At 36.1% G+C, this 72,089-nt stretch overlaps 6 protein-coding genes and 3 long non-coding RNA genes across 11 annotated transcripts; 6 read left to right on the top strand and 3 right to left on the bottom strand.

The window, feature by feature from the left end:
* Positions 1-6,789: 6,789 nt before the first annotated feature.
* LOC130988893 (uncharacterized) lies at positions 6,790-10,780 on the top strand. The gene is made up of 4 exons (XR_009090233.1): positions 6,790-8,604; positions 8,962-10,279; positions 10,365-10,643; positions 10,676-10,780. It is a non-coding gene; the product is annotated as an uncharacterized LOC130988893 (long non-coding RNA).
* A 2,823-nt stretch (positions 10,781-13,603) lies between these two features.
* LOC130988890 (uncharacterized) lies at positions 13,604-14,297 on the bottom strand. Its single transcript, XR_009090232.1, has 2 exons — positions 13,912-14,297; positions 13,604-13,834 (listed from the first exon to the last, which is right to left on the bottom strand). It is a non-coding gene; the product is annotated as an uncharacterized LOC130988890 (long non-coding RNA).
* Positions 14,298-18,850: 4,553 nt separating this feature from the next.
* LOC130988862 (phospholipase D alpha 1-like) lies at positions 18,851-23,130 on the top strand. Its single transcript, XM_057912825.1, has 3 exons — positions 18,851-19,144; positions 20,548-22,441; positions 22,511-23,130. The coding sequence occupies exons 1-3, from the start codon at positions 19,049-19,051 to the stop codon at positions 22,942-22,944; spliced, it is 2,424 nt and encodes an 807-aa protein (XP_057768808.1). The 5' UTR covers positions 18,851-19,048; the 3' UTR covers positions 22,945-23,130.
* A 1,892-nt stretch (positions 23,131-25,022) lies between these two features.
* Positions 25,023-28,288, top strand: LOC130988882 (uncharacterized). Its single transcript, XR_009090231.1, has 2 exons — positions 25,023-25,188; positions 27,709-28,288. It is a non-coding gene; the product is annotated as an uncharacterized LOC130988882 (long non-coding RNA).
* A 128-nt stretch (positions 28,289-28,416) lies between these two features.
* On the top strand, positions 28,417-33,535 carry LOC130988868 (uncharacterized). 2 transcript variants are annotated; one of them, XM_057912837.1, is made up of 10 exons: positions 28,417-28,578; positions 28,960-29,046; positions 29,326-29,431; positions 29,539-29,575; positions 29,706-29,775; positions 31,233-31,337; positions 32,118-32,268; positions 32,371-32,453; positions 33,042-33,135; positions 33,209-33,535. In XM_057912837.1, exons 2-10 carry the CDS (start codon positions 29,013-29,015, stop codon positions 33,288-33,290), a joined length of 762 nt encoding a protein of 253 aa, XP_057768820.1. In that variant the 5' UTR covers positions 28,417-28,578; positions 28,960-29,012; the 3' UTR covers positions 33,291-33,535. The 2 variants fall into 2 exon arrangements, with proteins under 2 accessions (XP_057768820.1, XP_057768828.1); XM_057912845.1 differs by having other exon boundaries at positions 28,562-28,700.
* A 1,610-nt stretch (positions 33,536-35,145) lies between these two features.
* LOC130988853 (probable receptor-like protein kinase At5g20050) lies at positions 35,146-37,493 on the top strand. Its single transcript, XM_057912812.1, has one exon. It carries the CDS (start codon positions 35,415-35,417, stop codon positions 36,768-36,770), a length of 1,356 nt encoding a protein of 451 aa, XP_057768795.1. The 5' UTR covers positions 35,146-35,414; the 3' UTR covers positions 36,771-37,493.
* LOC130988839 (dnaJ homolog subfamily C GRV2) lies at positions 37,006-56,644 on the bottom strand. Of its 2 annotated transcripts, XM_057912793.1 has the most exons (22): positions 55,677-56,637; positions 53,323-53,556; positions 53,076-53,163; positions 52,770-52,978; positions 51,749-51,850; positions 51,581-51,643; positions 48,795-50,996; positions 47,420-47,782; positions 46,648-46,788; positions 45,283-45,675; positions 44,638-45,126; positions 42,820-43,043; positions 42,373-42,717; positions 41,619-41,913; positions 40,734-41,147; positions 40,320-40,665; positions 39,904-40,247; positions 39,388-39,825; positions 39,169-39,293; positions 38,739-38,862; positions 38,520-38,588; positions 37,006-37,493 (listed from the first exon to the last, which is right to left on the bottom strand). In XM_057912793.1, exons 1-22 carry the CDS (start codon positions 56,130-56,132, stop codon positions 37,305-37,307), a joined length of 7,653 nt encoding a protein of 2,550 aa, XP_057768776.1. In that variant the 5' UTR covers positions 56,133-56,637; the 3' UTR covers positions 37,006-37,304. The 2 variants fall into 2 exon arrangements, with proteins under 2 accessions (XP_057768776.1, XP_057768784.1); XM_057912801.1 differs by lacking the exons at positions 37,006-37,493; positions 38,520-38,588; positions 38,739-38,862; positions 39,169-39,293; positions 39,388-39,825 and having other exon boundaries at positions 40,004-40,260; positions 55,677-56,644.
* Positions 56,645-59,307: 2,663 nt separating this feature from the next.
* LOC131009217 (uncharacterized) lies at positions 59,308-59,628 on the top strand. The gene has a single exon (XM_057936477.1). The coding sequence runs from the start codon at positions 59,308-59,310 to the stop codon at positions 59,626-59,628; it is 321 nt and encodes a 106-aa protein (XP_057792460.1).
* Positions 59,629-67,202: 7,574 nt separating this feature from the next.
* LOC131009207 (transcription factor TCP2-like) lies at positions 67,203-67,943 on the bottom strand. The gene is given in 6 exon segments (XM_057936464.1): positions 67,203-67,261; positions 67,264-67,384; positions 67,386-67,568; positions 67,570-67,611; positions 67,613-67,817; positions 67,909-67,943. Coding segments are annotated over 6 exon segments (645 nt in total).
* Between the last annotated feature and the right edge of the window lie 4,146 nt (positions 67,944-72,089).

The following is a 72,089-nucleotide window of genomic DNA, read 5'->3' as shown; positions in this document are numbered from 1 at the left end:
TAATAATAATAATAATAATAACAACATTTTCATAGATAATATAGTTCAAAACATTTACTAAAAAAAATTTTGGGGGCATTCAATACATTTAGACATTTTTTACTAAAAAACAAATATAATAATAATAATAATAATAATAATAATAATAATAATAATAATAATAATAATAATAATAATAATAATAATAATAATAATAATAATAATAATAATAATAATAATAACAACAACATTTTCATAGATAATATAGTTCAACATTTACTAAATTTTTTTTTGAGGGCATTCAATACATTTAGACATTTTTTACTAAAATACAAATATAATAATAATAATAATGACAACATTTTCATAGATAATATAGTTCAAAACATTTACTAAAAAAATTTGTTGGGGCATTCAATACATTTTAGACATTTTTTACTAAAATACAAATATAATAATAATAATAATAATAATAATAATAATAATAATAATAACAACAACATTTTCATAGATAATATAGTTCAAAACATTTACTAAAAAAAATTTTGGGGGCATTCAATACATTTAGACATTTTTTACTAAAAAACAAATATAATAATAATAATAATAATAATAATAATAATAATAATAATAATAATAATAATAATAATAATAATAATAATAATAATAATAATAATAATAATAATAATAATAATAATAATAATAATAACAACAACATTTTCATAGATAATATAGTTCAACATTTACTAAATTTTTTTTTGAGGGCATTCAATACATTTAGACATTTTTTACTAAAATACAAATATAATAATAATAATAATGACAACATTTTCATAGATAATATAGTTCAAAACATTTACTAAAAAAATTTTTGGGGGCATTCAATATATTTAGACATTTTTTACTAAAATACAAATATAATAATAATAATAATAATAATAACAACATTTTCATAGATAATATAGTTCAAAACATTAGCTAAATTTTTTTTGGGGGGCATTCAATACATTTAGACAGTTTTTACTAAAATACAAATATAATAATAATAATAACAACATTTTCATAGATAATATAGTTCAACATTTGATACGAAGAGGCTATATTGATTGTTGAAGAGCGATTGTTTTGGCAGAGAGGAGCATGAGCAGAGAGGAAATATCAGCTCGCATGAACAGGGGCCAGCAGTGACTCTCGTATGAACAGGGGCCAGCAGAGAGGCTCTCGCATCTCGCTCGCCGCCGCCCAGCAGGCGTCTCCGTCCGTCCGGCCTCCGCCCAGCAGGCGTCTCCGTCCGCCCAGCAGGCATCTCGCTCGCCGCCGCCCAGCACGCGTTCTGCAGATCCGACTTAGGCGGAGAGGATCTGCACGCAGACGATCTGCAGATCCTCCTTCCAGGCGTCTTCCGACTTCCTCCTTCCAGGCGATCTGCACGCGATCTGTACGCAGGCGATCTGGTCAAGGTGAGGACCAAAATTCCTCCTTCCAGCCGATCTGCACGCGATCTGCACGCGATCTTCACGCTGCTTGGTGGGGAGCAGGCGATCTGCACAGATCTCGGAGCTCGCTGCGCGATTTCCGTCATCTCACGGTCACCGCACCCAGCAACGGCGCCTCCCCAGATCTCGAAGCTCGCTGCGAGACTTCCGTCTCTCGCTGACCCTCAGCTGCGCGACTGCACCGCGGCTCCCAGGTCGACTCTTCTCACGGCCACCGCACCCAGCAACGGCGAATCCCCGGCGGATGGCCACCAGTTCGCCGATCATCGGTCGAGACAAGGGGGGTCTTAACCTTCCCCCGGTTTCTTCCAACTTTGATGTTCGAACTAAACCTGATCTCTCCCATGATATGCGTCTGCCTCCCAGGGGGTCGGGTACTGATTCCGACGCGATTGCCGTCGGAATGCGATCTAGTGGCAATTCATCAAATCTGACAGATAAGGAACCCACCCAGATTCTCACTTATTCCGACATCGTTAGCATCTCCCCTAAGAATGACGATAGAGTTTCTTATGCGGAGGCTACTGGCAAGAAACCGGTGAAAATACAGGATTTGGCTGCTCACATTTTTCATGATCTGCGGCCTACTAAGGAGGGCGAGCAGTTCTCCCTCAAAATACCGAAGGATCTATATCTTGAGGAGATTAAGGCCTTTGAATTTGCTTTGACAGGACGTTTGTTTCTTCAGAAAGGAGACAAACCAAGATCAACTTTGGAACTAAAGTGGGAACTTCAGAGATTATGGAGTTTAACCTCTGATTGGCAACTAATTCCTTTGGGAAAAGGTTATTTCACTCTCCGATTTACTACGGCTGAAGATAAGGCTACAGCAAAGGGAAAGGCAGTTTGGGAGCTCTCAAAAGGGCTCCTCCGACTCCGTGCATGGACTCGAAATTTTGATCCTTTCAAAGAGAATTCCCCTTTGGCGGATGTTTGGGTTCGCATACACTATCTGCCGATAGAATACTGGAACCCACAGGTTATTTCTGGAATTGGCAGATATTTGGGTCACCCCTTAAAGATCGATGGAGCGTCGGCACGACGTGACTTCGGACAATTCGCTAGAATCCTTGTGGAAATCGATATGTCGCAAAATCTACCTTCTACTCTTTTAATTGATGGTGAGGATACATCATTCCATGTTGAATTTGTCTTTGAAAATTTGCCTCTTTACTGTCGTCGTTGCAAAATAACTGGGCATTCTCAAGAAACATGTCGAAAAAAACGACGTGTGGAGCCGGTAGCTATTGAGGAAAATCTGACGGCTGCTCCTAACCATCAGTCTGGTGTTGTGAATCATAAACAATGGCACATTGTGAAGCATGGCAAGAAGGTTGTTGTCCCAATCGTGCAAACCACGGGGGAACAGCAGAACACTACTAGTTTTGGCCATTTGGCGACGGGGGGGCAGCAGCATGATTTCCAGAATGAAGGCCATGAGATGGCTGGCAGTAACCCAGTTCTGGATTCCAAGAGGGTTGACGATCATGGCTCTGAGGAGAGAGCGTTATACGAGCCGGAGGCAGCGGTGTTGGTTTCGGTTGATCAGGAGCTTCATAAGACGACTGGTAGTGAGGACGAGGTGGACGAGGAAATTGAGATGGAAACGCCGGCTGGGGATCCGACTGAGATTGTTACGGCTGCTGCTGATTTGGATGAAGCTCGCAATTCTGAGCAAGCTGGAGAGTTCGTTGGTCAGCAGGCTAAAAAATTGGATGGTGATTTGGGTGAGCAAAGCAAAGACTCGCACACTACTGCTCCAGAAGATATTGATAGTCGTATCAGTCGGTTGGAGGCGCAGGTTAGCCAAGGAATGCAAATGCTTGTTGAGCAAGCACCGCCTAAGCGACGAGGACGTCCTCCAAAAGGTATGGAGCGTCCGCGCGTTACACAGAATCATGAAGATAGCATAAAAAGCCGCCTCAGAAATGCGGAGGAAATGGGTCAGAAGCCGAGGGACTTCGTCATTGATCATAGCGGAAGTGCTAGTTTGCGTGTTATGAATAATATCGCCACAGGACGTTGGTCGGACGAAATGGAGGTGGACGATTTTGAATGGTTTTTAAATCGTTTTTTGCTTTGTTTCCTGTTTTACGAGCTCCTTTCCGAGTCTCGTGCCTCTAGTCTGCATTACTGTGCTTTCATTGGCTTTTTTCTTTTTCTTTTTATAAAAAACCTCAATTTAATAATAATAGTTCAACATTTACTAAAAAAAATTTGGGGGCATTCAATACATTTTAGACATTTTTTTACTAAAATACAAATATAATAATAATAATAATAATAATAACAACATTTTTAGACATATTATAAAAAAAAAAAAAATCAAAATTTGGGGGGGGCTCTAGCCCCCCCTAGCCCCCCCTGGCTCCGCCCCTGATTGCAGATATATTATCTTGGTGGATGAATGCAACACCTAAATTCGAACCTAGATCAAAATGTCTATTTATAAAAATTATTGATGACTTAATTATTCACGTATCTTCACACGCATTTCTTAGTTCTAAATACATTTAGCAATTTCTCTCTCTATATATATATATGAAAAGGGGCGAAGATAAATAGCTTTCTGAAAAAAATTGTTTTGCTTTATTTCATGTATTACCGGAAGGAAACTCGTTGTCCGTTTTCTCTTGAAGCTATATTTCCCAAGAATATGCTTCGGCGGCTTTTAGTTCAACACTCGAAAACTTTTGAAGAGATGAATCATTGGATTATGCCTTTATTACATTATTTAATTCATCATTTTTTTGTTTTTTTTACTATTCTTATATATAATCGCAGTTCATTTATTATTGGCTGATATTTTTTATTTATAGGTTGATGAAATAAGATGCACAATAAAGCAACTGGCCTAATCGCCTTCTTATATGAGCTAGCAAGGTAACAATTCAACTAAAATTAAGTTATTATATATTCAATTAAATAGTAGTATTTTATTCGTTATAGTTAGATATTTTAATAAATAATAAATACTACTTTTTTATTTGATACATATGGATATAGGAACATTATTTATAATGACTTATTTTTTGCTGAATGAATTTTCCTGCAACCATTCTATCAATGAATTATAGGATGCGTATATATATGTAGGGAAAAATAATTCAGATGCTTCTTAATTTCTATACATTGATGGTCTGACGAATTGTGACCCATTAGAAGGTTTTTATATACGTTATATCATAAGTGGCTTCGATTAATTCTTTATTAATATAAAAAATATATAATATTATGATCGTGTATTTTAAACAAATTGTTACGATTATGAGTTTTGCATAAATTTGAATGGTCAATTAAACGTGAAAATGGAATATATATATGTTTTATGCTTTATTCATTGAAAATTTGTGATTATTCGTTACATATTATATTCCTGAATAATATTATTGATATTTGATTAGTATAAAACTTTTCGAATAAGCTTATTAAAATTACGAACATGTAAATAAAATATTCGAATTTTTAACTGACATAAAATATTAACATAAAACATTTTGAATAAGCTTAATAAACTCACGAACATCAAAATAAAATATTAGAATTTTTTTTACTGCTATAAACTAAAATAATTAACATGAAACATTTTGAATAAAGGTACAAAAAATAAGATATGTTAATTCTGTTAAATTTATTACGAAAAAATTAATAGAATATATACAAATTAATTAAGTGAAATCTATGCAGATTTATTTAATACTCGTTAATTCAATGTGAAGTAGTTTAATGAAAATAATATTATATATATGTAAATATGGATATGAAACATATCTTTAATTCTATAATCTTCCAAACTAAAAAAGGCAAAAAAAACAAAAAAAAAAACACAAAATAAAGATATGAATCTAATCAACCGAAATGAATATGATTCGGTCAAACTTAGGACGGTTACAAATAAAACTAAATTACCAAGTTAACCTTTAGTATAATTTTTGAATTAATTAATGTCAATTATCTTAACCGTCTGATCTGCTAAATCCGAGGGCCCTTGTTAATTCTTCATTCTCAAATTACTTATCATACTTCATGGATCTTCTCCCTATATATATATATATATATAGGGGAGCGCTCTAATGAGACCTCCTATTTTTAGTAGGATCTTAGACACGATCTCGTGCGTTTATTAATTTTATCAATCATATGACTGATATTGTACCTAGAGGGCGAATTTTCTTCTCAGGGTTCGAATCCTGGAGGGTGCGAAATATTTTAAATTTCATTATTCATCAGTATATACTGCATTGTTTATCAGAATATACTACCTTGTTCATTAGTATATACTATGTCTTATTCATTGAAAAATAAGGGTTTCAATGTCTCACTAAAAATAAGGGTCTCATTGGAGCGCACCCTCATACATACATATATATATATATATATATATATATATAGAGAGAGAGAGAGAGAGAGAGAATGGATCCATAGAGAATGACAAATATTTTAAGAATAAAGAATTGATTATATCCGTTCGATCATTGCAATCGCACGGACTTGATTAATCTAACTATTTAAGCGGTTAATAATTATTAAGGTTAAGTCGGTAATTTATTATTATATATAACCGCTTTAACCTATATGTATGTTGACCGAATCATAGAGTTTTTCGGTGGAGTCAAATGATATCGTTTTATCTTATCAATGAAATTATTGTTTCCTTTTTTTTATTAAAATATTTACTCATTCACGATATTTGTTTCTACACAAAAACTTATATGAGCGCCGTTATAATTGTGCGCTCACAATATGCGCGCGGGCTTGGGTCGGGTCGAACAAAGAGAATCGGGTCATTTGACCCGATATATATATAAAAAAAAAACCAGTGTTTCCTTTCTCCACTCTCTTCTCTCATCCTCGATCTCTCGGTGTCACAGCCCAAAACCATTTACTTCCTTTGCAAATTTTATTTGAAAATTAGTATATTTTTGAGTTATTAATATATATATCTAACAGTCGAGTTTGTGATGAATCTAGTCGCGCCCCTAGTTAGATGAATAATTTTAAAGTACAAATTATAATTTTAGCAATAAACATTTTAGACTCAAAAGATATATATAAATATTTACGTAATTTCCTACATTTAGACCGTCAAGGAATATTTACACATCTTCTTCTATATTTTGGGCTAAAGTTTAATAAGAGCCCAGTGAGAGCCCATCATCTGAATTTCAAAAGCAATTTACGTGGTTTCTTCTCAACCACCAATTCTCTATTTTAAGATCAACCACTTATCTTTTCGTGAGCTTGAAGAACAAGCATTCCATTTTACTTAATCCAGTTAAATTTAAGTCTTGCAGCCTACGAATTTCACTCTATTTAAACCTCAATCCATCATCTTCAAACTTGGCATGAACTGACTTTTTCTCATCTATTTCCTTAGAGCATCCACAATGGTGGGTGCGATGGCCGGATCGAACCCGGCCTATCGCACCCACCACCATTGCCGCACCCGGGTGTGAAGGAGGGGAGGCGAAGCTACGCACTCGTGAATAGTGGGTGCGATGGAGGGGGCGTGTAAAACACGCGCCCCTTTTCGGCCGGAAAAAAAAAAAAAATTAAAAACTAGCCGTTTTCGACCGTTTTTACTTTTCCGTTGCAGATTTTTAGGATTTTTTATTTTATGTTTGTTTTAATTTAAGTAATTTAGGATTTTAATTTCTTGTATTTTTTTTATTTCTAACAATGTAGGATTTGAATTTTAATTCAATGAAATTTTAATTTCTTAATTATTGTAAAATGGAAACTAGAATAAAACTAATTCAAAAATAAAATAAAATCTATTACACCCATAGTGAGTGCAATACCATTGTGGGAGTGGGTGCAATAGAAGTGGGACCCATTCTATTGCACCCACTATGGGTGCAAGCATTGTGGATGCTCTTACACCATATAATCCACTTCCATTTCTCACTGCCGACTTCAACGGTAATTTTACAAATTTCTGTAAAACTTATATAATTGTTTTCATATGCATAAATATTTACCTTTCTTTCAGTTTGTCTTGATCAGAAACAACCAAACTCCCACAAAATTCTTGTAAATTCAAACATGCATATACAGGTATTAAATTGAGAAGAAATCGAAATAGAATTCATATTCACTGTTTTTACAAAAGGAAAAGTAGAAATAGAAGAATGAACTGGAAAGGGGGTTGTGGCATAGAACAGGGGGAGGGACGATGGAATAGCGCCGCCGTGCGCTGTTGCTGGCGGAAGGCGGCGGCTGGCGGAAGGAAGAAGGGGCAGTGGTGCGGTGGCCTCGGCCGCCGCCGTTGTGCTGTTCCGGTCGGACAAAGGGAGGAGGCGGATGGGCGGTGCTAGATCTGGAAAAGGAGGGACGGCGGCTGGGCTGTGCTGCTGTCGACGCAGGGGCGGCGATGGCGGTGCTGCTGCTAGCCGGGCGAGCGACAGGGGAGAAGCGTGGTTGTGGCGGTGGCTGGCGGAGGTGTCACCGGAGAAGGGTGGACGCTGCTGTTGGGTGCGGTGGGGGAAGAGTGAGAGAGAGACTAGAGGTGAGGAAAGGAGAGAGGTCGAAGGGAAGGAGAGAGGAGGCGGAGCCGCCGGCCTCCGGGGACGGCGCTGCCGTCCGGTGGCGGCGGCAGGAGGGCACAGAGAGCGAGAGAGAGTGAGCGGCAAAGAGGGAGAAGGGAAATGGGAGCTGCGTGAGTTGTGTGGGTGTGTTGGAGAATGAGAGTTAAAGTAGGGGAAATGGGGAAATGAAATGGGCTTTGGGCTTAGTTTGGTTTTAAGTTAATGGGCTCAATTTCTTAAATGATTGGGCTATAATTTGATTAACTATTGCACTAATTTATTTATTTTTTTTCAAAAGGCATGCATTTGCATATTATTTTACAAAGAATGTCATATTTGGGCTTGCATTATTAATTTAAATTTAGTTTTAATTAAATATTGAGCCCAAACCTTTTTATAATCTATTAGACAATGATTTTTAAATGGTTTTATGATAATAAATTCTTAAGATTTAAACTACTATTATTATTTTTAAAGTTCAATTAGGCCCTTATATTTTATTATTTGAATTTATCTGATTAGGTGCGGCGCGACTAGGACGTTACTTTTAATTGATTTACTCAAGTTAGCATTCAAGTTGAAGTTCAAGTTCAAAAATTCAGGTGTGGGATTTATTTCAGTACATGCTCGTGGTTAATTCTTGTCCATTTTAATATTATGTGTTTACCATATGTGAGTTGCATTAAATTATATCGCTAGGGGCCCGCTCAATGGGTCCAGGACTTCACCGTCCTTGGTATGCCACAATGCGATTTCATGTTAAAGTTATGGTTGCAACCAGTCGCCAGGGGCCGGCTCAATCGGTCCAGGACGGAAAGGTCCTTGGTATGCCACCGTGCGACTTTCAGTCACGAATGTATTGATCATATGTGATTCTCATTTTATTAACGTGGACAATGATTGCATGTTTCCCACACTGAGTGTACCCTGTATGCTCATCCCATATTTAACATTTTCAGGTTTTAAAGGTCGGAGGCACGTGGAAGGTCGAATGGCGAATCAAATATTTTGAATTCAGTCTTTCTTAAAAATGTTATATTTAGTAAAGTAATTTTTGTTAATAAAATATTTATTTCACTATTTTCTTGTTAAATATTTATTTATAATCATGATTTTCCGCGTGCGTTTTCATGTAAAATTAAAATGGATTTGGGTGTCACACTCGGTCTCCCTCTCTCTCTTCTTTCCTAGCGATGCCGCCTGCTAGAGTCCCTGCATCTCCCGCTCTGCTACAGACAGTTCTTCGCGGCATAGCGGCGTGTCGGAATCTGCAGATCTTGAAGCTGAGTGGAGTTGCAGATGGTTCATTTATTTCGGATGTTGGTCTGACCATCTTGGCTCAGGGATGCAAGAAACTGATGAAGCTAGAATTGAGCGGATGCGGAGGGAGCTTTGAAGACATTAGAGCTATTGGGCAGTGTTGTTTGATGCTGGAAGAGCTGACACTATTCAACCATCATATATATGAAATGAAAGTGAAACAAAATTTTCGAATTGGGGCATGATATTGATACTTTCAATATATGTAAATGACACTTTGAGCTTTACTAAATGATACTATTCTTGTTTCTTATTTTTGAGATAATTTATGCACAAAGATGTTTTTTTTTCAATTTTATATGATCAATGGTATGTGCTTTGCTTTTCTTCCATTTTAACACTAGAAAATGACACGGTTAATGGACACTTTTAACGGTAGAAAATGACACGGTTTAGCTTAGTTGGTGGAGAGAAAAACAATGACACTATCATTTATTTAAAATGAAACTATGTTACTTGTTAAGTGACACTATTAATACTATTTAAAATAAAACTATGTTACTTGTTTCAATGATACTTTTTGGATATATAAATGACACTACTTGGAAAAAATAATGTTTGTGGCTACATTGGACAGGCTTTTGAAATGGCAATAGCTGATAGTGGCTACATTGCACCAGATAATCTACAACCTAGCTCTGGTAACTCAAAGGCTGATGTTTATGCCTTTGGGGTGCTGCTGTTAGAAATTTTGACAGGAAGAAAGTCCTTTGACAATTACAGTCTTCTTCTATACAGCCTCGGTTTCACTTCAACTTCCCCATTTCTGCTACTATCTCATACAGTATGTGTGTGTGCAGTACACGAGCACCGGGAGAGCAGTCTCTGGCAAGATGGGCTGCATCGAGGCTTCACGATGGCGCGTCATTAGCACAGATGGTCCATCCAGCCGTTAAGAATACAATTCCCTCCAAGTCTCTCTCTCGTTTTGCTGATGTAGTATCTATGTGTATTCAGGTATTGCAAAAGATAACATCAATATATAATTTAGTTGTGCTACGTTATTATGATTTTCTCTCTCTCTCTCTCAAACAACAAACAGCCCGAGCAGGAATTCAGGCCCCAAATAGGCGAAATTGTGGATTCACTAAGCCGTCAACTGAATCCAACAACAGCAGATGTTGCAGAGGCAGACTTCGAACGATCTTTCAGATCAACCAACTCTAAATTTTTTGGGTCTTCACCCACACAAAGCTACTACTCTGTGTAATATTGCTTTCAAGGCTTTTTGAGAGCAATGATTTGTTCTGAAACATTTATAACATCATTTTTGGCACTTTATAACATTTTAAATGATACTTTATATAATTGACACTATAAGGTTTTTTTTTTTTTTTGAGAGCACACTATAAGGTTGAAATAGGCACTATTCGGATATAAAAATGATACTTTTAATATAGAACAAATGAAACCTTTAATATAGAACAAATGATACTATTTTTCTTAATAAATGAAACCATTAATATTATGTGTTTATGTGCATAGATAGATAATGAGCGAGGAGATCGTTTGAAATGTCATAGTGTCATTTGAAATCTTGTAGTATCATTTGAAATCTTCTAGTGTCATTTGAATTGTTGAAGTGTCATTTAAAATGGCATAGTGTTATTTGAAATCTTGTAGTATCATTCGAAATATCATAGTGTCATTTGAAATCTTGTAGTGTCATTTGAATGTCATAGTGTCATTTTTAAATCTTATAGTGTCATTTGTAATATCATAGTGTCATTTTGAATTGTAATAATGTCATTTGAACTTTCATAGTATCATGTGAAATGTCATAGTGTCATTCGAAGTGTCTTTGAAATGTCATAGTGTCATTTGAAATCTTATAGTGTCATTTTAATTGTTGAAGTTTCATTTGAAATGTTGTAGTGTCATTTGAAATCTCGTAATGTCATTTGAAATCTTGTAGTGTCATTTGAAATGTCATAGTGTCATTCGAAATGTCATAGTGCCATTTCATAGTGTCATAATGTTTAGGGTTTAGGGTTTAGTGTCATTTCAAATGTAGTGACATTTGAAATGTCGTAGTGTCATTTGAAATCTTGTAGTGTCCTTTGAAATGTCATAGTGTTATTTGAAATCTTGTAGTATCATTCAATTGTTGAAGTTTCATTTGAAATGTCATAGTGTCATTTGAAATCTTGTAGTGTCATTTGAATTGTTGAAGTGTCATTTGAAATGGTATAATGTCATTTGAAATGTCATAGTGTCGTTTGAAATCTTGTACGTAGTATCATTTGAAATCTTCTAGTGTCATTTGAATTGTTGAAGTGTAATTTGAAATGGCGTAGTGACATTCGAAATGTCATAGTGTCATTTGAAATCTTGTAGTGTCATTTCAATGTCATAGTGTCATTTTTAAATCTTGTAGTGTCATTTGAAATGTCATAGTGTCATTTGAAATCTCGTAGTGTCATTTGAAATGTCATAATATCATTTAAAATGTCATAGTGTCATTTGAAATCTTGTAGTGTCATTTGAAATATCATAGTGTCATTTAAAATCTTGTAGTATCATTTAAAAGGTCATAGTGTCATTTGAAATATCGTAGTGTGATTTGAAAGTTTGTAATGTCATTCGGAATGTCATAGTGTCATTTGAAATCTCGTAGTGTCTTTTGAAATGTCATTTGAAATCTTGTAGTGTCATTTAAAAGGTCATAATGTCATTTGAAATATCGTAGTGTCATTTAAATGTCATAGTGTCATTTGAAATGTCATAGTATCATTTGAAATATCATAGTGTCATTTGAAATCTTGTAGTGTCATTTAAAAGGTCGTAGTGTCATTTGAAATGTCGTAGTATCATTTGAAATCTTGTAGTGTCATTTATATACTACATACTTAAAAGAAAGAAACTACAAGTATTAAAAGAAAAAAAAACTACATACTTAAAAGAAAGAAACTATAGAAACTTATAGAAGAAAGAAATTACAAGTAAAAAGAAAGAAACTATATATTTAAAAGAAAGAAACTATAGAAAAAAAATAAAGAAATTATAGAAATGAAATGATAAAAATAAAGAAACTATATAATTTAAAACTGAAAAAACAAAAAGAAAGAGAAAAAATGCGTATATATGTCAAAAAAGTGAGAAAAATGTTAAATGAAGAAAGAAACTACATACTTAAAAGTAAGAAACTACAAGTATTAGAAAAAAGAAAAACACTACATACTTAAAAGAAAGAAACTACAAGTATTAAAAGATAAAAAACTACATACTTAAAAGAAAGAAACTATAGAAACTTATAAAAGAAAGAAACTACAAGTAAAAAGAAAGAAACTATATACTTAAAAGAAAGAAACTATAGAAATAAAATAAAAAAATAATAATTGAAAAATTGAAACGAAAAAGAAAAAAGAAGAAGACACTATATTTATATCTAAAGGACACTTTTAATATATCTAAATGATACTATTTTTCTTGGTAAATGACACCATTAGTATGTAAAAAATACTTTAAACACAAAGAATAAACATATTTAAAATCATGTTTGTCGAATTGACACTATTTTTGTTAATAAAAAACACTTTAAAAATACTATAACATTGACACTATTTTTATTAGTAAAAAACACTTCAAAACAAAGAATGAAAACATTAAAAATAATGTGTAGGGAGCTGGGATTCGAACCCACAAAGAATGAAAACATTAAAAATAATGTGTAGGGAGCTGGGATTCGAACCCACAACCCAGTGGGTACACATAGGCCCAGCCGCCCAAACCACTGCGCTACCTACTCAATTGTTAATAATTTCATTCACATTTTATAAAATTAGTAATAAAGTCATTGCAATTTTTTTTTTAAAAATATAAATTGGAGCCGGATCTCGGGTCCGACCCGACCCAGACCCGCGCTCACATACTGCGCGCAGAAATAAGCCGGCACTCATGTAAGTGCTTCTCTTGTTTCTATCACAATTTGAATTACATAATCAATAGCGCATAATAAAAAGAAATTTGTGTGGACTTTTTTTAACACAGGTATTGAGTTTTTATTTCTTTGATCAAACTTAATTTATAATTCAAGTTTATTTTATTTCGTTTTTAATATTGTATGCTTTGTGAAATATTTTTAATCAAGTTTATAGTTTATTTATTTTTATTTAATGTATATTCGGAATTATGTTAAAAGTTATTTAATCATGTAATTTGTTCTTTTCTTAGTATATTTTTATTTTATAGTACGATAGTTTTATATTTGATGTTTTTTTATGTCGTAAATTTGTTTTATGTTTGTGTTATTAATCAAATATGATGTATCAGTAACTAAAATGAACAATGTTAAATATATTTAGAATACATAGCTATATAATATTGAATATTCGTATCAGCATTAAAATACATCAATATATAGGTGCATACTACGCTTGCATAGTTGCATGTCACCCCCTTTGGATTCGTAGTCCTTCTTTGCTTCTTCTTCCCTTTGCCTTCTTCATTTTGGTGTTTTTGAGGAAACTTGTTTTTTTCCAGAGCCTCTCCCTTTCACAGTCTGGCACTTCACTGGTACAAGGCAACAACTAATTTAAATTTTGAATAGGTGTGGAACTATCTAAATTTGAATCTTTTGTCAAATGTACCTCTTCCCCCGACGTTTACTTCCTTCTAGTTTATCTGCCAGAGCTAATGCATTCTGAGTTGATTTTGGGGGTTCCTCAACAAAATCTTTGAATAAAACACAACTAACAACTAATTAGTCAGAAATTCGCATATATATAAAAAAAACATTTGCAAGAATTATTCATTAAAAATAAGATAGTACATAATATTAGTCATCTGAAATCATGTAATAAAAAATTATACTTCAATTAATATTCAAATAGGTCAACGTAATATATAGTTGTAGAGCAAATAATTCACAAATTTGAGTGCAGATAGGTAACAATACCCCAGTCTATAATTAAATTTGCAGAACACATTATTTCGAATAAACAAAAAAATATTTATCATAAATATGAATACATAAATTGTTCACACACGTATTATTTTGATAAATTATTTTATTTATGTTCTAAAGTATATAAACCCAACACCGAAGAATCTAAATTCTAGCACTAATATCCGGAGGCTGCCACTCATTTGTCAACAAAAAGCATGATCAATTTGTGAGTTTTAAATTGAATCGTTATAGAATATTTACTATCTGCACATTTCAACTTATGCAAACCTACTCCACATTTTTGAAAAAAAATAAGTAATTGATGTCAAGGGCTGCTAAGGTTACCAATTAGTTACGCATATAATAATTTCACCTAACCACTTCATTTGTTATCTTCCTGGCTAGCTAGTACGTGATTGCCAGTAGTTATTTAAAGTGAGAATAGCTGATAGTACCCAACTATCTCAACCTACATTTCAAAACTATCCACTTTTTCAAACTAATTCACCCCATATCCATTCCCCTTAAACAATAATAAAAGGTACACCGAAGTTGGCATGAAGTATCATGCGTGTCAGTAGGAAATTTATGACCAAATTTATTGGGTTTAGAAATAGGTTGGTAGAATTGTCTTTATTATGTCCAACCAATTCTCTCCAATTATGCGCCCCTCCCCAATTATGCGTATGCGCCCCTCCCCAATTCTACCTATTATGCGAAAATTTCCTATCTGCGCCCCTCCCCAATTATGCGTATGCGCCCCTCCCAATTCTACCTATTATGCGGAAATTTCCTCTCTGCGCATACGCATAATTGGAGTTCAATTTAGTTCAATATATAAGCAAACTAAGTCCCATATTGTGTAAACTCACCAAGAATTTGCAACAAAATTAAACACTGCGCATTTATTATTCTTTTTACACAATTAAAGAGCAATTTTATTGGATCAACTACCAATTTCCGGATTTATAAATTCATTAGAAGCCATTTTTTTTTCAATTAATTTGTGTTCGAAATATATTAATTTATTATCCACTCAATTAATTTACTAATTTTACTTGGAGTTCAATTTAGTTCAATATATAAGCAAACTAAGTCCCATATTTTGTAAACTCACCAAGAATTTGCAACAAAATTAAACACTGCGCATTTATTATTCTTTTTACACAATTAAAGAGCAATTTTATTGGATCAACTACCAATTTCCGGATTTATAAATTCATTAGAAGCCATTTTTTTTTCAATTAATTTGTGTTCGAAATATATTAATTTATTATCCACTCAATTAATTTACTAATTTTACCTAATATGGCAATTCGAGAATTGGGATGTACCAAATACATAGAATGCGGAAATTTCCCCCTCCCCAATTATGCGTATGCCCTCCCCAATTCTAGGTAGAATGCGGAAATTTCCTCCTCCCCAATTATGCGTATGCCCTCCCCAATTCTAGGTAGAATGCGGAAATTTCCTCTCTCTCTCTGCGGAAATTGATGCGGAACAAATCTCCAACCCTTTTTTTAAAAAAAATTGATGCGCCCCACCCCAATTCTCTCTCTGCGGAAATTCTCTCTCTCTCTGCGGAACAAATCTCTCTCTCTCTGCGGAAATTCTCCCTCTCCCTCTCTCAACCGAAGCTTTATTTATTTTCACCGTAAATTGGCCGCCGGCGCCGGAGAAGATGGACCAACCGAATGAGGTTTGGTTTTTCTGCAATTTTTTTTAATATTTATCCTATTTTGTTTGGAGTATATGTTTGTTGGTGCTCAATTTATTTTCTTATGTAACTTAGATTATTTAAGATTGAAATTCCAATTTTTATGCTTTGGTGTTGTTACCTGATTTAGAGGTTTTTCGCTCGCCCAATCTTGAAAAAAATTTGCCCCCCTAATTTGGTATTATTTTTTCGAAATTTTGAAAAAATTTTGCCCCCCTAATTTTCGCCCTAAATGAAAGTTGCCCTAATTCTTGGCCCCTATTGTTATCAATTTAGTGTTACGTCTATATTTGTTTGTTTATTGTGAAAGAAAATATATTTTGGAATTGTTAGTATGCGCTAAAAGATTTTGTGCGCAAAGTAGTATATAATTTGCGCATAGATGGACTCATAGTATGCAAATTACATGCGCATAGTTGGACTCATTGTTTGATATTTGCATTGTTTTGGTTGAATTTTAATAATTATTTACCTGTTGTTACAGGGTCATCCTGTTTTTTTGAGAGAGGACACAATTAATTCAACGTGGGACGTTGGCACATATTATAAAATAAAGTATCTTAGCAAGGTAGAATCTGTTTTGAAGAAAAAAGGTGGTCAACAGTTATTAGATAGATTTATAGGGGGTTGTTTTGGACATTTTTTGGATTGGAATCCTGGTCCGAAATGTGCAATGGTCGTGCATCATGTGGTATCCCGCCAAATAAAATCAGATAATAATGATCTCTGTTTTAAATTGAATAATACTAAGGTTTATTTATCGAGGAGGGATTATGCTTTAGTGACCGGTCTTCAATTTGGTGATCTTAATTATGATATGTCACGTAATCATAATTTGGATGAAGTGGAAGTGTTTAGAAGATTTAGTTGTGGTCAGTCTCATGTGAAAGTGTCGTTTCTCGTTGATCTTTTTGATAATTTTAAACAACAAATTTTTCATGATGATATATCACATAATACAAATTATCATCTACGATACACCAATTTTTTTACATCTAAAAAAATTAATTTAGCAACATAATGTATTACGCATACATAGATGCATAATAATAATTAATAAATCTAAACTAAGTTTCATTTCATGATTACACTCAATAAAATTAAAAATAGTGCATAATGTAGCAATTAAATATTACATAATAATCTACATATGAGAAATATGAACCTCTTGTAGCTCGCTTCAGTTCCTAGATCTTGGGGCAAAGAAACTTTCAATTTGTGAGTTCTCCAGCTCTCCACGACATTTTTTTTGTTCATTTACAAGGTTTCACAATTATTTGTGTTCCCTGCCCACCAACAAACCAAATATCATCGTATCGAATAATTTCCCGTGAACTAAGTGTACGTTCATCGTATGAAATAATTTTCCGTGAACTAAGTGTACCTTCTTGATGTTGACAAATCGTTCACATGAAATCTACCATTACCCTTACAGCTATACCATATTTCCACGTGAAATAGAATAAAAATTAAAATTGCGCATAGATCTAATTAAATGCGCATAGATCTAATTAAATGCGCACTAAATTTCCTGCGCATATATACCAAATTCATGCGCATAGATCTAAATTTGGTATACCATATACCAAATTCATGCGCATATATACCAATTTGGTATACCATATATAATTAAATGGCGCAAAGATCTAATTAAATGGCGCAAAGTTGACCCCCTTCTGCACTGCGCATAGCTTGTTGCGCATACATCATCAATCTCTCATGCGCATAGATCTAATTAAATGGCGCAAAGTTGACCCCCTTCTGCACTGCGCATAGCTTGTTGCGCATACATCATCAATTTCTCAATTTTCCTTTACCTTATTGCGCATACACCATGAATTTTCCTTTATTTTTTTATATAAAAATTAATACTAATTCAATTATCATACTCAGGAATATAATAAAAATTAATTTTAATTAAATATATATTGAATTGAATATTAAAAAAAATAAAAATAGAAAATAATTTATACTTATAAAATTTGATATTATGAAAAGATGTATAGCTTATAAATAAACCTTCAATTTTATTCTATCTACAAAATTGCCACTCAATTTTGAAATTGATTTGCAATGGATTTGAAATCAATTTGAAATTAAAAACTCCATTTTCAATATAGTATATAGATAATTATTAATAAAAAATTACAAATTATATCAAAATTCATATATATATTGTTTTCTCAAGATCCTTACATTAGTATATTTTAATTAAGATATCTAATTAAATTAGATATCTTAATTAAAAGGTTAAGGTGGATCCCACAATTAAATTAGATTGAGTAAAAGACGTATTTTAATACTAATATATAGTCATCACTTACTTATAATTAATTAAGGTGTTCTCAATTTAAGAAAAGGTGTAGATTAAAGTGGATCCCACAATTAATTTCCTGCGCATAGATCTCTAATTAAATGCGCATAATGAATGAAATGGAGACTAATTAAATGCGCATAGATCTAATTAAATGCGCACTAAATGCGCACTAAATTTCCTGCGCATATATACCAAATTCATGCGCATAGATCTATATTTGGTATACCATATACCAAATAATTAAATGCGCAAATATGGACTATGCGCACTAAATTCCGGAAAGAAATAATTAAATGCGCAAATATGGACTATGCGCACTAAATTCCGGAAAGAAATAATTAAATGCGCAAAGATACATGTCACAACATTTTCCAATCAGTGGACAAAACACGGAAAACAATATCACTCAAAGTACCAATAACCAATAATTGGTGTACTTGTCTGACAGTACACAACAAAGGTAGCAACTCAAATAATAATAAACAAATGAAATGGTCATGGACTAAATTAGCTCAAAAAAGTGGGTAGTTTTGAAATGTATTTTGGAGGAGTTGGGTAGTATAGAAAACCTCCCTTATTTAAATCCCAATTTATGGTTCGTGTCATCTCCTCATCTCCCGCCACACATTAATTAGTCAAGTCAACTTCCACACACACACGCGCGCACAAATAAGAAGAGGAAGAAGAAGAAAATAAATATTTGTGCATGCGTATAGTTGTCTCTGGTCCAGAAAATACGATCTTCTGCATAATATATGTGGAATTCTAAGAGAGAGAGAGAGAGAATAAGAAGGATATATAGAGATGGCAGATCAAATTTTACTCCACGGAGATCTACATGCAACTATCTATGAGATCGACAATCTCCATCTTGGATTTCTTGCCAAGTTTTATCATAAGGTATATCTCATCCCTACATCGATTAATTTATCTACAACCAGTTTTTTTTCTCTATTATATTAATGCATGTATAATTTGTTAATTAATCCTTGAGTAAATTATATATTTCAAATTTCGTGGCCTAAATTTGAGGGAAAATGGGGGCTGTGTAAATATATATTGAGCTTTTGAAAGAACTCTTTGAATTTCTTTTCTCATTGGAAATCTTGAATATTGGTCTTTTTTAGTTGTTTATATCACAAAATTGTCTCCTCAAGCCGTGAAATTTCTTTGGGCTCTGTATGACTTCGTTCAGTTAATATCCCCAACATTAAGTGTATTGGTGTCGTATTTGACTAAATTCACATATGTTGTAGAAAAATAGTTGAAGAGGGGTGGAAATATTTTTATTTAAAATAATATAAATACATATAGATATTCATATTAATTCCAATTTCCAATTGAAGAAGGATAACATTGATTGATAGTGAATACCAGTGGAGTTAGTTAAAATCGGTTACCTAATCCATGCAACAAGTTGTTGATTAGGACATTTATAACACTTGAAAAGCCTAATTAGGTACGTAAACTAGCACATAATGAAACACAAAAAACACTGTTTTCAACTACTTTTTATTTACAAAATCAAATATACAGATATTCTATTTCACACTCATCTGAATTCTCGGATTTCAAATAATGAGAGTATGATAAATGTAAAGGTATATATGTGAATAGTGCTAAAAAATAAAAATAAAGGTCTTCTTTCTATTAATTATTTCTTTAGGAAAACAACTTAACTAATACAGTGAACCTTAGATTAAGCTATGAAAATAAAAATAAGTTACGTATTATCAGCCTACAATTCATCCTTTGACAATCATAATAAAAGACTTGTCAGCGTAAATTCAGGTGTATATATACGATCTCCATCTCGTTAGACAGCTAACAAACTCAATTGAGACAAAAATAAAAAATTACTAGTAATAAAAAGGTTATTAAGCTAATTCAGTCGAGACAAATACTAAATCCAACGATATGCCTACCGTATATTGACAAAAACTTGTGTGAGTTCTCCTCAGTCCTCACCATCAGCTCTTCCTTAGAAGTTAGAATAATGATAATTAAAATTTTAAATTTTAATTAGAATCAATTGAGTTTTAATTAAATTAATTAAGTAATACAACATAATGATTATTGCTGATCTCACTGTGCGAGCACGCAGGAGATCAGCCCATATTTTATGATCCCGCCAGTATCTGTATCCCTTTTTTGAATAATTCATTCATCACTTTTAACTGATATTTTGGATAATTCACCACTTAAAAAAAATTATCGATAGGTAACAATCTTAATTACTAGTTGACGTCATATTTAATAAAAGTTTAGAATTTAAAATTGTATTTTCCGACGATTAATCGTAGGTGATAGAAGGCATCGAAGAAGCAGCAGGTTTCAACAACACAGCTTCACGGCTCTACGCGACGATCGACTTAGAGAAAACTCGAGTCGGCCGCACCCGGCGACTTCACGACCACGACTCCAATCCTCGCTGGGATGAATCCTTCCACATCTACTGCGCCCACGCCGCCTCCAAACTCGTCTTCACCATCAAGCTCGATAATCCCGTCGGCACCAAACTCGTCGGAACCGCCGAGATCCCCGTCACCGACCTCATCCGCGGCGATCCTCTCGACACGTGGCTCGACATCCTCAACCGCCGCCGCAAACCGATCCACGGAAACTCCAAGCTCCGCGTCCGCCTCCACTTCTACGACGTCAAGCGCGAGCGCTGCTGGTCGCGCGGCCTCAAGAGCCCTAACTTCCCCGGCGTTCCGTACACCTTCTTCCCGCAGAGGACGGGCTGCAGAGTCACTCTGTACCAGGACGCTCACGTTGCCGACGGCTTCCTCCCGGCGATCCAGCTCGCCGGCGGGAAGCAATACCGGCCGCGGCGGTGCTGGGAGGATGTCTTCGACGTGATCTCCAATGCGAAGCACATGATCTACATCACTGGTTGGTCTGTTTACACGAAGATCACGCTGGTGAGAGACGTGGCCGGAGCCAAGATAACTCTCGGCGAGCTGCTCATAAAGAAGGCTAATGAAGGTGTGAGGGTTCTGATGCTAGTTTGGGATGAGAGAACTTCTGTGAAGCTATTGAAGAATGATGGATTGCTTGCGACTCACGATGAAGATACCGGTAGCTATTTCCGGAACACAAAGGTGCACTGCGTGCTCTGCCCGCGCAACCCCGACGACGGCCGGAGCATTGCGCAGGGGCTGGAAATCGGCACCATGTTCACGCACCACCAGAAACTGGTGGTGGCGGACGCCACAATGCCTAACGGAAGCGATCGGATTAGGAGGATGGTGAGCTTCGTCGGCGGAATCGATCTATGCGACGGCAGATATGATACTCAGAATCACTCCCTGTTCAGAACTCTCAACACAGTTCACCGTGATGACTTCCATCAGGCCAACTGCCGCGGCGCCGACATCCGGAAAGGCGGCCCCAGGGAGCCGTGGCACGACATCCACTGTAAGGTGGAGGGCGCCGCCGCTTGGGACGTCCTCTACAATTTTGAGCAGCGGTGGCGGAAGCAGGGCGGGAGGGACCTACTCCTACCGCTGCAGGAGCTCCGCGGCGTGGTGGCCCCGCCGTCTCCGGTGATGTTCCCCGACGACCGCGACACGTGGAACGTGCAGGTTTTCAGATCCATTGACGGCGGGGCGGCGTTCGGGTTCCCGGAGGTGCCCGAGGAGGCTGCCCGGTCCGGCCTGATCAGCGGAAAGGATAACATCATCGATCGAAGCATTCAAGACGCTTACATCCACGCTATTCGGCGCGCAAACAATTTCATCTACATCGAGAATCAGTACTTCCTCGGCAGCTCATTCTCGTGGGTATCAACCGATAATGTGAAAATCGAAGATGTCAGCGCTCTGCACCTCATCCCGAAAGAGCTCTCATTGAAGATCGCGTGCAAGATTGCAGCAGGGGAGGCCTTCAGAGTGTACGTGGTGGTGCCGATGTGGCCGGAGGGGTTTCCGGAGAGCGCGGCGGTGCAGACCATACTGAGCTGGCAGAAGAGAACGATGGAGATGATGTATACCGACGTGGCGGAAGCACTCAAAGCCAGAGGCGTAACCGCCGCCCATCTCAGAGACTACTTGACGTTCTTCTGCCTCGGAAACAGAGAGATGAAGAGACACGGAGAATACGAGCCGCCGTTGAAACCGGAGCGTGACACATATTACAGCAGAGCGCAGCAGTCGCGGCGCGCCATGATCTACGTCCACTCCAAGATGATGATCGGTAACTAACATTTCCTTCTTCCTGGCTTTTTGAGATTGTTTTTATTTAGTTTCGTCTTTGTTGTGGCAGTTGACGACGAGTACATAATAGTTGGATCAGCCAACATCAACCAGAGATCGATGGATGGGGCGAGGGACTCGGAGATTGCGATGGGGGCTTATCAGCCGTATCATCTGTCTTGCAAGAGGCCGGCAAGAGGCGAGATCTATGGGTTCCGGATGGCGTTGTGGTACGAGCACCTGGGCGTATTGGACGACGCCTTCTGTCGTCCTGAGAGATTGGAGTGCATACGGAAAGTGAACGGCATGGCGGAGAGGAACTGGGATGTTTACACGGCGGAAAGTGTGGATGGGGATTTGGCGGGGCATCTGCTTCCGTATCCCGTTGGGGTTGAGTGTAGTGGTAGAGTGGGTGAGCTGCCGGGAACTCAGAATTTCCCGGATACCACGGCGCCGGTTATTGGCGCCGTCGCACACTTCTATCCGTCCATCCTCACTACCTGACATTTCCTCAAATCAATCATCATGTGATATGTGTATGCTTCACAAAACTGCGATTTGGTGCCATTAATTTAGCACATACATGAATTAGTTTCGTATTAACGAAATGTCAGCACGTTAATTATGCATATTCAAGACTCTATGTATACAGTAAGCTTTAGTTTTAAGATTATTAATTATGATTACTAATCCACCTCAAAATAATTATGATTACTAATCTATGATTTTATATATATATATATATATATATATATATATATATATATATATATTTCATGGTTTAAATTAATAATTTGTTTTAGGGTTAATTAATTCAATTAAGGTATTTAATTTTTCAAATTTCAAGTTTTAGTAATAAATGTTAATTCTGATTCATTATGTAACTAATTATGAAATACAGTGAGAACATATTATGGGATAAAAGGATCCTATCCATGATGAGTGCAAATTTTGAAATGGGGTAAAATGATATATACCCATTTTAAAAGAAAAAACTTAAAAAATACTCATCTTTTATAAAAACATATAAATATATTCATTTAAGACATTTTTATCCTTATGTCGAGCATTAGTGTATTTTACACTGATGTTCGACTTGTAATCGATAAATGTCGAGTATTGGTGTTTTATCAAGAATGCTCGACTAATGCATGTCGAGCATTAGTGGTAATGCTCGATATGCATTAGTCGAGCATCTCGAGCAAAGTTCGCGATTTCAGCATTTTTTATGAATTAAGTAAGGGTAATTTTGTCATTTAAAACTCAAATGAATAGTTTTTATATAAAAAAAATTATAGTAGGTATTTTTTGTTTTTTATCTTTTAGAATGAGTAAAAATAACCATTAACAATTTTAAAATAATTCGAATTCCGTCATATATATATATATATCCGAGTCTCTCACACTTAATTCTTTCAAATATAATTTATTAATTTTATGTGGCTAACAAGTTATTGACATGAACATAAGTTTGCTTAGTACGAATCAAAGATAAGGGTGTATCTGTATATGTTGGTTTAGCGATATGTGATTAATGCCTATGGCATGAAGTTTTAAATTTGAATCTATCATCGTGTGATCTTTAAATTTATTTATTTATATAATTTATTATAAAAAAAATTAAAAGATAAAGGCTACATACTCAATGAATCCGAAAGAAAGGAAAAGCAGAAGAGGCTTGATTGCCTAACAAACCAATTATGTGCACTATTATGTGCTTTGATCAATTTAACCATAATATAGTTAAATTATAACCAATTTGAATTATTGGCTAAAATTATTTGCTTGGAAAGCCTAGACATGTTCTCTTGAAGGTTTGGTTAGGTTAGGTTAGGTTATGTAAGGTTGGCAAATCGATAAATAAAGAACACTTATAGCATTCATAACCGCGAGTCAAGCTTCTAGACTTATAGGTGGGTCCCATTCGTTCGAGCTACCGGCTCTGCAGCAACAGCAACGAGCTCCATCTCACAGCGAGCCCAATCTCTCGTGCCCGCACGCTCGCCGAGCCCTATTAAAGTTGTTCTTATAATCAATTTTTAGAGCTACACAGGCATCCACGTATCAATTTTTTAATGATCTATTAATTAAAGAAAAACTATCTTACTAATTGAATTGTTTTGTGTCGTGGAACACTAACTATTTATAATGACACCAATTACCAAAGCATCTTTAAAAGATATTAGTAATAAACTTTATATAGTGTGTGTTGGCTTAACGGTAGGGGCTTAATGCCTATCTTTAATTTTTTTTATTTATTCATGTTATTTATGAAAAAATAAATAACTTTATGAAAACATATTATATATTGTTAATCTTAATTAAGAATATTAGAAAATAGAAAGGAGAAAGAGTTAGTAGAGGAATGCTTAGTTCTTTGTTGGGGGAAATGTGAAGCAATAATCGGTTTTCATTTTTCACCCTTTAGTTGTAGGAAAAAATGTCCATAAAGATAAAAATGTGGAAAATATAGCATTTTTAGTGTTGAAATGACTAAGTTATCCTTACTAATATATTTTGATTAATTAATATTTTACAATTTTCGAAAATATAACAAAATATTAAAAAGAGAAATAGTAAAAACAAAACCTAGATTTTGGGTGAAATCATTTGGGTAAAAAAAAAAAAGAGTTACCATCTTCTTCCCCAAGTCACCTTCATTACCAACGACCTTTTCCGGCGACCTCATTCCGGCGGTTTCGCAAGGCGGTCTCCACGGCCGTCTTACTCCTCTTCATCTCGTTTTCGGTAAGTTACTTCCTTCTAATTTCATGTATCTTTTAAATTTGTTGTGAGGTTTTTGAAAAAGTAGAATTTCGAAAAATTTGTTGGGAAAATGTTGATAATAGAAAAATGTGTTAATCCTCTTTGTAATGATGTTCAAAACCACGAGATATGTTTGATTTGTTATATTATTAGTGAATATTTATGAAGTTTTTGGTTTTTGATTCGATTTTTTCGCAATGTGTTTTTGGTTACACACAAAACTGATGGTTACACACAAAAACGATGGTTACACACAATTTCATAAAATAATGTGTGTAACACTGTTACACACCGCATCGTCATCAATTGTGTGTAACAGTAAGAAATTAACCATTACACACATTATCGTCCGAATTTGTGTGTAACAGTACGAAATGCTTTATTACACACATTATCGATCAAAAATGTGTGTAATAATGGAAACTAGTACATCCACCCGCGCGATGCGCGACGAACATCAAAATTGAATATCCCCTTCAAAAAAAACATCAAAATTGAATAACATTTTAAAAACAAATATAAATATTAAATATAAACAAAATATATAATAAAGATCCTAAATCTCAAAATTATATAATTAATCAACTTTGTATATTCAATAGTTTAGTACCACTTAATTCTTTTTAATTGGTGAAGAGTATAAAATATAAATTTATCAATATTCAAAAATAAGTATATATGATAATGAGTATTTGTTATGTATCAAAATTCAAAAATCATGGCTTTATCTGTTTTTCCATCTGCTATATATATATTTTAAAGTTGAGCCCATAACCTCTATGCAAAGTGAGCATATTACAATATAAACACAATCTGAACAAAAAGTAATATTCTTATGTAACTCATTTCTTAAATTACTCTACATGTAGTAAATCATGGTTTTTTCTCTTTCTCCATCTGCTTCAACTCTCATCTTCAAGTTTCTCCAATGTATTTTCTTCTGCATTCCTATAACCATTTATATCTATCCTTTTGCATAGATCTTACCTACATAAAATGATTGTACAATATAGGGGGGAGACCATAAACAAAGTCACCAAGATCACAAACTAATTCAACTGTGAGTGGAAAATAAATTATCTTAAAATTGTTTTCATTCATAATTCAAAATAATCTCAATAGCATCAAGAAATACATATATCAATAACCGTAAAATGAAATCATGTTACAGAGGCCAAAAATGAGAAACAGACCAGAGTGCTTGTAGAAGTGCAAGTTATAGAGATTGTTAGGCTCCTTGCTGAATTCACACTCGTGGTTCCATTCCCGAATTGCTTCACCAGAAGCGAATTTGTTCTTGCGATCTCACATATCAGCTGCCCAGGAACCATTGCCATCTATGAGAAATAAAATTGCTCCAGGCTGACAATCAATAAGAAAAAAAAAAGAAAAAAAAATTCAAGTCTGCTGAATAAGAAATAGAAAAAAGAAATAGGAATAGAGAGAAGGAAAAAACTTGCTAGGTTTGCTCTTGCGCTTTGGAGGCGGCGCGAGGCCGTAGGCCAGCCTGAGTTTTGGGCGACGTTAGTTCGAGGCGGCGCGGCAAAGGCGACAATTGCATCTCCATCAGATTTTGATGAACAAATGACAGATGAGTCTCCGTCAGAAAACGGGTCGCCCATGTGGTGGTAGAATTGGCAAAAGAGGAGAATTGGGTGAGGAAAAGGGTTCGAAGTTTGGGTATATTCTTTTGCAATTAGGTTGCTGATAATAGGTGGGGGAGAAATCTCTTTTCTCATATATCTACCTGTTTCTCTTTTTCTCTCAATCCCGTTGAACAAATAACGATTCTCTCAGATTTCTTCCCTTTCACTTCTAAATTTCCGGCTATTAGTTGTTGCTGAAAATCAATGTCGCAGCCACCAACCCGCCGTCGACAATAACAAACCCGCGACCTGACAACTCCCTCTCATCTGATACTCACATCTTCGCCTGATTCTAGTCTTCACTCTCCCTAATCTCAGCGAATGGTGGCTGAGTTTTCATTATACTTTGATGAGCAAACATCGAGCAGAGTTAGACGGGGTGAATCGAGGCAGTGGTGGAATAAGAGGATGAGATAAGGGTGAGGAAAAAGGGTTATGAAGTTTTGATGATTTCTTTTTTATAATTCGGTTTCTGCAGAATTGGAGTAAATTTCAAAGTACAGATCAAAAATGAATATGGAGACGGGAGAAAGTTTGATATCAATTAAACTGAGAAAATCGTGGGAGAGAGAAAATATTATAGGGTTTCGTGGGATGCGGTAGAATAGCTGATAACTGCAGTTAATATTTAAGAATATTCCGTTAGAAAAGTGACGGTAAATTGGATGCTGTTAAACTGGTTCTTTATATAATATATAGATTACTTACTGTTACACACATTATCGACCACAATTGTGTGTAATGATTCAAACTTCACTGTTACACACATTATCGTTCGAAATTGTGTGTAACAGTACAAAATTCTTTATTACACACATTATCGGCCAAAAAATGTGTGTAATAATGAAAATTGCAGAGGGAGAGCGGCGCGGTTTGAGGCGGTGAAGGCAGCGGCGCGGGTGAAGTCAGCGGCGTTAGAAAATCTATGTGGGCTTCCGGTGCGGGTGAAGCAAGCGGCGCGGTCTGAGGCAGTGACGACGACGCCTAGGTCAGAGAAGGTGGCGGCAGCGGCGCGGTGGGGCGGAGGCGTGAAGACGGCGGCAAAATTCTAGGGTTTGACTTGGCTGGATCTATGTTCGGGGGGGCTTCCGGCGCGGGTGAAGGCAGCGGCGCGTTCGGTCTGAGACGGTGACGGTGGCGGCCCGGTGGCGGAGGTGTGAAAATGGCGGCTGAATTCTAGGGATTGAGTTTTTTGAAATTTAGATGTAGTAAATTTTTTGTAGTAATTTTATTTGAAGTAATTTTATGTAAAGTAATTTTGTATTTTAATTCAAATATATTAAATAAAACTTTTCAGTTTTTCTAAATTCCAGAAAATTTAAATAAGGGTAGAAAAGTCATAAAGGCTACTATTTCCATATTTTGTTTTTGGTGGACAATTTTTCCTTTTGTTATGTGGGATAGGCTAATTGAGCCCATTTACTCTAAACTTTATATAGTGTGTGTTGGCTTAACGGTAGGGGCTTAATGGCTATCTTTAAATTTTTTTATTTATTCATGTTATTTATGAAAAAATAAATAACTTTATGAAAACATATTATATATTGTTAATATTAATTAAGAATATTAGAAAATAGAAAGGAGAAAGAGTTAGTAGAGGAGTGCTTAGTTCTTTGTTGGGGGAAATGTGAAGCAATAATCGGTTTTCATTTTTCACAATTTACAGAGCAACGACCAAGACTACCAGCTTCGCTACTCTCGAGTCTCGACAACACGACCTCTTCAGGTATACCATTCACGTCGATCAATTCATCCCAATAAATCTTCTTCTCCACAAGTCTGTCAAATCGCTATCTTTTTTCCACTTAATTAGGAGCTTCGTCTTCTGCAATTTCTCGTATCGTTGAGGCACAGATTTTGCATATTTTCGCTCTTTTCTGTAATTATTAGCTGCCTTGTTTTGCAAGATGTTAGCGTGAATTGAGACGGTTTCCTTTTCTTTTTGGGGTGGGGGAGGTATTTGTAATTGGGAAATATAGGGCTCCTGTCCCCCTATTTCATTCACGAATTGGTTGGTTACGGAGGAAATGAGTGAAAGAATGCTTTTCGAGTAATTTTTACTGTAGCTGGGAAATGTATGTGTAAGGCTTCCGCATCTTGTTTGCAGGTGCAATTCTCTCTCGCAGCAGTAAGCTGCTGTTATCATTTATCGGGAGGAATATGAGTTTCACTGGCCCTTCCGCTGCGGCTTCTGGTTAGACTTGTTCATTTCTTTCAGGCATCGTTAGAAAAGAAAAAGAAACAACTTTTTGATCTCTTACCTTAACTCATTATCAGTGCCAACTGTAATTTAATCAAAATCCACATTTTTCTCGAAACCTCTTATCCTGCAGCTTTGATCTTTGATCTTTTACCTTGTGTTTATAGATGGATGTGATGATATTATTAAATTGATTTCAACTATGTCGTTTGTATGGCATTATTGTTTCTCCGGTCACTGCTGTCTATGGAACTTAACATGAATCTGTTGCAGCTGCTGGGAGAACTTTTGACTTTGGACGAACATATGTGGTCAGGCCTAAAGGTAAACACCAAGCGACCATTGTGTGGCTGCATGGCCTTGGGGACAACGGCAATAGGTACTCTGTGGCTGCCACTCTCAGCTGAGAAATTGTTTTGGTTTTAGGATTGTCTTAGCGTTATAATGTTTTTGATAAAATCCTCTTTGCTTCGGTGTCTCTTGCAGCTGGTCTACTCTCTTGGAAACCCTCCCGCTTCCAAATGTAAGGATAAGTATTACATGTGAAAGTTCTTGAGAACTTTTATGTGTTATAAGACAGTCAGATATAATAATTACTTCTAGTGATCATTGTTGGGTTAATTTTTTCTAATAAATTTAGCAATAATATGCAGATAAAGTGGATCTGCCCAACTGCTCCTCAACGGCCAGTAACTTTATTTGGAGGCTTTCCATCAACTGCCTGTAAGTTTGTGATGAATTGTCATATCCTGCTTCACAAATTTTCAAAAATGCTTTGGGCTTGAGTTCCTGTTAATTTAAATGGGCTTGTTATGGTTTTTTGGACCAAGTTTAATACAAATTGAGTTTTGATTCACGATGATGAGATATCGGACACTTCTGCCAATTGCAAATTGCAACAGAAGTTATAGGCTATTGGCTTGGTTTCGACATGATGACACATGATTTATTAGAAGTTGTGTTTGGGAAATCTTTTAACTAAATATTTTAGATGCCATATTATATACCATGCTGCTCACAGGTCACTGGTTTGAGCAGTTTCTAGAAATGGTAGAGATAATCTCGCTAGTTTGCTTAAAGGGCAACTGATTGGTACAGTCATATTACGTGATCTTGACTACTAAAAGGACTCTTCTAAAATCTAGCCAGAAAGCAAATAAAAGAAAGAAGTCCACAAGTCACAAATGTGTCAAAAACATTATAAGAAATCAATAATAAACGGAGAACTTCAACTGTAATTATTTAGATTACATGTCTTTATGTACTACAAATAAAATCTCAACTCTCCAACTGGAAGTAGTCTTTTTTCCTAAAACTCCTTGTGACTTTAAAATTTGTGAACATCAGTGATATACAAGTTATTATTTATCATCATAACATTGAGTTAGTTACTAGAATTACATAACGTTGGCAACTGGTAGATCAAAAGCCACGACATTATAATTCATCAGAATTCTAGGCAAGGTAAGAGAGCTTTAACCATAGGCTTTCCGCTGAAGGCATATTACTTGTTTATATCCTCCATCTCGTACTCCATTTCAGGACTTCATACCAGCCTCGCAGTTATACATTGATTGATCAGTTCATAGGGTAAGTGGTTTTCAGTCCTCATAAGAATCCAAAAGACTCTTCAGAAGGTGTCTATCCTCCAACCCAATCCAGACAAAAGGGTGGACTTATTTTCCATCCTTCCAGGAACCTTATAAAGGTGTCATTGTTTGTCTCTGTTGCTATGTTTCATAACGATACTGCCGTTTTCCCGCATTAGAATTTTGCATATGGAATGCAGTCATTTTCTACATAGGGAACATTAAAGTACAAAAGTATTAATATTCCCTATTCAGTTGTTGAATGATACCTTATAAAGTATGTACTTATGGGCTAGTGCGCGACCAGTCTGCCTTCACATAACTTAAGCTCCGTTATAGTCTACTTGTGACCAGATTGAAGTGCTGGTTGCCTTTCTTGCTCCTTTTCAGTAAATCTTGGAGCTTGTGCATAGTTGACTTGACTAATATTACAAGCTATCATCCTAGTTACTATAACTCGTTACCAAAGTGTAAACATATTTTTGTATATATGTAACCACCTACCTGTTTTCTATCTGGGGTGTAGTGAATGATCAGAGTTCTCCTAATTTTAAATGCTGAAATATATTATTTATGGTTTCCATCTTATAGGGTTTGATGTGAATGACCTTTCAGAAGATGCTAATGATGATATACACGGTTTGGAAGCTTCAGCTACATATGTTGCTAGCTTATTGGCTAATGAACCTGCTGATAGTGAGTTTTCGACTTTTGCTGATAAATGGAATACCTACGTTTGTAATTCTAGTATCTATAGTATCTATAATGCAATAACAATTTAGTGATGCATAAATATTGCCCCTGCCACTGGAGGACATCTGACAAAACAGCTCAAATATGATGCTTTTGCTTCTGACTAGGACATGTTTAGGGTTAAGGTTAACCCACTGCAAATATATTATGATTTCCTCGACTTTCTTATTGTTGCACTTGATAGACTTATTCATGTTATATGATTTTTTAGGTCACTTAACTATGATAAATGATATGCATCTACAGTCCTGTTCAAAACAGTGTGTTTCATCTGTATGATAAGTAAGAATTAATTGATTTGATATTTTGTGGATATAGTTCTGGAAAGTGTTAGCAGCTGAGTATGAAGAGTTACTATCACCTTCTCTTCCCAGTGGTAATCTCAATGAACAAGAAATTAAGTTGTCTATGCTTTTACAGCATTAAGCGAATTAGACCTCTTGTATCTTAGAAAAAATGTAAATTCCAATTTTACTTCCCCATCTTCAGAAAAGGTAATTGTGAAGGGCGTGTTCTTAACTAGTGCAGTCTATGAATTTTCATTTGCTCTTTCCACGCATTAGGAATGACAATTTCAAATGGCCCTTCTGAAAAAAGAGATCGTTTTTCTTGCAAGACATTACTTAGTAGCATCTTTAGTTTTTCTCATTAGAGGTAGGGGGATGCGAGCCTTTTTCTTTGAAAATATTGTCAACTCACTTAGTTCAAAATTTGCTTTCACAGTAAAACTTGGCGTCGGAGGCTTCAGTATGGGTGCGGCAACCTCCCTATACTGTGCTACTTGTTTTGCTCGAGGGAAATTTGAGAATGGCAACCAGTTCTCCCCAAACATAAGTGCTGTTGTTGGATTAAGCGGTTGGCTTCCATGCGCAAAGTTTGTTCCAAACAATATCCTCTTCATTGTCAAAATGGCCAATTTATGTTTCTTTCGGTGCCACATTATTATAAAATGATATTTTACCATGTTCTATTTCAGGAGTCTGAGTAACAAATTAGAAGGTGTAGCTGAGGCTTCTGGGCGTGCTGCATCCTTGCCTGTTCTGCTTTGTCATGGCAAAGGTATGAATCCAGAGGAATAATAACTCTTCAAGAGAGTATCTTATGGCTTTACTTTGAAATCTATGAGGAGTTTGACATGGACAAAGTTAAATCCTTATTTTCGTCTTTTCAAATCTAGATAAAAATAAATAAACAATTTTTAAAGAACAACCAGATCCTCTGCTGACACACACTCAACTGGAATTTAGAAAAGTTTAACACCGTCATCTTTCATCCGAAATAATCTATTTTATCCCTTGTTGCAAGACCTGCAAAAAAGTTAGATATGCCATATTGATGTCAAGCTGTGAAAGAAAGTAAAATGACACCCAACAATGCAATTTAGGGCTAATCAATTGATCGAACCTGAGTTCGATTTAGTTGGAAAGTCCAGGGATTCTTCTTGTGTGTGTGTGTGTGTCTATGTCCTATCACCTATGGTGATACGTGGAATTTGATGCAGCAGGAAGATATATCAGATTTACCGGTGAATAATCCAGATTCAATTTCTGTACACCGCTGAATTCACATAATGTATATGTTAGTATAAAGTTTAACAATGTCTCTACATAATTACACGTTTGATGATACTGGCAAATAACATTGCAGGGGATGATGTAGTTGCTTATAAATTTGGTGAGAAATCTGCGCAGAAGTTATCTTCCACTGGATTTCGAGATGTCACGTTTAAATCCTATACTACGTAAGCCATCTTCTGCTGTTGCTTAGGCTTTTCCCCCTTGGTTTATTTGATAGTTACAAACTCTATTGTACAGGCTTGGTCACTATACTATTCCAGAGGAAATGGATGAACTTTGCACTTGGCTATGTTCAAAAATGGGGCTGGATGGTAAATGATGAAGGATGCACCATTGCTGGAGGGTTTGTATTCTTACGATGCGATGAATGAATTTATAAATTTATGAAAATTAAGACATGATAGCCTACCCCCATTTCTGTTTCAATCTCTGGTGTCTTTCTTGTGTGATTTGACCATAATGGACATGGTGTTATTGCTGGATTAGATGAACATTGTTTGACTGGAATAATAGATGAAGATCAATTTTATGGTTATGATACCTATTTTGCTGGTATCTTTGACAGATGTTCCTGCCAAACCAATATCTAATGGTATTTTTATAATTTCGTAGATGCTTGATAGTATATGAATTTCAGCGTGTTAGACGATCTTACACAAGACTCTCTCGTAACTTGGAGATGCAAGAGGACGATATTTGGCATGTCCTGAGATGCCTACAGTTTGGTGTTGTGTGTGACTGGAATAGTCATGAATAATCAGTTTCTGCTATTGAGATAGACAGTCAAGTAACTACAGTGGTTTGCTATCGTAAAAATTGAGATGATTTGGGGTTGTTATTTGTTAAGCTTCTTAACTTCTCCATCTTTAAATCACAATTTAATTTGAAAGAAACGTTTCCATCCAATTTGTATGTATGGCTTGGTTGCAAAAACTGAAAAAAAAAAAAAAAGAAAATTCTAGCATATGTGGTCTCATACGAATATTAAATTTGCTAAAGCAGATAGTCAAAGATAACATAAAACTCTCTCTCTCTCTAAATTAGTTGAAGTCTTCGTTGTTATCGTCATAGGTGCTAGATCAATATTACACCAAACGCGTTTTACTTTTATTTGTAAATTGTCAAAAATAATGCAATATATTACTCCCTTCATTCATGAAATTTCTTCTTATTTTCTTTTTCATTTATTCACAAAAAACTTTCTACTTTATTGGAATATAAACCCATTAATATTACACTTAAAATTTTCGCATATTTAGATATATTGCTAGTAGTGGGATTTATTTTTCAGTCATCAAATATATAATTATTTTTTCTTAAAATTCATCGAGATTTTGAAAAAAATGTTTCGTGGACTGAAGGAGTATAGAATAATTAAAAAGATAATTAATCTCTCGGTATTACTTTGAGTTTATTGAAATTGAAATTCAACATCCTCGTTCTGGAGATGAGATCCAGTGTCCCACAATCTTATGTGTGCGACTGTGTCCCATGCTTATATCTATTATTTTAAAAATATTTTTTTATAAAAATAAAATTTATTATAATACTATGAATTATATTGAAATTTTATTTCAAAAAATTAAAATTTTTAAAAAGTATATACCATGAATTTGAATTTATCAACCTATTATTAGCTAATAAAAATGAAATTAAATGATAAAAAATAATTATATGCCCTAGATTGATGGAATAAACCCTAGTTAATAATCACAAAATTAAACTAAAACATATAAAGTTGAAATTGAATAAAATATACATAAGAAATTAAACAAAATTGAAAGTGGAACACAAAGTGAGACATAAAGTGTGGTACACTGAATCTTCCAAATTTGGGAGGACATGAAGCTCGTTCACTGAAAATCCTTATATAATATATAGATTTCTCACCTTCGATATTAATTTTCATAAAATCCTTACATTTTAAGTACCGTCAATCCGATTCCTATTGGATACAGTTTGACTTTCTAATTAATAAAAGTTATTAAATCATGGAACATGTACAACCCATCATATTTCAATCATATAAATCAACCCCCATCTATACACATAGAGTAAACTAAACGAATACATACTACACATGCAACTTTTACAAATAAAAGCAAACAAATTTTTTCAGATAAAAAATTACTATCAATTTACGATTTGGAGGAGTCAAAAAATCTAACCTAAGATTAAAAAATACGTATATGAATAAAGAAAGACGTAGCTGTGTCTGACATGAAAATTGAAGTAGTGAGTAGGCCAACGTTCAAGATTCATGAAGAAGAGGTAAAATAAAAACTTACGAATAAGTCTTTTCATAATTTTAAAATGAAGATTTCAATAGCAACTGCAGTCAACTAAACTCAAACCTCTGAACTTCAAGCTCTGATCATGGAGATCAAAATAACTACTACTGCTTCTTCCATTTCCTCTTTCGTTTGATTGATCCAACACTCAAATGGAGGACAAACGAGCAATCTTAATCTCCATCTCCATAATCCTGCTCCTCATAACCTCCATCATCATCGCTCGAGTCTCCCTCAAACTCTCCGAGACCTTCTATCTCATCTGCGGCGCCGCCGTCGCCGCCATTTTCGCCGTCGCCGTGATCGTCGTTATCCGGATTCGCTACAACAGCCGCCGCAAGCAGCTCGAGCACCAGATCGATTTCCAGGGGCGCGAGCTGCGGATTGAGTACAGCTTCCTCCGCAAAGTCGCCGGCGTCCCCACCAAGTTCCGGCACCGCGAGCTGGAGGAGGCGACGGACGGCTTCCGCGCGCTGCTCGGCCGCGGCGGATCCGGCTCCGTCTACAAAGGCATACTCAGCGACGGCACTGCCGTCGCCGTCAAGCGGATCGAAGGCGAGGAGCGCGCCGAGAAGGCGTTCAAATCCGAGGTTGCCGCCATCGCCAGCGTGCAGCACGTGAACCTAGCACGCCTCCTCGGCTACTGCATTGCATCGGGCGGCGGACCTCGTTTCCTTGTGTACGAATTCGTATTCAACGGATCGTTAGACAATTGGATTTTCCCCAAAATTAGGGCGAATCAGAGAAGCGGCTGCTTGACCTGGGATCTGAGATGCAGAGTTGCGTTAGATGTGGCAAAAGCCCTATCCTATCTGCACCACGATTGCCGATCATGCGTGCTGCATTTGGATGTTAAGCCGGAAAATATATTGCTCGACGAGAATTACCGCGCCCTAGTTTCCGATTTCGGACTGTCTAAGCTCAAGGGGAGGGAGGAGAGCCTAGTGGTGACGACGATACGCGGCACGAGAGGGTACTTGGCGCCGGAATGGCTGTTGGAAAACGGTGTATCAGAAAAATGTGATGTTTACAGTTATGGAATGGTGTTGTTGGAGATGATTGGTGGAAGGAGGTGCATAAGTATTCTTGAGAAGGGGCATCACTCGAAAAAGAAGTTTCAGTTCTTTCCGAGAATTGTGGTTGACAAGTTGAAGGAAGGGAAGTTGATGGAGATTGTGGATGATAGGTTGATGGAGGGCGGAGGTGGGGGTGTGGATGAGAGGGAGTTGAGGCGGATGGTCGGGGTGGCGCTCTGGTGCATACAGGAGAAGGCCAGGATGAGGCCGACCATGGCCGAGGTGGTGGAGATGCTCGAGGGCCGGAGGCCGGTCGAGGACGCCCCCGACACGCAGATGCTCGTCGTCGACCTCTTGTCCATTGATGAAGACGACGACGATGATGCTCAAGGCCGTCGAAAGCATCGCCAGCCTCGAGCCATGATGGTGGATCGCGATAATCCATCGTCGTCGGCTTACTCCATGGCCTTCTCCACGCTGTCTGGGCGTTGAGAGCTACACCAATTTTGTCATTTCTTCTTGCGACAAAGATTGCTTCTAGAATACAAAAATCATACATTTGAGCTTCATATTTTCAATTTATTCAATTGTGGTACAACTTTATGGGAACGCTATGACTATTGTAGTGTGAGTGTCCCATAATTTATTTCTTTTTTCTTTTTTCTTCTTTACCAACTGAGCTAATGAGCCCGCTATAGTCAGATTATGCCATATTTCACAAAAAAAATGAATAGGAAAACCATCAACTGTGAAAATGGGGTGTATTACATCTTTGGTTACTTTCACACCAACTCTTTAGTCAAATTTAAAATACACAAGTCATCATCTCAACTACGGTGCTATACAGAAATGATGACAAACAAAAAAGATATACAAAATTTGTACCTGCACACATTGATGAAATGTTGAGAATGTGTGAGGGAAGTGATGGAAAGAGATCGGAACTGTACATTTTGCTATACAAGGAAAAAATGAATACAAAATGCCTTCCCCATCACTTTTGTCAGCATTAATCTCGTGGTGTTTCTACCCTTGGCTTCCATTTGAATCAGTGATAGGGGACTTCGGTTGAGTAGAGTGTGATGGAGGTGCTGTTAGTGCGTACGTAAGCCTAGACGACGAACTCTCGATGAGACCAGCAACTCCGGCAGGTGAAGTTTGAGCATTTGAAGGGAGAAAAAGATCGTGCCTCTGATCTTTATAGGCATTCCATACCTGCACAACCCAAAATGAAAATGTTATTGCACAAGGCAAGTCCATCAACCTCCTTTTTAGTAATATACAAATGGATGTGTTTTTTTGAAACCAAACGTTATTTAGAATACAACAACAGCCACACAGAGCTAAAATTGGAGACGTGTCTCCTCTTTCTTCTTCACAAGACTTCCCTCCTCTGCTGCATCTGCCAAGATACCATTAACCTTTCCTTTTCCTATCCTCTCCTGGTTTCCAGAACCAAGAATCACTGCATAAGCTCTCTCCCCCAGCTATTCTACAGCCACCAAGCAGTCCCTTTCCTCTCTTTGCCTATTTTTCCTTTTCTTGCTCCTTTTCAGCCACCAAAGCTGATACTATAATTAATGTATAATTTAGCCACAACCACCGACACTAACCTGCTTTCTTAATTGTATTTATTGCAATTAGGCTTGAGGTTGATGGAAAACATATAGTAAGTAAATGAAGTGTTGATATGGTTAGCTAGGTCATTTTCCACCAACCAAACCATACCAGCAGCTTATCTTGTCTCCAGTACTCTGATCAATTCTCCACATTAGTCAAGCTAAGATGATGAGACCTTATCCCATTGGCCAAGTATGAAGCAAGCATATTGCAAAATGATCTCTTTTGGGTAAACTTTTCTCCATACAAGCAAATAGATATCCAAGCGCACACACATGTCCTGGCACTACAGACATCCACAGACACAATTCTAATTTGGTATTAACATGGAAGGATAGGGTTGTAGATCTTTCGTGCCAGGTCACCTTAACTAGCTTGGTAAGCTGTTAATCTGACTGCAGACAATATATTCAAACTTTTATGCATACCAGGTCTAAAATGGAGCTAAGCTAACTGTTATTAATCTAATGAGCAAGCCACGAAATAATTCTGCAACCATTTATCAATTCATGCAGGAAACATTCATATTATCTCCAAGGCTATTCTACCAATATCATGCAAAACAAACAGCAGCCAAGATGAGCATGTACAGATTATATAGATTGAGGAGTCGCAACTTACATTTGAGGCATTTAGTATACCCCGTACTTTGGTACAATAAGCCCCCTCTGTTGCAAATGCATGCAAAACCTAAATATAAACAATCAAAAGGTTATCATCCCGGGCCACCTCACTGAAACTAATATTCACCAATTGCACAGGTATTTTTTGCAACTTACAAACTATTTTTAAATTGCATCCACTAGAAAAGAAGACATTAGTTATTGGTTTGATTCTGACCTCAATCGCGAGAACCCTGCCAATGGATGCTTCTGACTCATTCCAATTCATCTGCGAAAAGAGCCCACTTCTTCCCCCAGCTCGCCAATCAAGAAGACCAAGAAGCACTTCGACAAGACCAACCCTACACAAATGATATCCCGTATCACTATTAAATCATACAGGCATTGCAACTTCATGAAAACTTATAAAAACCAAGCAAAGCTATGACCCAGAACCCGGTGCTAGTAGAGTGATGTTGCATTATCACCTACTTATATTTTGCACTGAAATAGCAACTAACTGCATAAGGTTTTATTCTGTAATGCGCTCATTAGAAGTAATGATAAGACAGATTTATGCAGATGGCCGTTTCCCTGACTCAGCTAGCACATTTCATATGCATAAGTCCATAACAAATATATAACATACTGTATATATCGATACTCACTTGAGACCCTGTGCAACAAGTGCATCTCTTGCTCGGTTTCCCGCAACTACAACACGCTTTAAGGTTTCAAGAGCAAGGATACTTCCACCTTGCCAACCGATAGCTTTCATTAAAAGTGGAACGACCTACATTAAAGATCACCGATGTGAAAGACCACGTGTTAATATATGTTTAATCTGTTATCTTTTGTGCAGTAAAAAGTCAAAAACCACCACATACCTGGGGCATCCCCACACTGGTGGCTGCCATAGCTTCTGCACAAGTGGTGCTACCTGCAAGTTGATGCAGAACACGCAAACAACTAAGGCGAACACGCTCTTGAGGAGTCTGTGAATTTTGTTGGGGAGTATCATCCTCAGATGAATAGGTTTCTGAAGCCATTGACTCTCTGCTAGCTTCATAAGCCACTGCAGACACGAGTTTGGGCACATAACCAAGATATCCAACATGATCTGCGAGAGCAGGGTACACTCTCAGCAAAGAGACCAGGGCAGCAGAAAGAAGTAGAGGAAGCTCAGGGTCAAAAGCTTGGCCATCATAGTGTGTAGCTGCAATTGATGATAGGTACTGATCCAGTAAACCCTCGAGAAACCTTTTGGGATTTCTTAGAGGAAATTTGGGGTCTTTCAGGAACAACCTGACATATATTCCTCCAACCTAGATGGAAATCAATAATGCAAGTAATTAGAGAGAATTGATGCATTCTTGAGTACAATGAAAGTACAACAGTTATACCTGAGGTTCATCTCTCATTTCCTGTTGGCCAGAGGCATGTTCGGGTGCATCCCAATCAACAAGATGTCCTTTCACCTGTTCACGATACAGATCTGACGCCATTGTTGCAAGTTGTGCAGCTAGAGATGCAGCCATTGCTGGGGTCCAAACAAGTTCTGGAGTTTCGGTTGTTTGCTCAAGAGCAAGGACAACTGCTTCACCAGGACCATCCCTGATTATAGAGACAAGGCCATCAGGAAGAAATCTAGCCAGGGCTATTGCAACTCTGGGCCCATGCATTGTCTGGCCAACAAGCTTTCCTAGTAATGAAGCTGCTGCCGCTCTTTGCTGCAACGGGATCTCTTCTGCAGAGAATTTCTATTTAGAAGTAAGATAGAAACTTTTGAAAGAAATAGCCATATGTCGGATCGTTATACCTTTTATTGGCAAGAGCACCTCGAGAATGAAAACAACCCCACCATGCTTAGCAGCTGCCCATGCAAGTTCTGGTGTGCTTGCCAAGGCGTAGAGGACATGCAGAGCTCCTTCACGACAGCTGGGAGATGAATGAAGCATCTGTAGTAACGTAAGCAAACTCGAGGTATCCGCAACCATTGCCTCCAAGCAAGGGGCATACGTTGTCAAGCGTGATAACACAACTAAACAAAGCTGGGGAATATTGCTTGTAGAAGCAGCGGGAAGAGAAAAGCACTCGAAGAGGGGCTTTAACTTTTCCTTTGAGGACACAACAGAAGCTAAATTGGGATTTCTCGTCAATAAGTGCTGCATTTACAGAAAAAATATCAGATGCCACTCAAGTGTTGAAATAAGCAGAACAGCCCAATTTGTACCTGGAGAGATATCAGACCAAATTGGAGATTCTTTATTAACTCAGTTTCCTCCTTGTCTGTAGGTTTCCCATCAACATATGCTGAAGAATCATCAGAGGAGGGATGCACGCCAGATGATTCAGTGGTTACATCACCATTAATTTGACTATTTGCAGCAGGTGCATTATTGTGCACTAGATGTGATATATAATCAACTAGGGCAAGACAGAATCTCTCAGGTTCAGTAATTTCAGAATCTGGTTGATCATTATAGACTCTCAAGTATACATTGCCAATATACAGTTCCTTAGATATCGCTTCATAAAGAAAAGAATGTGAATCTTTCAGTTCACATGAGCCATCTTGTCTGAGGCTTGCACTCTGCTCCTCAACAAAATTCAACAGTTCTGCTCGAGTGGAGGAATTCCAGATTATCTGCAAAACAAATATAAAGACAGGTGGAATCATGTCATACATGGGGTACCAAGATAACACCATCTCTTTGTAACTATTGCACATAGCACAGACCACTTGACATACTGCTCAACACCACAGTCATTTGAGTTGTGACACTTCAAATCTAGATAATGAAATACTAACTACCAAATGTTCGAATTCAAATCACTGATAGAATCATCACAAGAGCTTCATACCAAGTTATCAAAGACTAAAAGATTCTATAGACATATATTTGGACCTAGCAATAACACAAATTTGTATACTATATTACAAAGGGGTTCTATCCCAACTCACTTTAATTACAAACACAAATTTTCTACATATCAGGAAGGTATATGAAAACACATCCAATAATGATTCCACAGAATTTCCCAATAAAAGGTTGAGCTAATAAAATTACAATGCAAGAATCTGAGCAAGTTACACCCCGATACACTGAGCACTTACCTCAGGAGACTCCAAGTTTGAGTTTAATATGGACAAGAGATCTTTGGGTGAGTTATCTTTCAGCATGCTTGCAAGTTTAGGAGTCAGCAAAGCTTTAAGGGCATCAGCTGCAGCTTCATTATAGGGTGCCAGAGAGTCGCTGCTGCCCAAACCGCTAAGCCTTGACAAGGCATTAGATGCCTGTACAGCATGTAAATTTTTTGCTATTTGAACACTAGTACCAACACCATGAGCATCAGTCTTATCTGATTCCCCAGCTGTGGAATCATACTGAAGCAGTAAAGGTATAAGGTACCTGAACATGCAAAAGTCAAGTCTATAAAACCACATCTGAAATGGAATGGACTCGGAAAAAATAGCATTTCACCAGAAAAACAAGATGTATCAGGGAACTATTGCAGTGAACTACAAATTCAAATTGTTCATCAACTGCAGCTTCACACTTCATACATGGGTCTTTCAAAGAACAGCCTTCTAAATAATTGAAACTCCATAGTTCAAAGTGTTTCTTATTCTCGATAATAGAATATGCAATAAATTTTGCCGAAAACTTTCAGACATCAATGAAAATCTAAACAAAGAAGCCTATTCCATGAGCAGAGAAGCTAGAGAGGAGAGCACCAAAGCCATAAGTACAGTTACCAGATAGATTTTTTGATCGCACATTAAGAGCATCAAAATCAGGAGAGCAATCAAAGAGAACTTAGATAAAGAAATAAACCTAGAAATCATATTATTAAACTATCCCACTTACCAAAGGGCACCAGCCTTCAGAAGAGCAGTTTGAAATTCAGAGGAGATAGAAACATGAGCAATAGTCTGAAGCGCAGCATCAACAGCTGCCGGCACCAGCTCAAGCTCCGTGCAATGAACAATGTCATCAACTAACCCAGATAACTCAAGCATTTCTATTCTGGCACTTTCAAACTGACTTGTAACTGAGAATGTCTGCATTATGTTAGCAACAATAGTGGCAGATGGTTCACTGGCAGGAGTTGTTGGTTGGACCACACACATGCATCGAGAAAGAAGAGTAGCAAGAAGGGGTATCCCACCATCCCTCACAAGCTCTTCACCATTCAATGAAGAGGACGCACACCTAAATTAGTTAAAAGTTCGAGATTGTGTAAGCTTAACAGATAAAGTGTAGCGTATTTGTAAATATCAATGATATGGACATGAAATGGAGGAGTGAGTTTACGTCAGCCAAACAAGCTCCGAGGCTGCGATTAAGAGAGGTGCTCGATCAGAAGAAAGAAAATTAGTATCATCTTTATCCACTGTAATGGCATTTAACAGCATTGGATACCCAGCATATTTGAATGGCATCAAGACAGTCCCATATCGCCTGTATAGGATACATTGGCCCTTTAAGAGAAGTAACAACCTCCAAGCCTGGGGTCCTTGCAACCCTTGCATGGTTGCCTAAAGAGGGAAGAATGCAGCAATTGATTAAGAAAAGCAAAAGGCAACTTGGAACTCAAATATGAGAACACACATTTCGTTAAAGATGGTAAAGTGCCATAATGCAAATTGACCTAGTTAATAACAAACACGTGCTTGGTAAAAATCTACGTAAGACCTTAAATTACAAATATGCGTCATATGGAAAATTTTAAATACTATAATAAAGCAAAACCCAACAAGATGGAACTCGGATCCTGCATGTTCTCAGATGCAATGACCAAATTCTAGTTATATAGTCCAAATGCACTCTCAAAAAGCCCATACAAAACAATTTTTTTAAATTTGGTATCATCTGTGGTAAGGTGTTTAGCAAATCTACATCAAGCAGGAAATCATCTCTCTTCTTGCAATGGACAGTTTAAAAGTAAGATAAATTTGCTCGAGCAGCAATGTTAAACTTCTGGACAATATCTGAACAGTACTTGTGCAACCCACTAAAATGCTAATTTTAAATTCTCAAACAAACACATTCTAGCAAAATAACATACAAGATCTATGTCTTGACTAATTCAATTGAACTACCTCCAACTTTACACTATCTGTCTACTCTTAAAATAATGAGCAACCCATTTATCATAATCAGACTTTACCACAAGGAATTTCTAGACAAATAAACAATTGAATGTCTTCTTGCTGACCACCTGGCCAGCTATCAAGAGATCAAGAACGGGGAAGACACAGACGGGCCGCCAAAAAAAAAAAAAAAAAGAAGAAATAATAAGAAGAAGAAGAAGAAGAAGAATAAGAAGAAGAAGAAGAAGAAGAAGAAGAAAGAAGAAGAAGAAGAAGAAGAAGAAGAAGAAGAAGAAGAAGAAGAATAAGAAGAAGAAGAAGAAAGAAGAAGAATAAGAAGAGAAGAAGAAGAAAAGAAGAAGAAGAAGAATAAGAGAAGAAGAAGAATAAGAAGAAGAAGAATAAGAAGAATAAGAATAAGAAGAAGAATAATAAATAAGAATAATAAGAATAAGAATAATAATAATAATAAGAATAATAATAATAATAATAAATAATAATAATATAATAATAATAATAATAATAATATAATAATAATAATAATATAATAATAATAATAATAATAATAATAATATAATAATAATAATAATAAAATAATAATAATAAAATAATAATAATAATAATAATAATAATAATAATAATAATAATAATAATATAATAAAATAATAATAATAATAATAATAATAATAATAATAATAATAATAAAGGATGAAAGAGAGAAATATGCTCCACTTGTTGACAGTTAGAAAAGACGCAAATCTTAAATTTCTCTTGATTCTACCCAATAAATCACACCCCTTGACAGTTGACACTATCTATATTGGACGTACCAAATGGAAGTCACACAACTATAAGATCTCAGTATCTGTTCAGTTCCATTTTGTTTTTCAGTTAACATAAGCACTTGCTATCCTGGATGTACCAAATGGAAGCGACACGACTGCAAGACCTCGGTATCTGTTAAGTTCCATTTTGTTTTCAAGTTTACCGATGCAGTTGCTAATCTGATGATTAGATAAGATTTTAATCTTGGACATACCTGCAGGCATTCATAAGCTCTTTGCACTGCTAGAAACTTCTCTCTCCCTTCAGGATTTTTGTCGGGATGATATTTCATTGCAAGTTTTCTATACTGTCTCTTGAGCTTTTCCTCATCAATATTCTCGATCTGCTTTGATATGTCCTCCTCAAGTGACCCAAATCCTCGTTTTCTAGGGGCATCATCCCTGGATACTTCTTCAATTGAAATCTCCAGTATCCTACAAGCTTCTTCTTCAGAAAGCTCCATTGGCCTTCGAGTTAATTCCTCTCGCCACATTACCAGCAATGATTGCAAAAACTCAACATGTTCAACAATTGGCCAATTAGGAAATCTAATTTCATCACACAAGTTTCTAAGATAATAACGATGACACCACATTTCATCTTTCAGCTCTGGATATGTAACTGGTGGCATTGGAGCATAATCATACAAGGAATGACAATGCTGTGACAATTTCTGAGGGAAATCACCAAGATGCTGAAGAACCTATAAAACAAAATCATAATTGCCATTAGCTGCATTACTGAAGAGCTTTTAGAATAATACCAGCACCATATATTCCAGAATATTAACTAAATTCTAAAGAAAATGGTTTTGGATGAATAAGAGAGCTCAAAAGTCTAGTTGCAGAAATGGCACTACCTGACAGATTAGATTCTCTGCTCGCATCTTATGTGTCCAAATAATTTCGGGAGTGTCTGAATCAGAGACCATTGCTGCTGCAAAAGCAACTGGCCCACTACGTTCCAGTACATAGAGCAATGACTCAGGTAAGAGGCCACCCAGAACACTTCGTTTTGCCAAAGGTAAAGAAGAGGAGACTGCGGCTTCTTCCCCTCCATGAAAAGCTTGGTGAACATGAGTCATTGAGAAAAGTTGGGCAATTGAATGAAGATTAGATCCAGGATATGCCAGGGCAAAATAAAATGCGCCTGTACTGTATAATCTTATCATGGCTTTGGGATTCCTGGTGACTATAGCCTTAAGCAAAGCAGCAGCAGCCTCAACTATGGTTGGTTCACCAGAAAGCATAGCCTGCAATAAATATTATCCAGGCAACAAATGTTCTATAAGATAGACGAAGGTAGCAATTTTGAAATACATTTAACATAGTGTGAGCCACCATGCTGCAATTGGATAGTTTAAAAAAAGAACTTAGTCAAAAATCAACAATGACGAATACATATATAACCTAAACAAACATGAAGAATATAGGTCAAAGTCCCCTCCTAAACAAAGATAACATTAAAAGGCTACCTAATCTATAAGCTAATATTTTTCAGTAACATACCAAAGAAGAATATTAATGACAAAGGAATTTAAGCAAAAAGGATGAGAAAACCCAAAGTGGAAAAAGAATGAGCTAAAGAACACAAGTCCAATCAGATACAAACAAATATTTGCAGCCTCTATGTTTTGTCAAAATAATATATTTTATATATGTAATAATTTCAAAAATCCCCTTTCATGCAATAAATAACTCCCTGTCCCACAAAAGTGTGCACACTTTGCCATTCTCCACTCAACAACACTAAATAATGTGGACTCCTTTCTCCACTCACAACACACTATCAACTAACATTCTTGAAACCCGTGTCCAAAAAAGTTTGATCACTCTTCTGGGACAGAGGGAATACTATATATTGAAGCCTCGGATGTCAAACTCTTTTTTTGATAATGGGATGCAGCTATGACCTTTTTGTGTGGTATGGCTCATATTCACCAACTCATCTAAGCTAAAGATATATTGCTATTTGCTAGAAAGGGGGAATCATATAAAATTGGGTTAATCATGTTTTGTGGCCCCAACTTTCAGCGACTTCCAAAAAATGTCCCGCTGTACAAAATCTGGCAACGGAATCTAGCAACAGGCTATATAAATCAAAGATAAGAAAATAAGTAGATTTAGCAATTTACAGGATTCCGACATTTAAGGACACATAATTTCTTTAGACAAATACAGACACCTGCAGATAACCAATACAAGGACAGGCACAGCAATATCACCTGAGCTATATGTGGAAGACAACGTGGACTTGACAAGATTCGCTTTACTCTAGGTGTTGGTGTAACAATCTCTCCTGCATCATCTATATCTGAATGAGCAGCTACCATGCTGTGTAGTATGGACAATGCCACCTCTGAAACCTGTACAAGGTACCAACACATTTTTAGGAACATTGTAAATCAAGCAACACAACTACGATTCACATGCATCAAATGACTGAACAACCCTCCAACCAATGCTATTTGTTCCTTTGGCAAAAGGTTTGCAGAAGGCTGTTCTTGTCTCATAAATTTCCTAAGACTATTTGTTCCTTTGGCACAAGGTTAGAAAGCACTCTCGTCTCATAAATTTCCTAAGCCTATGTGTACAGCATGAAAGGTACTCTGTATGTAACCCCTACAAATGTCCAAATGGAACTCTTTCAATATAATTTAAGACACTAACAACCAATAAGGTAGATAAGTGCAGACAATGGTTAAACTATCTCTTTATTTGCTAAATTTTTTCAAAATATATACAGAAATCTTCTGTATCTAATACTAACATGTATTGACTAACATCCATGACTTTAATGCAGGTACTTCTTAAGTTCTAATCTAGACTGCTCGCTGTAGACTGAACCTAGAACCAACACAGGCAATAGAGCCCAGTTCATCTAAAGAATTCATTAAATTATGAGGGAAATGATACTAAATAGGATGTCATACTGATTTTCAAATAAAATAAAAAACAATGTACTTTGCATCATCACCATACTCTACAATGCTATACCTGAACTGGAGTAAGCACAGGAACTCGAACAGCCATTGCCCACCTGAGCTCACGGATGTCTCTTAGTCTCTTCCAGTCAGGCATCCCAGATGCCCAGCATCTGGTCGTCCAGTCAATTTCATTTTTTGACCAAAACCTTCTAACAGTGTCCTTCTCAACGGGCCCAACTTGGGTATTGTTCTTGTCGGTGAACATCCATTCTTTCATCGGTTCCATGAAAGCAGTAGCAGCAATTAAGTTAGACTGCAATGGTATAGCAGTCCTTTCTGAAGCTTCATGAACAACTGTTAGTAAATCAACAGCAAGCACACATCCTCCAACCAAAACACATGCCTCCACATTTGACAGAACTTTCATCAAAACCTGAACAAGTAGCAGAAGTGGAATTAGCATCAAGATGTCCAGATATTAAAAGTTTTGATGACAACGGTTGGTGTGACAGGTCAATGGCTAACAAGAAAGATAAATAGGTTGGCATCAAAATTTTAAGGTTAAAATGAGAAACTAAATATAGAAATGAAATTTGTGCAACATATTCCTATATGAGTTGGTGTGACATTGTAGTAGTCACCTTGGGTGCAGAGCAGAATCATAATCATAATCACTATTCACACAACATCATCCCTTATGCAAATTCAAAAGGTCTAATCCTTCATGAAAGTTAAAAGTAGCAAAGTTAAGCAAGCATAAGTGAGTTACAAACTTCGCTATTTCAAGTAAGTATTGCACCAGCCACCCATTTCATAGCATCCGTCCACCTTCCGGGCTTGCCTAGTAACTCAGCTCCTTCTGCTGTTGCTTGTTAAACAGCTACAGACTATCATAGCAGAAACACCTTACACCTAACCTCCACTTAAAGTTCATGTGGCAATTTAGAGACAGGTTCCCATAAGTCCCTTTTTTAACTCAATTGGGTGTTAATGTAAGAAAACCATGACCGTGTAGTTTCACTCCTGATTGATCGACTCTGTAATAGTGCATTCAAATCATACGAAATTGCTGAACTTTTAACCCTTCAATTCTACATTTGTCCTTGTATGTAAATGAATTGCAAATACGACCACATAATAGCCCAACGTTCTTTTGGTGCCAACTCCAATAAGATGAGCAGGAAGTAAAATACTACACCCAAATTTTTACTACATTTGTCCTTGTATCATTGTATGTAAATGAATTGCAAATACGACCACATAATAGCCCAACTTTCTTTTGGTGCCAACTCCAATAAGATGAGCAGGAAGTAAAATACTACACCCAAATTTTTACTGTATATTTCTTTCCAATTTAAATTTTTTATTTTACCAGAATTTTGAGTTTGACATTTTCAATTTCTACAGTAGTTAAAGAAAGGAACTGGAGTGGTACACTGACTTACCTTCAAAAGGAGAAGAAGACGGTGTCTCAGAGCTCTATCATTTGTCCGATCCAAGAGTACTGTAACATGTGCAGTGCCTTCGAATGGTCCTACCGAGTGATAATGTTGCTCATATACAATAGCCATCGCTCTTGCACAGAGCTCCCTGACTAAGGATCCACCCCCTCCACCAAAACCATCTAATCTTCCCATATCACACCAATCATCGGATGAACCCATTTCATCAGGAACAGCGCCATCTACCGTCAGCCCAGTGTCCGCATCACAGAGGAACCGATGATAAAGTGCTCTGAAAAATGCAACTGGGTCACGCAGAGGAAAGTCTTGAGCTCTACCGCTAGTTCCACTCTCAAGCAGCAGACGGAGATAATATTGACCAACACAAACTTCCTTAGCCAAGCTAGGGTACCGAACAGCAAATTCCGCATAGTTCCATGATATCTGAGGCATGGTCTCTTGCCCACTCACAGTTTCCTTGGATGTACCCCCAGGAACAATATCTTCAGTTCTTCCTTTCTCAAGATCTAATTTGTGAACCTCAGCCTGCAAAGCTTCCATCAACTCCTGCCGAGTACGCTCATTCCAGATCAAGTCAGCACGATTGTGGTCAAGACCAAAAGCTCTCCAGAAACCAGGCCAGTTTAATAGCAATCTTCCGCACCCCACAGGTGCATTCTCTGTAACCACCTGGGCAGGAGCAGGGATTCCTGAATTATGGGGGCTAGATGGACCAATATCAGAGTCACGTGCTGCATAATTATCAGACGAAGCAACGGCTGATGAATGATCACTTTGAGGGACCCCTGCAGCACGAATCTCATAGTTGTCACCAGGGTGAACCCGTGAAGGCTGAACAGATGGAATGTACCCACTAGTTGAATCATCTGCTAAGTTTCGATATCCATCTAATCCTCTAAATGCATGTCCATTTGTCTGCCGTACTTGTTCGGTGCCTTCAGTATCATTAACAGAAGGCATGCTCGGGCCTTGAGACGGGATTCCAACTGGACGATTTCTTCTTCGTTGCAGTAAACGCCGCTGTCTTCTACTCATCAAGGAAAGTTCCTGATTGGAGATATCTTCATCTGCTGTTCCATTTGATCTTGTGTGCAAATACGCAACCAGCCCAGGCGGTAGAACTCTAGACAACAATTCAAGGGCAGGTTGATAAGAATCTGCCCACAGAGCAACAAGTTGTCGGCTGACATCACGTCTTTCACCAGCAGGAAGGTAGAACGCATGTAATAGATGCCGCAGTAATGCACCATCACGTAAAGCAGCATCCCTCATTGATTCAGCAGCAACAGCATCTTCTTCCGCTATTGAACGCATAACTACAGCTACAGTTTCTCGTACACTTTCTGCAGGATGCCCAAATAACGCAAACAATCGACGACGCAACCCAGCTACAAGGCGCAGTAATTCAACAAACACTGTGTACTGGGTAGTTTCACAGTGTGGCTCGCATATCATAGCTTCAAGAACTTCAACAACGGTCATTGATAATAATGGTGAAACAGAGGTAGGTTTTAATCTGTTAACAAGAATATTCAGGTTACTCTGTTCAGCAAATAGTACAGATTTCGTATGCATTATTGTTGCATGTTGTTCTCCCTTTGTGTCTGATAACATAGTTGTATCCCCTGGACCACCACCAATAAGCATAGCAATAAGCCCTATTGATTCAGCCGCTACTCCCTCAGAACCATTTCTAAGCAGGCCCATGATTCGTCCAACAGCAGCAGGAAACGACATCACATGTGATGCGGCATTTTTTGAAGAGAGCAACCTGCGTAAGCATCCAATGAAACCAATTACAGTAGCAGCTGCTTTAGGCGAAGGTGGTGGCAAGGGTAGGGACTCTGGAGGAAGATTTGGAGCAGCAGGAAGCAATGTGATCAAGGCCATCAGAGTCACCTCAGGTACTTCAACAGTAGGGGGAACTCCACTAAATGGAATGCATGCATTAAACTCCCTTATCCTCCTCCACAATTTAGCTCTTGAACCAGGAATTGAGCCTCCTTCAGCCACAGCATCTTTTGCAGCTGCTGCAAGGTGTTTTAAATGCATTGTTGCAGATTCCATATCAGCAACAGGGCGTTGAGGCTGCTGGGGAAATAGTAAATGAACTCTGCCACAAGGAGGATCGATCCGGTGGCCAGGCATCGTCAACCTAGGCAAAATAGGCACTGGACATTGACCCTGCGCAAGCCAAAGCCAAAGCGTACTGAAAATTGTGTACAGTATAACAATTACTTATGCAAAATCAATTCCCATCAGTAGTCAAACTGACTTCAAGTCATAATCAGTAGACATGCATCCGGAATCAGTCAAACTCTAAATCTCTAATTGATAGTTAATTAACCCAAAAAACAAAGGGATCATTTGGTTTCAGTTTAGTTTCAATTTCAAGCATCTAGTATTTCTATTACATAATAGAAGGTTCTATTGATTCTTGTAAAATGCATTTGCATTATAAATATGATTGGATGGATGATTGTGATCTTTTGGAGTTATAGGTTTGGCAGTGAAACATGTTCGGTTGGTGGTATTTTTTATATACTTTAAATTAGCGGTTAGTTTGAAAAGAACATTATCCAAGTCGTGGGACCCACTGTAATCATACGGGATTGTGATTGGTGATTTAGGGCTAAACTTTTTTAAGTTTTTGTTTTTAAATGGGTATTTTGAGTGAAAATGAAATGAAACAATTGTGTTGGGTGTTTAGCACAGTAAAAAACTAGGAAAAGGTGGGGAAAAAACAAAGCAGGCCAAATTTCACTTACTTCAGTTTGCAAAACATCCAGAACTGCTGCGAGTAAGCTATCACGAGAGGTGCTAGCATATACCTGAAATCATTATAATATATAAGAATCAATCTTCCAAAACCTTTTCGTTAAAACCCAGACTTTTGGAGACTTACAATAATACACAAGTAAACCAAATGGACTCACATGAATGGGACATCCATCATTAAATTCCACGGCAAACATCTGTGGCTCCTCAGAAAATCGAACAAGAGCACTAACTGAAGATAAGGGCCTAACAATTACAGCCTGCACCCATTGAATGAAAATGTTGCCACTCAATCTTTACGAATCATTTGAAATATTTGTCCAGAGCATGACAAAGCATTATTACAATCAGAATAAATCAGTATCATATGAAAAAAGACACTAGCTGTACACAGCTCCACGGAAATTGGGATCTCCAGGACTGCACTACCAATCTGTTCCACATTTACAACTAGACATGCAATATGAAAGATTCATGCATATTTGGTCACAGTTAGCTCTCATAATCCTAGCTATGAGCTAAACAAATAATAATATGACATAGTTGGAATTTTAAAAAAATATATTAATGGTTCTCCTTCAAACTTGAGATTCTAGATGAGGTGGTCATTAAACATCACCTCGAAGTCAGGCCAAAGGCCCCAAACAATATATCTCCAGTTCAAGAGGAGGTTGTTATAGAAAAAAGGTGTGAAACCAGATTGATTAAGCAGGAGTGGCGCAAGAGAATCCTAATTTATAAGTAGTTAAACATAAGGGGACGATGTCGATTATGTGAGCAACCAAAGTTGAACAGGGAAGAAACCTCTGTCACCTGTTAATGAATACAGGTATTTCTTTTCATATGAACTACATTTGGGAAGACCAATATACAGATGTGTGCAGCATTTATTTTCTTAGGGTTAGGCACCTCCCTACAGTGGTAGGTAGGATTTCTTGATCACAACTGAAATCAAAGCTGGCTGCAAGGGAGAGACTGTCACCAATTTTTACATCAACAATTTTTTTATTTTGATATGAAATGCTTATGAGAAACCTAACAATCAAATGTGAAAAGTTACCATTCTCTTAGGGTAATGTAGGCACCTCTCTACAGTGATAGGAAGGCCTTCTTGAAAAATAACATATGAAAGCTCAGAGCATTCATCCTAAGCATATGCATTCATAAAGACAAACTTACTTCATAGTTTTCCGGCCGTCTTTCAACAAGTGAAGCCTTCGTGAGAATAAGTTGACGTGAGACAGCATCACCTGAGTCCCCAAGTCCCCCTTTTGGTCCAATTGCCAGGCTTAAACCAGAAGAATGTAGCATCCCATGTGCAGCAGTTCGCAACCTTGTAACAGACCAACCACCAAGAGGAGTTTCTTGGGCCCCCACAGCCTCATTATCTACATTTTATGTGTGTTAGATCAGAAAAGACATGCAAATCACATAAGGACACAATTTGCTGAATATCCAAACATACAACTTCATGTTAAAGCTTACCCCTTAGCTTCACATATTCTGTGATGGTAAGTGACTGAGAACTATCGACAACTAATGAAACCCCGACCATGGAATTTGCAGTTTTAGTCTGGAAAAGAGTGTTGGAAGAAAATTAGCTTAAAATAAGAGAACTGTTCGCAGCTTTACACGCCTTTATAGAGCCAATAGATATAGCGTTCTCACAATGTTATTGGATTAACATATGAGGCTAAAATATGACAATGTCAGGAAAACATTTTTGGCATACCAAACTCGATATAATCGCCGCATTTGAAGTCCCTGAAGATGCCTGAAAAGCTTTAGATTTTCGTCCATATAGGGAACATAGAACAAACCCACCACTATCACCATTTTTCCTCCCATAAGCTTCAGAGAGAAGAATTATGGCTGGAGAATCCATATCTCTGAAGTCCAAACACCATCGAAGATCTCCAGACTTCAAGTCAATCACTTCAACTCCAACATAAGTAACTTTCATTTTCTGCAGAGGAATACTTTACCATAATTATCATGCAAATTATTTAGCATAGACAAGCTTGGGATGATAATAGATGATAGTAGCTAAATTGTCCTAGAGTAAACAAGATAATAAAGAAATACTCCCTCCGTCTCCGAAAAACATGGGCAATTTGCCGTTTTGGGACGTCTCCAAAAAACATTCACTTTCTAATTTTGGACAACACTCCACTCAACACAGCGGGACCCCTTTTCCACTCACAAACATTCACCTAACATTTCTTAAATCTGTGCCACCAAAAGTGTCGCATGTTTTTCGGAGAACGAGGGAGTATAACCAAATAGCTCAAGCAAGGAAGGATTATTTCTCGTAAGATTCTGACCACAGTAAAAGCAGATTCCCAGTATAAATATTCTTCATCTATCTAACTGTAACCAAAAATGCAACTGATATGCTATCATCTCATCCTTTTCAATTCTATTATCCTGCTCCTGCTAATCTGCACTCATCTACGACTATCTTTAAGCTACATAAATAACACAGATGAAATGAACATATCTAGTCTCCTCATTTCACGGAAAAGTATTTAAATCTTAAGTGTCATTAATCTAACTACGAATGAGCTATTTTGGCTCGAGCTTGCAATGTATCCTGTGTAAACAGCCAAGTGCTAGTTAATTCAATCTCAGTTGCAATGAATTTCTACAGAGCACTAACAGTTGCAGCAAGAAGAGAAATACCATTTGCTTGTCAGAGGTATAGGGTGACACCATGCTTACCAGAGGATAGACCAGTTAACCTCATAGTGTAATATGTCAAAGAAGTTGAGTAACTGACAAAAATCACGACGCTAAATAGTTAGCATAACAAAGGAAACTCCATTACCGTAGCAAGAATGCCCATAACACCAACTAAACAAAACTAGACAGCTTCAGTATAAGAGGAAATAATCAAAAACAAGTGTAACATGATTTCAACTGTCATCCCTGTAATGTCCTCTAGAAATGCTCCTATCTTTTATTTATGGTACCATACGGCATAATACAAGTATTTTGCTACGCAAACTTATTGAAAGCCAATAGAAGAGCACAGGATACATGCTCCTCAGTTCAATACCTCCTTCAAAGTACAGATACTTATAATACAAATTGAGTATATCGTCTACCATAAGAGCATATGAAGCTTCACCAACTTAAGAAGCCATTCCCAACTAAATCTTTCCACACAAGACAAAATTCAAGCCACCAGGATGAGAGTTCACCATAAATTAACAGCATCCATGGAAAGCATAAATTCTCCCAAAGTTGCTCCTTACATGAGTTAGTTTCCTATGGTACAAGAGCTAATGATGGGATACATACACAGCTCACATTTGGATGATAATAATAATGCAGAACTTTACACCCAGCAATTGAACAATTGATATTCAATATACTAACCAACCTTTATATCATCCCTGGTTTTGGTTTCGCTTTAATGTCAAAAGGTAATGAAGCCACTAGACGAGGAAATATTGTAATGCTAAAAGGTTGCTAGACAGTAGACAGAGATTTCAGCTCCGTTTGTTATATCTTGATGCTACTGTTCCCAAAAGTTTGAAATTACAAGATTTGTTAAAGCAACCTTCGGATGATACACAGCTCACATTTGGATGATAATAATAATGCACACTTTACTCCCAGCAATTGAACAATTGATTTTTCAATATACTTACCAACCTTTATATCATCCCTGGTTTTGGTTTCACTTTAATATCAAAAGGTAATGAAGCCACTAGACGAGGAAATATTGTAATGCTAAAAGGTTGCTAGACGGAGATTTCAGCTCCGCTTGTTATATCTTGATGCTACTGTTCCCAAAAGTTTGAAATTACAAGATTTGTTAAAGCAACCAATTCTAGTCCCAGCAATACATGTATCATGGATTCATTGCAGAAACTTCAGAGTAAACATCTTCACCCATTTTTACCAACTCCGACAATATCAATTATCAAAAAGAAAGAAAGGATCGCAGTTCAGCTATACTTGTCCACATCCAATAGAAGGGAAACTCAAAATGAAATCAATAAATAGCGAACCTCCAAAAAGAAGGCACTGGCAATTAGCAAAACAAGTCCAGGAAAAGAAACCACTCATAAGACTTACAAGAGGGATCCATTCCGAGGTCCGCCTTCGCAAATGAAGAACAGGGAACTCCCCCACAGCGGCTACTCTATTCCCTCTAATCCGCTGCAGTTCAGTCAATATACTCGCCCTATACTTGGAAGAAAACTTCATCGCTTTAAATTTCCCACGGCCATCAGTCCGCACACTGATATTAAACTCACTGGAACTCTCGTCCCTCCCGATGATCGGGTTAGCTCCTTCAAAATCACTACCGACATCATACGAATTAGTCACGGACAGCGTGCCTGGATCCAAAGTGATAATTGAGTGATTGGAAATGCACAGAATTCTCTTGTAACGGCCGCGCCATGAGTGCTTAACGACCGTGTACCTGCCCAGATACTCGGGCTCTTCAGGCGGGGCGGCAGAGGAGGCGGAGGGAGTAGGCGGCTGGTGGTCGGAGGGGGCGCCGGCGTGGCGGCTGACGAAATCCATCTGAGGGTCGGGAAGATAGTGGAGAGAGTGGGGCCGCGGATGACTAGGGCGGAGGAAGAACCATAATCCACCTGCCGAAGAAGACGGCAGAGGTCTCTGCCTCGACTGATTGGCACCCAGAGCTCCAAATCTGGAAACCCTAACTTGTCAATTAAGCTATCGGGATTCAACTCACAGCAGAGCTGATCGCCTCCAAAACCCAATCAATCCGCATATGTAATCAGAAGATCGTGGCGAAAACGAATGATCGCTTAACATAAAAAATTAATAAAATCGACGCATAACCGTTTTAGAAATTGGGACAGATTAGAGGAAATTGCGAGTCAGCATCAATTTATTAATCAAGTAACTAGAATAGATTTTATCTCCTGAAGATCGAACAAATTTATTTGGAAATGAAATGATTGAAAGAATGGGGTTCCACAGTCGAATGCTAGACGCTACTACGCCCCACCCCCTTTTTTGTTTTTTCCGATTTATTTTTTGTTTGCTTTTCTCTTTGATTACCGTTAAACCTCGACAACTAAAAAATCACTCAAATGAGACACCTAAACGATTTCTGCTATTCGTTTTGCATAATTTCCGTTCAAAAAAAAAACCCCCACAATTTCTGCTATTCGTTTTGCATAATTTTGCTTTCGTCCCATTACAAACTAGTACATTCGCCCATGCGATGCACGGCGAACATAGTTTTGCATAAAATTAAACGATGTAGCGTGTGTATCGATTAAGCGATTAGGGATTAATGTCTAAAACCGAAGGTCTTGGGTTCGAGCCCCTATGGCGCGGCCTTTAAATTTCTTTATTTAATCATGTTAATTTATCAAAAATAAATAAATTAAATGATGTATCAAATAAATAAAAAATAAATATTAAATATAGTTAGAATATAAGTAAATGTAAATTATTTTTTCTTAAAAAATAAAATAATCTACATCAATCACTCAGTAAAGATCCTTAATTTTATTTTATAATTTTGAAAAGTATCATTTTTAATTTTCCATCTATTCGATGAAAAAATTTATTTTCTTTCTTAAAATTATAGAATAAACACATCATTCAAATTAAAAGAAACGAAGAAACAATCAAAAAAGAGTTTTCACATCACAATATATAGTTTTAAAACATAAGCTCATCATGCATAAAATTAATTTTTTCTAAGTTAGCTCATTACCTATGTCATCTTATTAGAAAAGCTTCAATTGATAAGTAGGAAAATAAATTATATTATTAGAATTTATTAGAATACTAATAAAAGAGTTGAATAATTATTTGATACCAAATCAAAGATCTTGCATTCATCTTTAATTTAAGATATATATAGAATATTTTTTATAAAAAAAATTTAATTTTTTAAAAAAATCATCAAAATATGAAAAAGAGAATATGAGAGAAAGAGAGAGAGAGAGAATAGAAAATTGAAGAATGTCTATGATGAAAGAGAGGAGAGATGAGAGAGAAAATATATGGGATATGGAATTTGTTGAGTTTTATAAATGTCATTTGATTGATTCTTTAATTACAATTTTGCTACAAACTGTGTTTTCATATAATAAATAGATTATTTCCCCTCCTTCACAGAAAATAGTTTTAAAATAAATCACATATTTTAATAAAAATAGTTGAATTTCTGCTATTAGTACTATTTTTATTAAAATAATTATAATAATAATAATTAATTGTATTTTTATACGAGAAAGTGACTATAGAAAGTTTTCAAAAAAAAAATTATGAACATCTTAAAATAACAAAAAAATGGAATAATATTTTTTGTGAATTGAGGGAGTACATGACAAAAATCATGTGTTTGTTTTTCAATTTTTATCTGTACTTGTTGATATAAATATGGTGATAATATGCTCAAGATCTTTACATAAATATGAAATTAATTTTTATTGTATATCTATACAATTATTATGGAAAAAATTATTGGATTAATAGTGATATGTGTCGCCGATGAGGCCTTGCTCTAGTGGCAAAGGTGAGGCACCCAAAGACTCTTATTTGTGAGAGGTCTTGTGGTGATGTATTTTTGTTGTATATTATATTATTTGATGTTATGGCCCCACACACAGGACGTTCTCGCTTACATGCGACTCGCCTGCGTGCGGGTTGCATAATTGATTGTATTCAGATAGCTCCTGTAACTTAAAAAAAAGTGATGTGTCCTAATTTTTTAGCTTTTTTATAAAAATCACTTCAATTTATGTTTTATGTTCGAAAGTTTTAAGAACATTTCTATAAAATATTACGTTATATAAATTTCGGTAACAGAGTAATTATTCAGCTTGCTGAAGATTGACATTGATTTTTTTCACTTCATCATACAATACGATGTAAAATAATAAAACACAATCCATAAAATTCCTCAATGGGACTATAAAAGATGTAATGGACTTGGTTCTATAGTAATGAAGTACTTGGGGACACACGGGAACTGGGCCGTCAGGCTCAAACTGAATAAAATGGACCGCAATAATAATAATAATAATAATAATAATAATAATAATAATAATAATAATAATAATAATAATAATAATATATGAAGGCTTCATTTATGGCCTAATTCAACTATCAAACTTGATGCATCAAACGATAAAGGCTCTTAGAGCATCCACAATGGTGACATGATGGGCTTACTCGAGTCACCACCCCATCGAGTCACCCCCACTGCAGGCGCCCCCTTACTCAAGTCCTACTCGAAATTTCGAGTATGTCTTGATGGTGTTTATTACAAGCGCGTAAGCACCCCAAAATAATAATAATAATAATAATTAATTTTTTAATTTTAAATTCCAACGGCTATTTAGCCGAAATTAATTCTTTTTCTTTCTTTCTTATGATTCCAACGGCTTTATAGTCGTTTATCCCTTTTTTTTCTTTTTTTTCAAATACCCCTCACCTCTCTAAATATTCATTCACACCTCCAATTCATTATCTCATTCAATCTTTCTCTTTTTCTCTACTACAATTCTTTCTCCTCCTCCAAAAATAAGTGAATGGTTTGATGATACTTCGTCGTCTTCGTCCGACGGGATTGCGCAAGAACTCATCGATGAGATCAAGGAGCCAAAAAAAAGTGATTGCTCAAATGTTCTCTCAACCGAAGCCCGAACGTGTTATTCACCACTGGTCTTACATTTAACGTGATCGTGAGGCTGCCCATGTACGTCTTATGCAAGACTACTTCTACGAGAATCCGACGTACGGACCAATATTTTTACGACGTCGTTTGCGGATGCAGAAGGAGCTATTCTTGTGCATCGTCGATGCTGTGCAAGGTGAAGATGGTTACTTCCGGATGAGCCATGATGCTGCGGATCGGAACTCTCTCACGCCTTTGCAGAAATGCACGCTGGCTATCCGCCAATTAGTCACCGGCGTTAGTGCGGATACTTTCGACGAGTATCTCAAGGTCGTTGACACGACGAGGCATATATGCCTAAAGAAATTATGCAGAGCTGTCATCCGGGCATACGATGCCGAGTATCTTTGACGTCCTACGACGGCGGACGTCCAACGTCTTTTTCAGATGCACGAGACGCGACACGAATTTTTCGGGATGATCGGGAGTCTTGATTGTATGCATTGGGCATGAAAGAATTGTCCAAAGGCGTGGCATGTCGCATATGCACGCGGTGATCAAGGGGAGACCACCTTGATCTTGGAGGCCGTTTGCATCCCACGATTTGTGGATTTGGCAAGCCTTCTTCGGTGTCGCAGGCTTGAACAACGACATCAACGTTCTGAACCAGTCGCTTCTGTTCTCCGACGTCTTAGAAGGAACGTCGGCGCCAGTGATCTTTGAGGCCAACCGGCGCAACTACCAAATGGGCTACTACTTGTGCGATGATATGTATCCTGAGTGGCGTTGCTTCGTCAAGAGTCCACCGATGATGACCAATCCAAAGGAGGCGAGGTTCAAGAAGATGCAAGAATCAGCACGAAAGGATGTCGAACGTGCCTTTGGAGTGCTTCAAGTTCAATGGGGAATCATTCGAAGTCCAGCGCGGAGTTGGTACGTCGAGCATCTCAAGGACATCATGATGTGTTGCATCATTCTCCACAACATGATTGTGGAGAATCAAGGTGAAGGAGCTACCCACTAGAGAGATTACAACGCAGGACACGGGACGTCTAGCAGTGACTCGATTGAGAGTGCTCGAGCAACCCCGCCTAGCTTCGAGGAATACGTGCAGAGAGATGCAATTCTCCAAGATAGGCAAATACATCAATTTTCAATTTAATCGCAATTATAACATGACCTTCTTTAGATCATTGTTCATCATAGATGTATTAATATTTATTATTTCATATTAATTGTTAATTGATTGATTTAATTTTATAAAAGCTAAGTTAGATAATTAATTATTTTATATTAATTATTTCATTATATATATATATATATATATATATATATATATATATATATATATATATATATATAGGGTTAGCTTCCATGGCAACCACCTACTTAGATGGAGAATAGAGACCACGTCATGTCCGTTGGATGAATAAAATTCCATGATATTAAATTAATTTGGTATGTTTATGAAATCCCGTGAAATACTCCATTCCTTTTCTAATGTGATACCATTTGTCAATGAACGTAATAGTTGAACATTAGTATGTTCATTTATTTTCCTACGAACATATCGTTGTTCATTTATTTTTCTACGCTATATTATCGAACATTAGTATGTTCATTTATTTTTCTACGAACATAGCAACGAACATTAGTACGTTCATTAGTATTTTCTATGTGAACATTAGTATGTTCGTTTGTTTTTCTACGAACATTAATATGTTCATTAGTATTTTCTACGAACGTGTGGGAGAGAGAGAGAGAGAGTTTGGAGAGAGGGACGGATCAGTGAGGGAAAGATTTGAGCATAAATAACAGATTAGATTAGTTGTAATTAGGAAAATAAATAAATATGGAAAAATTACAATAATTGATGGACGAATGATCACCGTTAGATTAAACAAGATCGATTTGGTCTTCATTCTCTATATAAGAAGTGGTCTCCATAGAGCTACATCCTATATATATATATATATATATATATATATATATATATATATATATATATATATAGGGTTGGGTTCATGTGGATCCCTATGCTTATAATAGATCCGTAGATCCAAATCTAGACTACACATTTATGACATGTGGCTCATCAAGATGGTGACACGTGGCAAGACATTTCAAGGCAAAATGTGAAGAGGGGTAAAATTGGAATGTAATTTTCGAAATTAAAAGAAATATATAGATTTTCACAAAATAGGTATATTTTAGATGCATAAAGTTTCATACGAGAATGCATGAACTTTCATATAAAAATGCATAAAGTTTCATATAAAAATGCATAAGATTTCACCCCACCCCACACACCCCTGAACCCCACCCCACCCCACCCCCCCCAATTTTTTTTTTTTTTAAACTGATTTTCTGACCACTGACCCACCCCTACCCCCACCCACCCACCCACCCCACCCCCCAAATTTTTTTTTTTGAAAATCAGTTTTTAAAAAAATAAAAAAAAATTGGGGGGTGGGGGGGTGGGGGGTGGGTGGGTGGGGGTGGGGTGGGCCAGCAATCAGAAAATCAGTTTTTGAAAGAAAAAAAAAACGAAACTACCAGATTTATTAAAATGAAATGCATTTTTTGTATAATTTAATGCATTTTTATGTGAAAACTTTATGCATTTTTGTTTGATTTTATATGCATGTGAAACATGCCTATTTTTGGGGGTGGTAATGGGGAGGGTTGGGGGGTGGTGTGGGCTGGATTGGGGGGTGGTATGGGGTGGGGTGGTGAAAATACCAAAACTGGAAAAATTAAATGCATTTTTCTGTTCAAAGTTATGCATTTCATGTGAAAACTTTATGCATCTTTGTGTGAAACTATATGCATCTAAAATATTATCTATTTTGAGAAAATCTAAAAAAAAAATATATTTTTTAATTATTAAATCCGAAAATTACATTCCAATTTTACCCCTCTCCAGATTTTGCCTTGAAATGCCTTTATGCATCTTGATGCGTCACATGTCATAAATGTGTGGTCAAGATTTGGATCTAGGGATCTATTATAAGCATTGATATATAGGGGAGTACTAGAATAAAACACATTTTTTGTATAAAATATGAATAATTTTCAGCCCTTAGATCATCAAGATCTAAGGTTGATTCATCACCTTGTTGGATGAATTCAGGTCCTGAATTCGACTCCCAAAGGTAGCGAAAAATCTATTTTTCACAATTCATACAATTACATAGCCAATTCATACGTGTTCTACATAGAATTCATACATTTTAATTCGTTTATAGTTTATACAAAAAATGTGTTTTTATTCTAGCCCACCCCTATCAAGATATTATATTGTTTATTTAAAAATACATAAACACACACACATATATATATATATATATACATATATATATTTATATACATTTTCAACACACAAATGCATATATATATATATATATATATATATATATATATTGGTTTTAATATTTTACACGCAATTATATATTTCTAATTTATTGGTCCTAATATTTTTTATAATTTTATAAGTTAAATAGATGAATACTTATTATATATGTAATATATTAAGATAATATTAAAATCAAATTTATATATATGCATTTGTGTGTCGAAAATGTAGAAATATATATATATATATATATATATATATATATATATAATGAAATAATTAATATAAAATAATTAATCATCTAACTTAATTTTTATAAAAATAAATCAATCAATTAACAATATTTTATGCATAACAATGTAATATGAACTTACAATAAATATTAATACATCTATGATGAATTAATATCATGTTATAATTGAGATTAATTTGAAAATTAGTGTATTTTTTGGTCTATTTTTTTTACTTGGGGGACTTGGGGAGGGGGAGTAGTGGGGTTTGAACCCGAGACCTCACTATTCACACACAGGAGCTCGCACCGCTTGGTGTCCCCTTGAGGACATTTTTTGGTCAAATTATAAGGTCATATTATAAATAAAAAAAAATTGACAAACTACATGTATTTTCCGACAATAACCCCTAATTGTAACTCAAAAGTAAAAAATAACCATGGTCCGTGGGCAACTAGTATATGCCCCATATTAGGGGCCATAACAAAATCAAATGAATTAGAAGAGCAATAGAAGGGTAATTTTATATATAGCTCCGAAATTTTTTGCAACATGTTGGGCAAACTACAAAATCAAATGAATTAGAAGAGCAATAGGAAATATTAATCCCAAAATGTTGGGCAAACTACAAAAAAATGTATAGCTCCGATCCCTACCAAAGGATTATGTATTGCCTAGTTTTAGCTAAATATAACATAAAGTCATGATTAATCATCCACTAAATCCGTCTTCTTTTTCAACTCTTAAAAGCAAATCAGAAGTTATCATAAACTGAAGTCCTTATCCTTCTCAGAATTTCAGTCATCTTACATTGCGTCGTTCCACCAAAATTATTCAAAATTAGGTGGATCCTTCGATGTAGAATGTATAAAATTACTAGCAATAGAAATTAGAAATGACAATAATGGGCCGTATAAAATTACCAGCAATAGAGAAATGACAATAATGGGCCGTTTAAAAAGGACTAAGCAGAGAACAACCCAACTAAATAAGTGGGCCAAATCAAATCAAATTCTGGAATATAATGTAATTGAAAAGTATAATGCCATTTTAAACCCAATAAAACATTATCGCTATCAACACAAGGCAAATATAGAATAGCTTAACTGGGGTGAATCTAAATATACTCCAAATTCCATTAATACAACTTGCTTAACTGGGGTGTATTAAGAAATGTCATGATTCATGGCATGAGTGTATTTACCTGCATCCTAATTAATTAATAATTACTAATTACATTTTATTTTTTATTATTGAAAAGAAAAGTTCCATTCATGGCATTAGTGTAGTTACCTGAATCCTAATACTAACTATATATTTTAATTTTTATTATTGAAAAGAAAAGTTCCATTCATAAATCATCATAAGAAACTACACGTTCGGCACAAATGCATCGCATCACATGTTATCTACCAAAGGAGTATAAGAAATTAAATGCTCCCCCGTTCTTGTAGAAAGTATTCATTCTTAAATATCATGAGTTTTAATAAAGTAGTTGAATATATTGTGAGAAGAGTAAGGATTTCATTTTATTGTGAGTGAAAAACTTACTGAAGTTAAACTGAATACATTTTATGAGAACGGACGAAAATGAAGCATCGTGAAATTTTTTATTTTATTTCAAGGAGTAAATAATCTTTCTATTATTTTAGTAGATAGTAGTATATCATTCTGATAAATGGAGGATTGATGTGGAACATCCACAAACAAACTTTAGACCTAACATAAAAAGTCGCAATCTAAACTTTTTCTCTTGTTCCTTTTCCTGTCTTTTTAATGATGATTGCTTCCATGAAGTCCTTTTGAACTGATTTTTGTATGATCAATTTCAATAAAAATGAAAAAATGATTGAAGTGGTCTTATTAATTCCAGTTTATTTTCTTTTAAAAAATTGCAGTTGATTGTGTCATAGAAACTGTGCATACTGTATAAATTATAATTTATCTGTATAAATAATACTCCCTCCGTCTCAACTTAAATGGTGCACTTATTTTCAGCACGAGATTTAAGGAGAATAAAATTGTAGTAAAAAAATATGTAAAGGTGTGTGGGACCTCATTATTTATAATGTAAAATTATTACCAAAAATAGAAACGCATCATTTTAGTTGGGACGGCTCAAAAATGAATACACACTATTTAAATTGAGACGGAGGGAGTACTAATTAGTACGCCTTCCGTGTGATGCGCGAGAAATATTACATGTTGTAAATTTAATTTTTTTATCAATAATATAAAGAATTTCAGATTTATTATTTTTACTAATTAATAATGAAATGTGAAAAAATTAAAAATTAACATGTTGCATGATTATTTCTTTTAGTTTTATATTTAATCTTGAAAAAAATTATTGTCACAGAGAAACATACGGTTGGGTCAAATTCGTGCCCGCGCTGAGTTCAGGGTTGACGTGACATAAATAATTATGGGCACGTGTCAACTTAAGTCCTTCGATCAGTTTGAAAAACCTTATATTTCCATTAGCTTGTGTTCCATACTTAGTGTTCCATACTTAGTGAAAATCTTTATCACTTCTGAATGTTGTCTCCAGCAAAGTTGTTCAGCTGAATCTTTAGTTTGGATTCTTGTAAACACAAAATGCACACTCCCTAACATGTGAGTTATAGTCTACAAGATACACCATCAGCATATATCACCAATTTAGAAATTTTGGTGTTAAATCAAAACTAAATTATAATTTTCTCCAACAAGAATAAAGGAGTAAGATGGTAAAAAGGTCGTCCAATTATGTATTTGAGTTATTGGTCAAAAATTTGATAGCTATTAGACCTTCCATGCCCGATTTCTTAGGTAAAGAATAACAATATTAATTTTATCTCGCGTCAAACTCTTATCTCGAGCCTTCTTAATTATTATCTATCTACAATGGCAAACATTTGATTAAGCCTAGATATGTTCTCCATCATATACTCCCTCCGTCCCACTGTAAGTGAGACATTTTTTTTGGGCACGGGAATTAAAAAATGTGTATTTTGTGTGTAAGTGAAAAGGTGACTTTTATCTAAAAAGAAAATAGTCTCACTTACAATGGGACGCTCAAAATAGAAAGAGTCTCAGATACAGTGGGACGGAGGGAGTATAACTTTATCTTATTTGTCAAATTGTATTATTTATATTGCTTTTATTAATCAATTCATTTTTAAACATGAATACTAAATAAGTGTTTAATAAATAATCAAGTGACTACATCAATCCAGTGCTTACTCCTAATAAGAAGAAATCGCCCTCGTTCAAGTATTCCCATAATACAAAGATTACATAAAATTTAAAATACGAATCAACTAAATATATGAATTGTATGTAGAACACATATTAATTCGTTGTGTAAATGTTTGAATTTTATAAATTAAAAATTTCGCTACTTTTAAAAATTGAATTCAATATTAATTAATTATAAATCTTGATGATCTAAACATCATAAATTATTCTTATCTTTTTTTTCTTTCATAAAACTAAAGAGAAGCATGTACGATCCAAAATAATAACTTTTGTTTTAGATGGATAAAGTTTATCATGTGATCTTTCACATCAATTTAATGTGCAAAGTTGTTCCAACTTCCAAACCTGTTTGGTCAATCAATTAAATGTTGCTGCATTAATTGCTACAGCATTGGCATTATGATTTCATTTCTATAAATGTATCTTCATCCCTCGCCGACCTGAAGTCAATAATCAATGTTGAAATACTCTTCACGATATTCAATTTTATTTTAATTAAGTATATTGGTAGTTTCCTCACAAAAAGTGGTAGTATAATTGCATTAATTATTTTAGAGTTTATTGCTTATAAAATTTTTAATTTTTAGCAAATTTTAATTTACATATCAATTTTAAAAGGTAATTGTAGCTAGTCATTATTGTAACTTTCATCAAATTCTGATTTTACATACAAACTTTAAAAAATATAACATGACAATTACTGAACTATTGATTTTAATATGATTTTGCTACTAATTGAGATTTTGATCAAATTTATTATTAACATGACTATTCGAGTAATTGACATGACATAATCGGCAAGAGAATAAAATAACGCATGTCATGCATGGCATGTCACAACCATTATTCAAAAGGGCTAATTACCGCTAAATCCATATACTTTTCCAATTTTCGATTATTTCCCATGACAAAAAAAAAATCTACTTTAGAATCCATGAATTGGAAAATCGATTGGAAATTTCCCCCGCGTTCAATTTCCGGCCATCGCCGAAATGACTCTGATCCCATGTGTCCACATTTATTCCACGTGTTAATATAAAAGCATGACATGGCTGCCACATAAGATATCTTTTCCACCTCTGCAATGCCACACAAGATATCTTTTTCACCTCTGCAATAAAAGCATGACATGGCTGCCACATTTATCTCCCTTCTCCTCTTCATCCGCCATTCAAGAGCTCCGTGAAGGAAGTGGTGTGAGAGATAGGGTTCAGAGACCCGTGTGAGTCGGCTCATTCTCCTTCTCCTTCTCCGCGACTCGCTCCTTGGTCCGCTCTCGTGCCTTGATTCGGCTATCAGATCTAGACAGAGACAGCCCCAAACCATTGCTGGTTTCAGAAGTGATGTTGCACGCCGACGATTTGGTCATCTGCTGCTACTGGGAGTAATTCGATCTCAGCGGAGTCGTAGCAGAGCTGATCGCTGCCGGCGGTGCTCGGCCTCTTCTCATCGCTCAGCTGCTTGGGTGTGTCGAGGAACGAGGTGTTCATCGGCGGCAGCTCCGCAATCGAGCTCGCCGCCGCCCGCCTTGAGCAGCCACTCCACCGCCTTGCTTGGTTGATCGTACCCCCAATCGATCTTGCAGATCGTAGAATTGGATGGCGGTGTTCACCGACAGCCTCACCCGCCGGTCTTGAAGCCCCTTCGATGTCAACACCTTGCTATACCTATCCTTCCCACCGGATGCTCGCAAAACCCTAACAATTCGCGAGGAAGGCCAGCCATAGAACCTGCCAACGCCGCCGTTGCGCACGCCGCCGCCAGTGGCGTTGGGTCTTTTCGTATAATATTAGGGAAAATTAGGGGGAATTGCAGGGTGGAAAATGTATCTTATGTGGCAGTCATGTCATGCTTTTATTTTAACACCTGGAATAAATGTGGACACATGGGATCAGAGTCATTTCAGCGATGGCCGAAAATCGGACGCGGGGAAAATTTCCAATCGATTTTTCAATTCATGGATTTCAAAGTAGATTTTTTTTTTTTTTGTCATGGAAAATAACCGAAAATTGGAAAAAAAAAATATGGATTTAGCGGAAATTAGCCCTATTCAAAACTATGCAAGTTCATATTATTCTGTTAGTCATGTTAGTACTTCCTTCGTCCACCAAAAATAGTCTTAGAAGGAGACGACACAGATTTTAATGAAAATGGTTTAGTTTATTGTAAGTGGAGAAATGATGTAATGTAATACTATTGTATTGTGATTGGAGAAATGAGCCCACCATGTGATTATTAATTTCTAAAAGTGGAAAGAGACTAATTTTTGTGGAAATCCCAAAATGGCAAAAAGAACTATTTCTTGTGGACGGAGGAGGGAGTATTAAATTTGGTCGGAATCTCAATTGATAGTAAAATCAGATTAAATTAATAGTTTGGTAATATTACAACGCAATTTTTTAAAAAAATTGTATGCAAAATCATAATTTAATAAAACTTCAGTAATTACCACAATTCATTTTAAAGTTTATATGTAAATCATAATTTTAGTGAAAATTCAATAATTTACAGCAATTAAACCTTTTATTTTATAACCAAATTAATTAAATCTGACGTATGATCGATGAACTCTAGTTCAAATGTCAAAATTAATTAAGATATTAAAAATCTCTCTATATAAGAGGTCCTTGATTCGAGTAACACCACATGTGAGTTGTATTTAGTTTCCATTTTATTTTGATACGATCTATTATGTTATATATTATTAGAAACTTTTGTACTAGTATATTTAATTCGCCAATTCACGAATCATGATATATATTATATAGTATGTCTCATATGTCAAAAGAAATAATTAGTATCTCAATGAAATAATTAAATCTAACGTCTGCATTTGCAATAATAATACAGTCGATCTACATCAGTTAGTTTGCGATAAAGCTAGACTTGACAATTGCAAAGTGATTATCACAAAATACCAAATGCAGTATATATAGTTTTGGATTGTACTATTTTTGTCACTACTAGTATGCCCGCTCGTGCGATGCACGATCGATATTGAAAGTAAACGATATTTTAAATAAATAAATAAATATACATATTAAATATAAACAAATGTAAACATGGATCTCAATCAAAAATATTAAAGTTATGAACGACATAATCTCAATAAATACATGAATCTTAAAATATTTGAACTTTTTTATTTTTGAAATACCAATTAATTATTTATAATTGATATTGTGCATAAATATATAAATCATCAAATATCAAAAGCAAGTAAATGATAATGAGCATCATTATGTATCATAATATTCTAAGATGTACAAAACTATTTATTTGCATATAGTTTAATATATTTTTGAATGAATATTTAAATCATATTTATACGGTCATTTTGTTTGAATATAAATTTTAAAATAAAGTTCTTATGCACATTCAAATAATTGATTTTGTTGAAAAGATGAGATTTATTTTTATAAATAAAACTAATTAATTTATTAAGTTAAAGAGTTCTAAAATGAACAAATATAAGTTTAATCTTTTTAGTTGCATAAATATTAAAAATGATATCTAATAAAAATATAAAAATAATATAGAAAAATGAGTCAAATAGAAAGAAGATAAACGTGACATTCAAAAGAATGGATTTAGGAGAGAGGAGAGAATAGATGAGAGAGGAGAGAGAAGAGAAAAAATACTAATTTTGTGACGTGACTATAAACGATAATAACTTATTTATTTTAGAATAAATTTTTATAATTCTTATATCAAATTAAAGATCTTTTCTTTATCTTTAATTTAACATTTATATTGAATATATTTTTATAAGTCAAAATTGATGATTTTTAAAAGAGAAACAAAATAAAAAAAGAAAAGTGAAGAGAGAGAAATTTTGGTGGGAAAAAGTTTACGTTAAACTCATGTTTTATATATTACTATTTTATAATTAGTCAAATTTTAAATTTTAGAAATTAAAAAAAAAACCAAAAAAATAAGAAGATAAAGAAAAAGGAAATAAAAAGAAAAAAAATATAATTTACAAATAAACCTTCAATTTTATTATAACTACAAAATTGCCACTCAATTTTATAATTGATTTGAAATTGATTTCAAATTGGGAGTTGTCTTTTTAATATACTCCATCCGTCCACGAAAAAGAGTCATATTTCCCCTCTCTTTTTTGTCCATGAAAAAATGTCATGTTTCATTTTTTTTGACAAATTCACCCTTATTTTACTTCACTTTTTACTTTAGTTGCCATTGACGGACCCACCACAAATCAAATTTAAACATCTCAATTAGTATTCCTTAATTAAATTAGTGAGGCTTAATTAATTAACCCCCCACGCAATTTAATTTCGTAACAACCCCCTCTCTCCCCCAATTTAATTTCATAACACCCCCACTCTCCATTTAATCTCATTTTACCCTAAGTTTTCTCTCTGAAAACCCTAGTTTGCGCCGCCTTGTGTCTCCTTCCTCGCTCCGATTTCCCTTCACTTCCCCTCCGATTCCTCGCCGTCGTTCACCCCTGCGCGATGGATCAACAACCATCTCTCACTTCTCTTTGTAAATTTGGTGATTCTACCGAAGAATCACCAGATCCGTTGCCATCTCCGATGAATCTCTGTAAATTCGGTGATTTTACCGATTATTCACTGGATTCGATGATGGTGACTCGATTTTTCGGTGATACGGCGCCTCTGACGATGTCTGAACTGACGTTTTCAGACATTTTGACGGCGACCCACACTGAAGATTTGTTATTTCCATCTTGGGCTTTGGAGCCAGACAATGTGGTGTCGGAAACGGACGTGATGGAGGCGTCGGAAACACCCCAAGATCTGTCCGTGGATGGCTTCATCCAGGATAAAGAAGGCCGGCCCTTTGATACGGTGGTGCTGAAAACACCCCAAGATCTGGTCATGGATGGCTTCATCCAGGATGAAGAAGACCGACCCTTTGATACGGTGGTGCCGGAACCTTTTGATAACTGGAGGGGCTGGAGCGATGAGAGAAAGATTTAGTACCTTTGATTGCTTTCTCGGTGGTGCCCTACGGCCTTAGACCTAATCTAATCAGGTGATTTTGTTCCTAATTTGCTTTTGGGTTGGTGGTGGCTGGTGATGCCTTGCATGCCTTATCTGTTGGTGTTTGATTGCTGGTGATGCCTTCGATTCCCTATCTGGTGGTGTTTGATGGCTGGTCATGCCTTGCATTCATTATTTCTTGTTGTTGGTTTGCTTTTGATGCCTTACCTGCCTTATATGACTAAATTAATTGGCTGAAAATAATCTAAATGATTAAGCATTTAGGAGGTTGTAGCGACCACTAGGTTTTCCCTAGTTTAGGAGGTTCTCCTCTGTTTGTTATGTTGGTATATGTTGGCTGAAATAAATTACCCTGTGACGACAACAACTTCATAGTGTCTCCTGTAATTCTAGCCACCAATATGTATTTCATAGTTTAGGAGGTTGAATTCAGGGCTGAATTAATGTCAATGATGCAAAAAAAAAAAAATCATGTTTTCAAAAGCTGAGACATTACAAAAGTGTTTACAAACATATAATGCAGTGTTTGAGTTTGTAAATATTCTAGCACAAAAAATGTCAATATTACATGCTAATCCATCAAAACAACATGTTGTAGTCCATCGACTAATTGATCAAGGTTGTAGATTGTGCCTTGTTCAATTTGATGATGCCTTAACTCTTTCAAACAGTCTCTTACAAGTTGTTCTTCCACCTCTCCAAACATTCTGGGAGAACTCCAAGTCTTGAGAGTCTTTCCTTATTGATATATGGAATCTTGTAGTTGTTGTTGCCCCTGCATTTTATGATTTCATGATAGCAACCCTGTAGTGTGAGGAAAACGTTGCTTAACTTATGTGGCTCAAGCTCTTCAAATGAATCTCTCACGTTCTTGAGCAAATCTTCTACACCATTAGCCAACTTGTCATCTTGTAGGGACTTAATTGCTCTGAAAAACCTAGATCATTCACATTTGTATCCGGCGAGTTTGGCGGTTGGCATATCAGTTGGATATTAAATCCATCTGATGTGACAACAACTACAAAGTCAAGGTCTAAACCCTTAATGTGAGGC

Source organism: Salvia miltiorrhiza, chromosome 1 (assembly GCF_028751815.1).
Source record: "Salvia miltiorrhiza cultivar Shanhuang (shh) chromosome 1, IMPLAD_Smil_shh, whole genome shotgun sequence".
Lineage (NCBI taxonomy): Eukaryota > Viridiplantae > Streptophyta > Magnoliopsida > Lamiales > Lamiaceae > Salvia > Salvia miltiorrhiza.
This window is presented reverse-complemented; position numbering and strand designations above follow the sequence as displayed.

Excerpts from the sequence above, each read along its gene's own strand:
- LOC130988862 (XM_057912825.1), top strand. The coding sequence starts at position 19,049 with ATGGCAGATCAAATTTTACTCCACGGAGATCTACATGCAACTATCTAT. Across the intron at positions 19,145-20,547 it reads TTGCCAAGTTTTATCATAAG|GTGATAGAAGGCATCGAAGA; the intron begins GTATATCTCATC and ends GATTAATCGTAG. Across the intron at positions 22,442-22,510 it reads CCACTCCAAGATGATGATCG|TTGACGACGAGTACATAATA; the intron begins GTAACTAACATT and ends TTGTTGTGGCAG.
- LOC130988839 (XM_057912793.1), bottom strand. The coding sequence starts at position 56,132 with ATGGATTTCGTCAGCCGCCACGCCGGCGCCCCCTCCGACCACCAGCCG. Across the intron at positions 46,789-47,419 it reads CTGTGCTTACTCCAGTTCAG|GTTTCAGAGGTGGCATTGTC; the intron begins GTATAGCATTGT and ends TACCTTGTACAG. Across the intron at positions 38,589-38,738 it reads GCAGGGTTCTCGCGATTGAG|GTTTTGCATGCATTTGCAAC; the intron begins GTCAGAATCAAA and ends GTTTATATTTAG.
- LOC131009217 (XM_057936477.1), top strand. The coding sequence starts at position 59,308 with ATGCAAGACTACTTCTACGAGAATCCGACGTACGGACCAATATTTTTA.
- LOC130988853 (XM_057912812.1), top strand. The coding sequence starts at position 35,415 with ATGGAGGACAAACGAGCAATCTTAATCTCCATCTCCATAATCCTGCTC.
- LOC130988868 (XM_057912837.1), top strand. The coding sequence starts at position 29,013 with ATGAGTTTCACTGGCCCTTCCGCTGCGGCTTCTG. Across the intron at positions 32,454-33,041 it reads TCTGCTTTGTCATGGCAAAG|GGGATGATGTAGTTGCTTAT; the intron begins GTATGAATCCAG and ends ATAACATTGCAG. Across the intron at positions 33,136-33,208 it reads ACGTTTAAATCCTATACTAC|GCTTGGTCACTATACTATTC; the intron begins GTAAGCCATCTT and ends TCTATTGTACAG.